Source organism: Lissotriton helveticus, chromosome 8, assembly GCF_964261635.1.
Source record: "Lissotriton helveticus chromosome 8, aLisHel1.1, whole genome shotgun sequence".
NCBI lineage: Eukaryota > Metazoa > Chordata > Amphibia > Caudata > Salamandridae > Lissotriton > Lissotriton helveticus.
This window is the reverse complement of record NC_136069.1, coordinates 1,612,664,484-1,612,736,572: the sequence shown is the minus strand read 5'-3', so window position 1 is coordinate 1,612,736,572 and position 72,089 is coordinate 1,612,664,484.

The window sequence follows — 72,089 nt, the reverse complement described above, 5'->3', positions numbered from 1 at the left end:
AACTTGGAAAGAACCTTTTTTGCAGAGCATAACAAGTGACACTGCGTTCCATGTTTTCCAAAAGTCTGGTGTCATGTTTTCACCACTATCCCAGATGCTTGGTGATATATATATACTTGTCACTATACCTTAGATTTAATGTTTAAAGCCTGAGGTGTTGGCAATTCACCTACTATCAATACTGACCCACTAGAAACTATAGTCTGATGTATTAAGGGTTTTTACCCATTCTCTGTGGGCAAATGTGATGACACATATTAGGAAAGATTTTTATGATACTAGCCATTTTACCTATCAGTGAAAGAATCAAATGCAGCCAAAATATCAAATGTGAGTTTGATATGTCCTGATTCTCTACAGTTTATAATATAATTAAACTAAACCTAAAACGTGAAACTAAACCCTGCATCTTTAGACCAAAGGACATAAAACTGAAAAAAGTAAAAGGAAGAAGAAACAATATTTTAGTGGCATCCCAAAGAACAAAACTCAAGCAGAATAATGTTAGCCAGTCTTTCTTACTGCTAGCTTGTATAACAAAGTTACATTTTATTGATCCCTTCAGTAAAAACGAAATGACTCTTTCACTTTCTTTTTCCTTTCTTTGAATGACCTTTAGTTTGTTGTTTTGCAGGTGTTTTTTCAGTGTTTATATGTTTTCACCGGTGAGGGCTATTTTTCTTTCAGTGGGGTTTTATCAGTTATTATAGGTTTAAACCTAAAACCCCACAGCCTAGAGATAAGGCACTGGACTGGTTGCAGTCTTATCACTCAGATAGGCAGCAGGCAGTAGCCCTGAAACCATTTCTCTCTCAGTATAGTCCGGTAAAACATGGGGTCCCACAGGGTTCGGCTATTACTCCAATCCTTTTTAATCTCTATCTGCGCCCACTTATCTCCCTTATAAGATCATTCAGCATTGAAGTCATCAATTATGCTGACAACATCCAACTTGTTTTCTCCCTTTAGAGTAATACTGCAATCCCTTTGGAAAAATTCCATAGCTGCAGGCAGGAAACAGCAGGCTGGCTTATAGCTAACTCCCTGCAATTCAACGGTGATACGACGGAAAAACTATACTGTTCCGCTAGTAAAATTCCTTGCCCTCTACCGTTGGATTTCTGGCCAACCTCTGTAAGCAACCCTCCATCGCCTGTTAAAACAGCTCGTAACTTGGGAGTATCATTAGACAGTAACCTTCAGTTGGACTCCCAAGTGAACAAAATAGTGAGCACCTTTCTGTCTCTGCTCCGAGCCTTGCGAAAAATCCTCCCTTTTCGGCCAATGTCAGCTAGATCACAAGTGGTAAGGAGCATTATCATGAGCAGACTAGATTACTGCAACGCGCTCCTACTGGGAGAGCCTGACTTCTTGCTAAAAAAGTTACAAAGGATTCAAGTGAATTCAGCCAAGCTTGCATTAGATAGTGAGTGGGTTGTGGCAGAGCCCATTGCTGCTTGTGTTAGCGCCAGCGCGCATTCGTTTTAATTGTTTGCCATTCTGTTTTTAAAACAACAAAGCTGGTGCAGACGGCGGGTTAGCGAGTTAGGCTTCCCGTCTAGGTGCCCCCTTAGCACAGAGTCCGGAAGACCTACCTGACAGAGGACGCACACCGGAGGGCTGATCTGTCATTCATCCTTCCCGCCCTGGTCCGACGCGGTGCTTAGCACCTTTGTGCCGAGGGCGCGGAAGGTAAAGACAGCTACTTCCGGTGCGCGGGAGCCCGATCAGCGGTCTAGTGTTTTGCACGCTGACGGGCTGCAGGATACTTAAGGCGGATGCCTCTCCGGGAGCGCAGCGGGTGCGACGAAGGCGCGCCAGAGTCGCGCTTAAGTCAAGCCCGTCTGCGCCCGTCCGCGATCGTATGCTGTCCAGGGCCGGACCCTATGTCCAGCAGGTAGGGCACACACGGTGGAGCAGGCAGGAGCTGATGGCTGTCCGCAGTACCATTCCCAACTCATGTTTGCATAACATGCGGGTGGAGGATAACATGGTCTGTGAGCACTGCAACTTCTCCTATGACTCTGGCAGGGAGGTGGCTTCTAGAGACAATAACCTGGCCTGTGGCCTGCTCAACGTACGTTCCCTGCGGAAACACAAATTAGATCTCTATGATCTAATCACTGAGAAACAATGGGATCTTGTGTTTCTCACAGAGACGTGGTTAGATGAAGGCTCCACCCCTGATGCCTTAGAGGCGCTACCAGAGAGCTATATAATGCTTAGGCAAGATAGACCCACTGGTAGAGGAGGGGGCATCGCTATTGTAGCCAGGCAAAGCTTACTATGCCAGTTAGACTACTTCCCCATCCTGGACAGTGAGGCAGGGAGCTTCACCATCAAAGTTAAGGAGGGATGCACGCTGAAGGGTCTTTTGATCTATAGACCCCCAGGCCCCATGGCTAGGTTTGGGGAGAGTCTGGTAGAAGGCATTAGGGAGGCTGCGCTGTGCAGAGACAAGTTCCTGGTATTAGGGGATCTTAATTTACATCTGAATGACCCCATGGACAACGCTGCCAGGGATTTCTGCCAGACGCTGGGAGCCCTCCAGCTGAACCAGATAGTAGGTGGTCCCACTCATCAGCTGGGCCACTTGCTAGATCCTATATTTGTTAACTGGGGGGAAGTAGAAGCTATGACTCCCATTCCTATTCCCTGGTCGGATCATCACCTGGTACCTTTTTCCATACGCATCCCAGGGGCAAGACCGCCGGAGCCTGCACCATTGTACCACCCTAGGCGGAGATGGGCCACCTTCTCCCAGGCTAAATTCTGTGCGGCACTAACCAGTGGGGGGAGCCCTGGGGGGGATGATGCAGATACTGCAAACACCAATCTCTGTAAACGCATCACTGAAGCGCTCGATTGCACGGCCCCACTCTCCCACGCTAAATCGGGTGGCCGCATACAGAAAACAGCGTTGTGGTATAGTGATGAACTTCGAGTTGCGAAAGCAGCACTGAAGCGAGCTGAAAGACAGTGGCAAGGGGCTTTTGCCGCCGATGCTAGGGAGATCTACCTAATTGAGAGGCGAGCCTATCACGGGCTAATTAGGAAGTCCAAAGCGGCATATTATGCCACTAGGATTAGTGAAGAGGGGAATTCCACGAAGGAATTGTTTTTGCTCTATAAAACTCTCTCGGGTGGGAAACCAGCTATCGCCCCTGATGATTGCTCGGTGGAATCCTGTGACAGGGTTGCAGGTTTTTTTGCCGAGAAAGTAGCGAAAATTTACTCAGCGTTCCCTAGTCACCCCACTGAAGGGTCGGAGTTTGTGGAAGTCCCGAGGGAATGGGGGGATAGATACACACTGACCAACTTTGCCACCCCGTCCCCGGAGGCCCTTTTAAAGATCTGTAGGTCCGTTAAGTCTGGCTCCCCACGGGACCCCACCACGCCGAAACGGCTAGCTGAGAGCTTGCCAGTGCTAGAACCTTACATCAGACACTTGCTGGACGTGTCATTTCGTACTAGGACCGTGCCCAGAGACTGGAAACAGGCGATGGTTCTACCTCTTAGGAAGAAGCCCAACATCAGCTTTGAAAAGTTGGAGAACCTTCGACCTATCTCCCTTCTGCCCTACCTGGCCAAAGTGGCGGAAAAAACGGTAAACATGCAACTGATGGATTTCGTGGAGAAGGCTGCCCTCCTGCACGACACCCAGTTTGGTTTCCGTCCCCGCCACTCAACTGAATCAGCGCTTCTGATGGCTGTGGAGACCTTACGCCAGGGGGCGGATGAGGGTCAGACCATGGCCCTCATCCTATTGGACCTAAGTGCAGTGTTGGACACTGTAGCTCATACCACCTTGCTACAGTGTCTGAACAGCAGCGGGATATCTGGGGAGAAGCTTTCAGGTTCGCCAGGGAGAATGTTATTCCAGGGAATTCAGTCTGGGACAGGGCGTGCCCTAGGGCTCATCCCTGAGCCCTACCCTATTTAATCTATATGTCTCCCCGGTGGCACCTATTGTCGAAAGCCATGGTGTTCGCATAGTGTCCTATGCTGACGACACGCAGCTTGTCATCTCCCTTTCGCGCACGCCCGGTCTTGCGGTGGACAGATTCAGAGCTTGCATGCAAGAACTTGCAACCTGGATGTCCACCAACTGTCTCAAGCTGAATGGCAGCAAGACCGAGGTGCTCGTGGTGGGTGGTAGCCCATCTGTTTGGTCGTCCGCATGGTGGCCCTCATGCTTAGGCGAAGTTCCAACACGCTGTCAGGAAGCCAGGAACCTTGGAGTCTGGCTCGACACAGACCTGTCTTTTGGTCCTCAGATAGGCCGTGTGGTGGGTATGTGCTTCACCGTCCTAAAAGGTCTACGGAAGGTTTTAGATCTCCTTCCTACGACGGCCCATAGGACACTGGTGCATGCCCTCGTCACATCGCGCCTGGATTACGGCAATTTGCTGTACTTGGGAGCCACCAGTAAGGCAATAAATCGCCTCCAGGTGTTGCAGAATGCGGCAGCCCGCCTGATTCTGAAATTTCCCAAGAGAGCTGCTTCCAAAGCAGCCCTTCAGACCCTTCATTGGCTCCCAGTAAGCAGTAGGGTCGAGTTTAAGGCCCTTTGCACTTGCCATTGCATCCTTACTGGGAAGGCACCAGCACCGCTGCAGAGTCTGGTCACCCGATACGCGCCCACGCGCGCCCTGCGCTCCTCCTATGTAGGCCTACTAAAGGTCCCCAGGATAAGAAAGGCTCGTATGGGAGGCAGATCTTTCGCTACCTGGCGGCGAAAAGCTGGAATGCCTTACCTTTGGACCTTCGCCTGGAGCCATCTGAACTTGGCTTCAGGAAGAAGCTTAAAACCCACCTGTACACACGGTAAACCTCTTGACCTTGCGGCCCAGCTTTGCCTACTCCACTTGCCATAGCGCGGGGACACGCCATCCGAGCGTAACCAGGCGCTTTATAACACTACCTTAATAATAATAATAATTATAGACAACGCAGAGCCTCTGCCTCGCTTGCCTTGAAGGATCTCCACTGGCTACCTATGGCACAGAGAGTCCAGTTTAAGGCACTTTGCATTGTATATAGGGCAACACGCAAAATGGGATCTAAGCCGCTGCAGAGGAAATTCCTCTGGTACTCCCCTGCTAGAAACCTCCGCTCTTCCTCAGCTAATTTGATATGTACTCCACATTTCAACAAGGCCTGATTAGGAGGCCGCTCATTTATTCTGATAGCTTCCAGACTCTGGAATTCACTGCCTATTGAGATCAGACAAAGTGATACCCTGCTGAGGTTTAGGAAGAATTTGAAAACCAGACTCTTTCCAAGAAAACACATTTTTAGCCCCTTGATTATTTTTTCAGCTACGCGCAGTGTCTGTTAGTGGTAATCTCACGGCCAGGAAACCCGTTGGGTGTCAGACGCACTGTATTAGTACTCTATACATACATTCATACATACATACAAAAAATCTAAGACATTCACTGGAAAAAAAGGTTACAGGGGCGTTATAGTTAGGAAATGGAATTTCAAAAACTTAAGAAATTCACAGAAAAAACAAGGGATATATAGGTTATCCTTAGGCCTAGGTTTCACTCATACAAAACCAGTGACATTCAGCTGTTATTGCTGGTTGAGCTAGCTATAACTCATGCATCTGCAATGCACTGCTTATGACCGCACATATTACATCACTCATGACATGGTCAGTGACATCACTGATGTCTCATGAGCCCAAGTGCCAAAATATTCAATGATTTTTCACCCTAAATATCTCAAAAACTGCTCACTGGATTGACAACACACTACAATAAGCACAATCTGCAGACAAGATCTAGTTTCCTGACAAATTTGGTGTAAGTATGTTGAGCAGTTTTTGCTATAGCCATGTCTAAAGAAGCCTATGGAAAATGCATGGGTACTCTATGTTTTGGGACCCCCTTTTCGTCTTGGCCTCTGCTTCACAAATTACCCCAAAACTTTCCCGAAAGAAGTTGAGGTTGATGAACCTTTTTTGGGAGAATGATTTGTGACGATTTGTTAATTGTAGCAAACACAAGGAGATGATGAACGGAGCGTTGAAACTTTTCAGACACTCACCCCTAGTCACAGATCTGGATTAAATCCATCATCATTCTTTAGCTCACTTCGCCACCCCAGTTCAGACACATATATGCAAATCAGTCTTGACCCTGTGCCTCATGGGAACAATCCAGCCCAAACTGCCAAGCTATGTCTTCCCTGGACCGGAAACAAGCATCCTGGGACCGGTTTCGGGCTAACAGCCCACATCAGCCAGGCTAGCTTGAATCCAGTGGCAAAGGGAGCAAGGGACCCACATATGGGCATACCCTGCCAACTTTGGGCGAACAAAGCAAACACAAGGAGTTGATGGACGGAGCGTTGAAACTTTTCAGACACTCACCCCCAGTCACAGATCTGGGTTAAATCCATCATCGTTCTTTAGCTCACTTCTCCACCCCAGTTCAAACACAGCTATATGTAAATCAGTCTTGATCCTGTGCCTCATGGGAACAGTCCAGCCCGAATTGCCAAGCCAGGTCTTTCCTTTTTTTAAATGTTGGTGGGTGGCCTGGTGCCCACCAGGGCTCCCACATGACAACTTTGATTGGAGGCAACTGGAGGAATGCCAGGACCCCTGTGACCCCTTCCAGCTCCACAGCAGCACCATACTGGGTTTTGGTGAGAATTGGTTCACTAACTTTGTTCCCGCCATCCAGCAGTACATTTTAGTTTTCTGCCCTGGAGAGTTCAAGAGTGCCCTCTTCCCTATTGTAAATTTTCAGCCCCAGTGGATGGGGGTTCCCAGGTCCTGCCCCGCCCCCAATCTCAGCCCCTTCTTGACAGATTACCATATAGATTTTAGATTTTTTTATTTTATTTGTCAGACAGTGCCAAAGATATTAGAAAACTTAGGGACAACATCTTGAAGTGTGCATTTCTTCCTGGATGGATCAGAATAAGTGATAGATTTTGTGAGTGACTTTAAACAACTAAAGATGATTAAAACCATAACAAGTGTTCATTTGTGCTCATGTAGGTCCAAGATCAAAAAATTACTTTCACCTTGCCACTGCTGAATTGCCCAAATCCTCAGTAAACAAAATCTTATGACCTTTTTACCACTGTTAGAAAATTCAAATGATCTTTAAAGTAAGAAAAAGAAGAATGACACCTCTAAGTTTCTTGTCACTCAAAATAATATTTCATCTGTTTAGGAGTCTATGTGCTCTCTATATGTTGAAAGTTCGAAATCCATGAAAAAGTTAGGGAATCAAGATCTCAAAAAAGAAATCATATGACCTCTCTTCACATTTTCCGGAAGACCAGAAATGCATAGATTATTTATACAATTTTCAAGGTATTCAGAGTGGGATTAAATTATACCCCCTTGCACAATTCTAGAAATTTTGTTTGTTAGGTCTTTCATATCACTGACCCTTTGCTCCACAACAAAAAATATTATTTCCAACAAAAACCAGTTGTCGTCAATTCTGTGTAATCATTTATTTGTGTCTGAGGAAGTGCTCTCTGGCACGAAATGCGTTGGGCTGGACTTAAGAAATTGCGTGGCATTATACTGTTGTAACCTGTCATCCTCCATTAAAGATGTGGCAAGATTAACTTTCCTGTGTGGGCACTCTTACTGTAGGCAACCTTTTGTGTGTGTGAATATATATATTACCTACTGGCGGTCACCAGTAGGTAGTTGTAGTTAGGACGTATTATCCATAGGAAAAGCACAACATTCTATTGCCAAGAACTTTGGCGCCGATTGTTGAATCTTCTTGAAATTTTCCAAACTTGGCCAGCTCAGTTCCACTCCTTCCCTGAAAGTTTGGGGGTGATTGGTCAAGCGGGGCCCGAGAAACAAGGGGGTCCCCCATGCAATTTCCCATAGGACCATTAGACACTGCTACAGCTCGAACGGCTGAACGTAATTACCACAACTTTGGCAGAGAGGTAGTTCTTAATTCCGACTTGTGCCTTTTGCTATATGGTGTCAATCTGTACAGTAGTGTCTGAGAAAAGTAGGGTTAAAGTCATTTATATATCTATGGGCGTGGTGGATCCGCGGATTGTGCGAGGATTGTCATCGTAGCATATGCGCACCGTCCCGATCACACACTCAATTCTAATTGGCTGTCAAGCTGTTGTAAACATTCGAAACCAGGAACAGTTGGCAGCCATTTTGTGTCTCGTTAGAAGCGAGGGTGAAGAAGTCTGTGAAATATGTGTGCAAAACGTGAACAGGGGCAGGGTAGACACATCCTGACTCCCTAGGCCTGCTCTGGGGGTCCCATAAGGACCCGTAGAGCAAACAAAGTAAGATAATATATATATATTTTTAAAAGTTGCGGGATGCGGGTAGGATCCGCACATTTTGTCGCCAAAAAAAAGGAAGCATGTATTTTTGAGACATACATCAAGCTTATGTGTTTAGATGTTGGGTGGCTCTAAAAAGAGCCCTTGTGTTTATTGAGAGATTTTAGTCCCTACAAGTACGATGCAGAGTCTAAAGTTCATGAGGAAGACTCTGTTCCCTTCATATGTAAAATGTACACCATCTCTCCTATAGATGCCATGTATATTGAAACGCAGATTGTTGTGGTATATGGACCCCATTATATAGTCTCAAAGAAAACCAGAAACAGATGTATTCACATGTTTCCTAGCTTTCTCAATTTGTGGACAAAATTGATTGGACCAGTTCTATTTCTGCCTTTGGCATATGTTAGAATAAACAAAGGCAGTTTGGGGGAAAAGTGACATCAGTTCTCCAAAGGTGTCCTTCATAAGCATTTCCAGACCTACCCCAGTCAAAGTGCCTAGGTCATTGCCACCACATTGCACAGTTATGAGGTCAGCGGGATGGAGATGTAAAAAGGATTTCACCAATGGCATCAACTGGTGCCACTTTACCCTCTCTGTCCAATCCATTTAATGTCTACGTTTGGTAAACCAAGGTCTTTGTGAATTCCTTTCTGTTCTGCATACATTTGGCTCCAGAAAATATAGGTGTGTCCCACAATCTACACTCTAAGCATCTTGAAGGGAGGTCTGGATGCACTCAGATGGTCTCTGTAAATGAAGTGGCAGTTTGAAAAGTAAGATTTTTCTGAAAATGGTGGATAAGATGCAGTGTTGAAAAAAGAGAAGAAATGATTGGTTGTTTGAAAATATTCGACTCTGAAAATTAGGGTGCATATTTCTGTTTTTTAAAAGCTAGATTCTTATTGGTTAACAAAAATTGATAGAAAGGAACATTACATAAGATAAGCTGGTATATTGAGAAGTCAAGCACACTTGCTGTTTTGATTAGCAACATTGTGTGATGAACTTTTGACCTGTGTGCTCAGTTAACTGTTTCATGAAGTGTTTCTATGGTAACAGGCAGAAGGCAGAATGGGGGTAGTTTTCAAATGTATGTCGTTTGGAAAGGATTGAAATGTCTAACCAATAGATATGTGTGTTTGATTTTGTATTAATGTGGGAAGCAATGTGATTTGATGTTCAGGTGTATATGTGTTGAAAATGAGAGGGAAACTCTGCCATTCTATGGTTCTGGTGAGAAGTGTTGAAAACAGAGATTCTGAATAGGAAAATCTGCTGTGTGACTGACATACTTCTTAGTATACAAAATAATTGGATAGGTGAGTTACTAATTTGTGAGGGAATGTATGTGGTACATTTTGTTTTTAATCAGAGTAATGTGTTTTTCCTGGTAAAGTGCAGGGAATACTTTTTTTCTCTAGAATTTTATTGTGAGTGTGTGTGCATTTAGAAAGTATTGTGAGATAAGCATTTGTTTATTTTATGTGTTTGCACACAGATAAATATGCTGTTCTAATGTTTTGGTAGAATTAGAAACCAGTTCTTTTTTATGTATTCGCAAAATGAATGAAGTTTCCACATAAAAATGCAGTACTTAATCTACACTATGAAATGTGTTTTGGTAAAATAGAAGGGATAGTGTTGTTTGTCTAGAATCACACAGTGAATCTTCTGTGCATTTAGGAATCACTCTGAGAGAAGCATTTTGGTACTTCAGGGTATATTATCAAGCAGGACGTTAAAAATAATCGCAGTTTTAGAGGCAGAAAACTGCCGCTAAAGCGGCTATAATGGGATTGATAATATGGCCTTGTGAATTCTAATAGAAACCCATGTTCTAGTTTGAACATGGGCTTCTATTGGAATTCTCCAGAGCATATTATCAAGACCATTATCGCCGCTTTAGCAGCAGTTTTCTGCCGCTAAAACTGCAATAATTTTAACGCCCTGGTTGATGATATGCCCCTTCATGTGTTTTCCGACATGTTATTAGTTAAAAACGTATTGTGTTCTCACATTTTGGTAGAATTAGAAAATAGTCTTTGCTTATGGGTTTCCAAAATGAGTTTAGTATTAATAGTAAAATGCAGTTCTGAAATATATGGAATGCATGCTTGATGTTTTTGCAGAGAAATAAGTACATGTAGTCTTGCAGTGACACTTCCACCAGTATGATTTCCTACACTACCCAAACACCACTCCACTACCCTAAACCATTAATCTACCTCCAGCATGACCACCTACACTACATATTCACCACTTTACTACCCTAAACCTTAAATCTATCCCAGCACAACCTCCAATACTACCCAAACACCAGTTTATTTCCTAGAACACTCCCCTACCACGACCCACTATACTACACAAACACCACTTCACTACCTTAAAGCCTAAAACGCTATCCCTAGTATGATCTCCTATGGTACATAAACACCACTGCAGTATGCTAGAACACTACCCCAGTATGACTCAGTCAGTCAGTCAGTCAAATACACTTTATTCGATTTGTTAAAATCATAAAAGGCATAAAAATTACATACATTCATAAAAACAAACAATTCATATATTTACAAAATAGTGCAAAACCCTTGTAAACGAATGCCGTGCAATTAGTCAGGGATAAGGTGGCGTAAAAATGCAATTAATTAAGATAAAGCATTTGATGACACAGTTTTTGTCTTAATTCTACATGCCGCCACTAAAAAACTGGCCACACAATAGATGATGCGGGTGTTGCTCAACAACTGGAGATAAATTAGTGCGGGCCTGACTTAATAAAAGCCGGCCTCTCTCAGAATTGGTAACAAATATTTTTTCCTTATATCAGTGTAAAACCCGCAGAACATAATAAAATGCATTGCATCTTGATGAGAAAAGTTATCGCATTTACAAGGTGGTCCACATTCTGGTTTGGCCCAAGATTGATAGCTACCCAAAGTAAAATGGATAAAGTTAAATCTAAATTAGGGATAATAAAAATCTATGAAAGGGTTTGGTTACAATACTGAGGTATGGCTCAAGTGACGGGGAAATTGTTAACCTAAAGTACAATCTAACTGTTGGTTTCACAAGTTCCTGCTCCTCACGAGCCGCTCTCGCCCTATCTAAAAAATGAATCTTGATCCAATTAACATCCTTCCTCCTAATACTAGATGGTCACAGAAAGAGCTCCGGACGGCCCAACTGCATAAAGGCATTTCTCAGATAATCCAGCCAGGGTATTTTTTTGGCGTAATCCAGCGCCATTACATCAGTCAGGATAGCATGGTTCAAGGTTAATTCACAGTTAATCTACCTCCAGCATGACCACCTACACTACCTATTCACCACTTTACTACCCTAAACCTTAAATCTACCCCAGCACAACCTCCAATACTACCCAAACACCAGTTTATTTCCTAGAACACTCCCCTACCACGACCCCCTATACTACACAAACACCACTTCACTACGTTAAAGCCTGAAACGCTATCCCTAGTATGATCTCCTATGGTACATAAACACCACTGCAGTATGCTAGAACACTACCCCAGTATGACTCCTTATGCTACCTAATCACCATTTCACTACTCTAAAGCTTAAATCTATCACAGCAGGACCCCTTACACTACCCAAACATCACTATAGTATCGTACTACTGTATTTATAAGAAATATTGTTATTTGTCTAGAATCACACAGTGAGTCTGTGCATTTAGGAATCACTCTGAGAGAAGCATTTTGATAGTTCACGTGTTTCCCGACTTGTAATTGGTTAAAAACATATTGTGCTCTCACATTTTCCTAGAATTAGAAATAAGTCATTGGTTATGTGTTTCCAACATTAGTTTAGTATTAAAAGTAAAAAACAGTTCTGAAATATATTGATGTTTTTGCAGACAAATAAGTACATGTAGTCTTGCAGTGACACTATCCCCAGTATGATTTCCTACACGTTCCAAACACCACTGCACTACTGTAAAGTCTTAATCTACCTCCAGCATGACCACCTACTCTACCTATTCACCAATTTACTACCCTAAACCTTAAATCTATCTCAGCAGAACCTCGTACACTACCCAAACACAATTGTATTTCCTAGAACACTACCCTACCACGCCCCCCTACACTTCACAAACACCACTGCACTACCTTAAACCCTAAAACGCTATCCCTACCATGACCCTTTACACTACATAAACACCAACACACTACCCTACAACACTACCCCAGCACGACCTCCTACACTACCCATTTACCAATGCACTACCCAAAACTCTAAAACACTATAACAGCACAACCCACTACAGTACCCAAACACCATTGCACTACCCTAAACCTTAAATATACACCAGCATGACCCCCTACACTACCGAAACACTACTGCACTACCCTAAAACACTACCACAGCAGGACCCTATAGACTACACAAACACCAGTGGACTACTCTAAACTCTAAATCTACCCCTAGTATGACCCCCTACACTACATAAACACTACTGTACTACCCTAAAATGTAAACCACTACTCAGCACAACCCTGTACACTACTCAAACACCATTGCACTATCCTAAACATTAAATCTATCTCACCACGATCTCCTACACTACCCAATCACGACTGCACTATCCTAGAACACTACTTCAGCATGACCCCTTACACTACCGAAACACTACTGCAGTACCATAAAACACTACTCCAGCACGATTCCATACACTACACAAACACCACTACACTACCTTAAACTCTAAAACACTATCCTTATTATGACCCCATACACTACATAAACACCACTGCACTACCCTAGAACAGTGCCCCAGCACAACCTCGTACACTACTCAAACACCATTGCACTACCCAGCATGACCCTCTACACTACACAAACACCACTGCATTATCTTAAATCCTAAAACACTATCCCTAGCATAACCCTGTACACTATATAAATACCACTGCACTATCCTAGAACACTGCCCCAGCAGGACCCCCTACACTACACAAAGACCACTGCACTACCCTAAACCCTAAATCTACCCCCAGTACAGCCACCTACACTACCGAATCACTAGTATAGTACCCTAAAGTCCTAAAAACCTACCTTAGCACGACCCCCTACACTAATGAAATACTGTTACACTACCCTAAACCTTAAATCTACATCAGCATGACATCCTACACTACTGCAATACCACTGCACTATCCTATAAGAGAACCTCAGCACGACTCCCTACACTAGGGAAACAACACTGCACTACTGTAAATTCTACATCTGTACTGTTGCAAACCCATAGTGACTGTTTATGTACCATGTAGTAATCTATTTACTAAAGTAAAAGTGAACCAATTATGAATTTACTGAGTGTCTTTCCTTATAGTATTGTAATCATTTAGTAAATATGCATGTAGTCATACAGTGCTTCAGGTTCTAGTGTTATGGAGTGCTTCAAACTGCTATGCATTATGTATGTAGTGCTCTTATCACCTTCACAGTTGTGCTTCAGGCCTACAGTTTTTTAGTCAGAATTTGAATTTGTATGAAATGTGTTCGTAATAAAAATGTATAATTTTTTAAGTTTTTAATAAATATTTATTTATGTTTATTTTTTACAGATACTGTTTATCATCGTTAAAATAAAGTTATCATGCCGCAGAAAGAAAGAAGAAAAAGTCAGAAAAAGGATATTTATTTGAAAAAAACTCAACCACAAATGTTGGAAGACCAACATAATGTGACTAAAAATAGAACAATTTCTGGTAAGACTACAAAAAACTTTATAAAAACATTACTAGATTCAGAAAAAACATGCAAATGTGCAAAGCAGTGAAAATGTTACAAGCACAAAAAAAAGTGCAAAGAATAGGAAAGGCAAAAAGAGCAATGTAAAAACAAAGGATACAACTTATAGTAAAAGAAGAGAAAATCAATATGAAGAAACCCGCCACAAATTATTTTACAAAAGAGTTGTCCATAACTTACTAAAAGACACAAAGAAATATAGAAAGAGAACAAAATTTTATAAAAAGAAGCATATTGAATCCATTGTTGAAAAAGCTTTTGAAGTATAGAGGAAACTCTTCATTTTAGTATTGAAGAGAATTTGATCACCAGATAAACCATTCCATTTAAAGTAAGAGGAAAAGAGTAATTAACAAAACTAATTGTTGTGATATTTATTTAGGGCAATGGAAACATAGTTCAAGTTCGAAGCCTTTTTTCTAATGAGGAGAGTTATTTACAGAGCAATAATTTGTTGCATGCAGTTGACACCAGTGGTCGGGCTTATGAGGTTAGAGATGGTTGTCCAATTGAGAAAGAGAAAATGGTTCCTAAAAATTTAGAAGAAGTGATAGCTGATGAAGTTCTAGGCAGACGTCCTAAAGCCCCAGTGTGCACTTGGGATTGTAGTAGTGTAGTGTAGTTCCTATATTCCCAATAGGCTCTGCGCATTGGAATAACATAAACGATAGTTTAGACGAAGGACTGAGGTCGACTAGGTCTCTATTGAATATGTTCGACTTAATTATAAATGCCAGCTAGCTCAGAGGTCACTAGAAACTTTCTCGAGTGAACAGGAAGGGGTTAACTTTCCTGAATAGACAAGAAGGGATTAGTTTCTGACAACCGCATAAACATGACAACTTTGCTCCCCCCAGAATAAGGAGTATATCTGCAGAGTCGTGTGAAAACAATAGACAGCTATTTCACTCAGTCAATCGTGCATGCTTAGTTTCACCAGGAGTGCAGAGAAATAGAGAGACGGGCATTTTCAATAAAAGGTGTTATTTATTGAGCAGTCCTCTTTCTCATGCAAGAGAAGTGAATTGCCACAATTGCAATACTTGTCATAAAGTAAAGTGCGTACAGTAAAAGGAGTGAAATAATACTGTAAAAGCATTGATATGGTTTCTGAGCCATATGATACTTAAAACGGATAAAATATATACATACATAAAATCATTGACTAAACATACTCAACTGGTGTTTCTAAAATACGCCTACCCGGTGTACCTGACCTAAGCCTAATACGTGGGAAGGAGTAAATAAGTTAAGATAGTTTTGCCAAGATTCTGCATCAAGAATTCTCTTAAGGATCTAATCCGCTCCGTACCTTGGTTTATAGAATGAAGGAGGTCTTGTATCTCTCTCTCAGGACTCGATCTCCCAGCAACCCGCAAGGGTGACTGGAAACACTGGAGCTGGATTTCTCGGCAGGAGAAAATACAGTGTCTCTCTCAGTGCGTCAATGGGAGGGTCGGCTTCCTTCAGCATTCGCATCAGCTGGGCGTCGGGCAAGTAGATAGCCGCTCTGCTCCAAACCACTGTGTGTTTGCTCAAGGCAAATGCTGGTATATTTATACCTGAAAGGTGCCCGGTTTGACGTAAGGTTGGACATAAGACGTCACTAAGAACTTACAGTTCTTTCTGGACTCCAGGAGTTCTTGTGCAAATCAAAACAAAAGCAGGGGGAATTCCCGGGCTGCTGGAGGCTTGGTTTGGTTAAAGAACGCGTTGTACTTTCTAGGAGTCTATGGGAGTAGCCTTGCCGTATTTGGACTGCAATGGCTATGACTAAATATGGATATGATTCTTATGCCTTTATAAGGATATGATTTGTTATAACCACATAAGGGCATAAATCGGGAATATTTAATTAGGGTCCTAACACCCACTCCACGTATAATTCCATCATTACTAAATACTAAGCAATACTAAACATATAACGATGCATGTGTTTTCCAACCCACCCCAAAATTCATGAAATGCATTTGAAATGGTATATGGCATATACACGAAAATGAGTATTTTATACTGTACGTTTTTCAAGCAGTGGTGTCATTCAGATAATGCATATATAAATATTGGCTGAATGAATTGCGAAAATTACATTTATGAAATGGCTCTTAATACAGAAAAGAAGGTCGAGACCATTTCACCACATATTTATACAATACTGTACATGTGCTTGAGGCTGAGTTAAAATATTGTCTCTAGAGTTTCTGAAAATAGAAGTTCTGTTCTCTAAGAATAGTTCTACTTTAAGCAGAGTACCATGTGCCAGAAAAAAGGTAAATATTTCGGAAATGGAAAAAAACCTAATTTCGCTTTCAGGGGAAAAAATAGTTCCAATTGTTTTCAGTAGTGTTGTTTATCAAAAACTGAAGGCCGAATTCAGAGTTCAGGGAACGCTGTGTGCTCGTTGTTTTAAAAGTTATTCTCGTTGTTAGGAGAGAACATCAAATCAGACAGGCTTGCGAAAAATTGGTCTACAACAGTAGGTGAAAGTTCAACCAAGTTTGAAAAAGCTGAAATAGTGCATATGTGAGAATCATTGCCATCCTCGATGTCTGGATCAGCAATGCTCACAGAAGATTGTACCTGTGTGGTGCTGCTTTCATCTCGTACTTCACCGCCACCTAATCGTAATGGTGAAGTCTCAACGAATGCCGTCATCAGAATAGGTAGCCGCTGGGGACAACACGTTTCATGAGCCGTTACCGAACCAAGCAAAGTATCGATATCCATAGGTACTGCTGATGGTAGTGTAAGACAGACGTCCAACACGCATTCTTCTCCGCATAGCAGACATCGAAGCACAGATAAGATGCAATCTTGCCAGATTGGTCTGAATGAAAGAAACCAGGTAGTACTCAGATCTCTTGGCCGGGCAAAGCCGAGGACTTTAGTGATCCATCATCTGTAACGTATAGCCAGGATCGCTTCTTCTATTGTAGCCTGAGTTTTGTCTGTGACTTGGCTTGCCATATCGGAGCAGAAGGAACAAAAATAAAATTCCTGCTACGAGTCCCAAAATAAGAGGCAGGCCGCCGAATACAGAGTGCACAAAATTCGGGAAGATGCCCAGAACTGTTCCAAACGGTGCTAACAGACAAAATTGTCTTAAATACATGTGCGATGCCACCGGTATCAGACATCTTTAAGATTTGGATTAACATTTCTACGAAATGCACGGGGCAATTTGTCGATAATAGGGTATGTATCTCTGCTGCTGTCCTTGCAACTTGCAGATCATACGTCTCTTTGGACGAGGTTAAAGGCACAGTTGTCTGTAAAAGAATAGACTTCATTCTGCTTAAAGTATCAATTCGAATAGAAGAGATATTCAGAGAAGGCCATATTGCTGCCTCCTTGTCTGGTTTGCTGTTTGGATACAATACTTGCATACAGCAAATGACCCTGGAAGTAATGCTCACGAGATAGGCAATTCCTGGCACCATGCCACAACAGCTGTGGTCACTTATTATAACATAGCTGCCGTTGGAAAGCTGCCTGATAAAAGGCTCTATCTGTGTTGCAGGAGTGCCGTGCAGGTGACATGAAAGGTTGTTTGATGAACCTTCGCAGGCTCCATGCAAGTTAATACCTTGACACAGAAGTGTACCGCTTAGTGAATGTTTACAGTTGTTGCCACTAAGAAATACTTCTTTTTTCCCTTCACTATAACATTTATGTGTTTAAGGTAAATTCCAGGTTGACTTGATCTATCCTTTACCCAACCTTTCATACAGGCCTGCTGGTATATACTTTTGGCAATATTGAAACTGAAAAGTTGTTATCGGAATTGTAATTGTTCCATGTATTATCCTTCCAATGACAGGTCTCTCTGACATTGTCAATGGTAATCTCTCAAGTTTTTCAATGCTCAGAATCGTATAGTCTGCTCCTTTTTGTGCCAAACTGATTTGTTTATCAGTAAGGTTAAAGATAGAAAATAATGACGTTATGTTGATTAGACGCCATGGCACGTAGCCTGAACCCAGGTTTTGTAACGTCCAGCATAGCTGTACAATAGAACGCAATTGGGACTGACCATGTTGTAACATTAGCAAGTCCTGCTCTATTATATCCAAAGCAGATGATACAATGCTGTCCAGTGAATAAATTCTGGAGGACAGAGTCGTTAACCCATTGTCCACTACAGAAAGTGATTTTTCCAAATTAATATGATCAATTTCTCGTATTTTGTCTGCAGTTTCAATTTGCGTCACTTTCCAAGCTTCGTTGTAAGCAGCGTATATACCGGCGTATATGAAACGCTTTTGACGCTGTTTGCGAGGTCCCAGTATGAAATCTCGCAAGTCAGCCCCTTCTTCAAGTAAAGTCAACTGTTGCTTAATTTCTGGCAGTGTGGATTTCTGTAGCCATTCGAGGCATAGTTTCCCTACACTGTATGTTGTAATTATCCCTGGATGTTGTATCTTGGGTCTGGCCTGTTCTGTTTGAACCCCCGTATTTTGTTCATGAATCTATCTTGACAATTATTTGTGTCTGTGGGCCAGATCAACCATTTTTCCAATCAGGATTTGTTCTGTTTTGGTGTAAAATATGGGATACGTCTACCTCCACATCTGTAGTGCTATTACTACCAGGTATGGGCTTCGGAATAGATGGTTTGTTTAGGTCTTTTATCTTGGCTAGCCAAGACAGGTTGTTTGTTGAATGGTGTCATTCAGGAATATTATCTGTTCTGGGATATTGCAGGCTCTAAATAATGCTTCTAGACCTTGTACCTGCCAGTCTTTTGTACCCAGATGGTTTTTGTCTCAATGTTGTCTTTCCAAAATTCAAAACCAAATGTAGACATTTTTTCATAAAAATGTTCAGAATAAATCAATTTAGTATTTGTCAACATTGTTTTCATTCCTGTCTTATTTAACATTTTAAAATAAAACGTTTCTGGGTCACTGTTATTAAACCCTGAGAAGTATGGGAATTTCTCATAAAATGTTTTTGAACTGCCTTTTGGCGGTGTTGGACAATGTTCCCATTGATTATAAGTAAAAACATTTCTAGGATTAGCAGATTTATGCAAATAGTGATGACCATAACGATTATAGCAATACATTTCTTCATAATTTGATGAACCCTGCAAATAATCATGTTATGTGAGTTTAGCTGACAATTGTAAATCTTACATTATATTATTAATATTTTCAAAGTCCCAATCATCAGAGAAAGTACTTGGTGTTACAAAGTCACTTAAGGAAACCTTGAATTGATGTGGATATTTCAAGAGCTCAATCAGGCCATATATTTCGTAATCAGTTTTGTCCCATGCTACACCCCCAGGTATAGGATTGGCTGTGATGTTCACCGATGACAGTTCTCTTTTTTCGATGTGAGAGGATCTGTGAGGCTTTAGGACCAAGTTGATGTTCTGACTTCCTGTGTCCATTGTACTATATTTTCCATCAAGAAATCTACCCAAAATTAAAATCAAGATGAGCCACAGAAGGAGGAAAAGTACACCTAACACAATCCATAGTTCAATCCATGGTGAAATCAGATATGTTTCTTTTAGTTGATGAAAAAGTTCAGTTATTTTTTGCCTGAAAGTTTTAGTTGCTGGCGTTTCTTCATGTTCACTTGGATCATCAGAAAAGTCATCGAAATTGATGAAGTAGCCAGATGCAGTTCTGTCAATTGTTGGAATTGCTTCCGGATTTTTATTGCTCTTTGGATCTTTCTTTATTTCATTAGTATAGTCTGAGGCTACATCATTGTAGACAGGTGTTTCTTGACAAACTGTTGCTATTTGGGTTTCAAGAGGCACAAGTTCCATGGCTTTGTTGCATAGTCCTTTTTTATTCACTGCAGGTTTATGAAATGTGATTAGTCTTTCAGTTTGTACCTCTTGGATTGTAGCAAGATTTGGTCTTCTGCTATTTCTTGGGAGTCCACTGGGCCTACTACTTATTATTGGCCACATGATTGTGGTTTTACCAGGTCGATGGATACAACTCTGTTTTCCTTTTTACCAGCAAGGGGTGGTAGTACTACTGATCTTGTTCCGCTGACAGCTAAGACAGGTACTGCTTTTCTGTAAGAAGGCCCAAATTCCTTCTTCACCGCAATCTTTTCTCTGACTAGATCCCCAATCTTTGGAATCCAGACAGGTCTTGCTGGGACAGGTGTTTTTTCTTCAGTGGTCGTTGGCTTTAGCTTTATGTTACTTAGACTTCTTCTTGTTTCATTTAAGTCCTGTAAAACAGCCAAACGATCTTTGATATCAAAGGTTTTTTGTTTCACCACTGAAGTGTGACAATCTAGGTCCTGGATTATCATTCTAGTACCAAACAAAAGTTCGTATGGAATGATACCTCCTAGAGAATTTCTTGGCAGATTATTAAGACTACGTTGGACACTTGTTAGATATTTGACCCACCCATCACCCGAACCTAATACCCTCGCCGTTATAGATTGCTTTATGTCACAGTTTTTTCTCTCCACTACCGCATTTCCCTCGGGATGGAATGGACTAGAGTACCCCAATGCAATGCCCATGCTGGCCATGGCCTCCGTGTAAGCCCGGGAGCTAAACGCAGGACCCTGGTCAGAATGTAGCATGCCAATTGCGTATGTGCCGATAAAGACTCGCAAATCTTTTATAACAGTTCTGGCGTCAGCCGAGCGCTGGGGCCTCATCTAATTGAATCTCATCTCAATAATTATGGGATCGCTTTTCTCTGTCTGGATTTCTGCGTATAGACAGCCTAATGCTTTCTAATAAAGGTGTCCTGGCAATTGTCTGGTCCGGTTCACAACTGCGATCTCTATTGCAGTTTTGACAATTCATTGCAAAGTTATAAATTTGCACGCTCATCCCCGGCCACCAGTATTGTGATTGTAATTCTATTAGAGATTTCAAGATCTCTTGGTGCCTCAGACCCATTCCCATGTGTGCTTCTTGAATCAAGTAAGCTCTCCGGTTCGTGTTTGGAATTACTCTATCCCCCACTCGAGGGATTTGAGCAAAAGGAACGGAGTTCGCATCAATTATGTATTTATTTCCGAGTGGATAATTTAGAGGTAACGCCGCATAGTTGCCTTTCATTGAGGTTTTTACTGCTAGTAGGGTTTCCCAGTCTATTTGTTTTTTAGTATGCTTTTTTGTAGCTACGGAAGCCAGTTTGACCGCTGCAACTCTGTTAGCCAATGAATTCCCTGCAACGTGAACACCATCACGTTGATGACTCAGTGTATGTATCACGAAAGTCTTTCGTAGTTCTTTCTGTAAAAGAACTACCTGTTCCTAAAGTTTTTTATGCTTTATTGTGGCACCTGTGTCATCCTTGTAATCGTTTTGAATCCAGGTCTGCATGATGTTATTGTAAGACTGGACGCAGTAATGCCAATCGCACACTATTAGTGTCCGGAATTCGCGATCGGCATTTTCAAGCGCCATCTGTAAAGATCTTATTTCAGCTCGCGGAGCTGTACAGTTTCTGAGTGATTCAGTTTTGGTGATTATCGGTCTGAATTTACCTAAGCGCCAGCGACCTTTAACAATCGCTCACGCTGCATTGTAAGATTTTTTATCCACAACGTAGTGTTGTGCAAATCAGTCCGTGTAGATTACACAGGTGCATTGTTCTAGAGGCAGAATTTCGATTGGCAGAGGATATTCATGTTCGTATTCCAGATTTTCTAGTTTTTTCATTTTCGGATCAAATGCGCGTGTCACGTCTTCTGCAGCAAGAGAATTTTCCCATTGTATCCATGTTGGATCTGATGCCACAGCATTTGGAATGCGTCGTCTTGTTACTGCCTCAAGGGCTGATACTGCTGTTAAAACAGATATGCTCTTGCCTTGGGCTAGGGATCTTTCTTTTGCTACAGCAGTTTGAACCGCTGTTAGAATTTTTTCAGTAGAACTGAATTTCATTTCAGCTTATGTGTACAAGTGTGATTTGTAAGCTATTGGTACCATTTCTCCCTCATTAGAGGTCAGGTATGGGAATCCAAATCTTCCTGGGATGACTCGGATTACAAGGTTGCGTACATTTACGCGTGTTTGCAGTTTTGTTTTAGTTAACATGTCTGTTTGTAATGATCTTAAAATTTCTGTGTGTTTCTGAGTCCAATTAATTGGTTTGAAATCTGGTTTTATTAATTCGTATAGAGGTTTAATCCTTTCTGCATAATTTAGAATGTATGTTCTTCCGAAATTCAGGAAAACTAGTATTGATTGTAAGTTCTTCAGCGTTTTTGGAGCTTGGAGTACTGCGCACTTCTCTAAGAAGTTGTCTGCTAGGCTTTTGCCTTCACTTGATAATTCTTATCCTAAAAACAGGACAGTTAGATGGGCAATTCGTGACTTTTTAAAGTTGAATTTGTACCCTTGAGCTGCGAACCCAAGTATTATGGTGTTCACTCTTTTTAAGTGAGTCTCCAGGTCGTCGTCTGTAAGATAGATGTCATCGACATAAGATAATGCCTCATCGTCATACATTTATAGTAACTCTGTTACCCTTACTGAGAATAATCCTGGGCTATTCTTGAATCCCTGTGGGAGATGGCAAAATTGTTTTTGTGCCCCCATTGTTGAGAAAGCGGTCAAATACCTGCTTTCAGGTGCTATGTTTTGACAAAAAAAAATTGAAATGTCTAATGTCGTTTTATATTTTTTGCGCACAATGTTATTCATTAGTGCAGTACTGTGTGAGTTTTGTACTGCAAATGTTTTGCAGCAGGATTTTAAGTGTCTGTAGTCCAAAACAAGACGATATGAATCGTCTGGCTTGGAGACAGGAAACAAAGGATTGTTCAATTGTGAGGTGCATGTTTCAATCACCCCCTGGTATTCAAGTTGATCTAAGATCTCCCTGACTTGTTTTTTAGCTTCTTGCTTAACAGGATACTGCCTTTGTGCAGTCGGTTTTTTTAACTGGATTTTGTGGTGAGGAGAATCCTCATCCCATCCTACATGATTTTTATATAATGCAGGGGCTTGGGCTACTGCTCATTTTCTAGCAAATGTGTATTTTTTATGAATTGGAATGTGATTTGAGAAGGCAGGCATAATCATTTCTTCGCCATGTGGGCACTCCCTGACAAACTCTGGTGGCCAGTCTTTTTCTGCAAGAAGGATATCATAGCCTTTCGAAAGGTTATCCCAAAAGAGACCACTTATTTTCCTAGTTTTGTCCCTCTCTATATGTAATGTTATTTCGTATAATTTATGGGGTACACTAACTCTGGTATCTGCAGTTTCCACCTGAATGTATTCATTCTGTCTCCACTGTCTCCAGAAGATTCATCAGGATCTTGCTAGCTATGGTCCTTTCTGCTGCGCTGTCTAGCATTTTTTGTGGCCCATTCTCCGTTTTTCAGTTGTGTCCTCAGAATCCTCGGCATGTTTTATTTTAATACTAGCTACCTTCTTCTTTGGATATTGTAATTGTTTACTTTGATGAGCAGGTTCCTTGTCTTTGGACTTGACGTGCTCTTCCTTGTGTTCTGACTGTCCTCTTCTTTCCGATTTCTGTGAGGAAGTCTGAAAAGATCGAGAGGAACGTGTATCAATATCTTGATATCTGTCAAGTTTTCTCAAATTGTCCCTATTTCTAAGGTTGTATCTGTTTTCAGAGGGCACCCTGTGGGGAGACTTGCCTCCTCTTTCTGGAGATCTGTCTCTTCTTTGAGGAGACTTTCCTCTGGACTGAAACTGTTTTTCTCTGGGAGTGGTTTGTTTATTACCCTCCCACCTCTTTTTTGCAGTGTTGAGATTATTTTTAATAAAGGTTTTTTCAGGATTTTCAGTTAGTTGGGGTTTTAGTGGTTTCCTACCCAAACTATCTCTACCTAGTTCTTCATTGGATAATTTTTCTATGATTCTGGCAAGTTCAAAAGGTTGTTCTGCTATATCTGTTTCTTTCAGTTTCTGGCTGATCGCCACAGATGCTGCTTCTCCTTTTATGTTGGCTAGTAGTATAGCCGAGACTTGCTTAAAGTCTTTCAGTAATTTCATACCTAGAGTTAAAGCAGGTTCTGGACCGTATTCATTTTGAATCTGTCTTAGTACATCTGGTATAACCGCCATAGACGGAACACCATGTGTGTTTGTGTATATCGAAGCAAAGACTGTGCCCCAAGTGTCACAGTCCTCCACATGTGGTGTGATCCCCATTGGAAGACAGATAGTCAGAATTCTGTGTTTCTCATGAGGTGTAGTATCAGGAAATACTGCCTCTATTTGAGTGATTTTTTGAGCTAACCAGAACGGAATTTGTTCCTGTTTAGCGGGTATTTTGCCAATGGCTTATTGTATATTCTGTGGTGTGATTTTGATGTTTTAGGGCGCCATTAAACCAGAGCAGGTGCTCTAGGTATGTTAGTGGAATTTCAACGTCCTCGAAAGGGGTGTATTCCTCTGGAGATTCCTCTATTTTGTAATAGTGGAAATCTTGTGTTACACCATGTGCTGTGGAAAATGTATCCAGGAATAGAATACCTCTGTCTGCCGATATTCATGGGCCTCTACCACAAATATGACTGTACCACCTCTTGATGATAGTCCATTTTCTATAAGTTTAATAGTTATAGTTTTTCTTACATTTACCAGAATGATTATAACATTCGGGTCTTCATTTTGGAGACTTGTGTCATCCGCTAGAAGTTGAGCTGCTATTTTAGCTCTCTCCCTTTCATCGTCACTTTCCGTCATTTTTCTGACAGAAAGTTTTTTGTTGCAGAGCAAGTTTCAAGGAAACAAAGATTAGGTGCACAATATTTTGGAACACTGTATCCTTCAACGTTGACTAAACCAAAAACTAATACACAGGAATCTCTTCCTACTAATTTCCGGCGCGATATTAACCCTTTACCCACTCCAGACGTCTATTGGAGTTTTTACGGGAAAAAGGGGTCTGTGTGAAAAGCACGACTGAGCTACTCTAGTATCTTGCGTTAGATTATCGCCTTACCAAACGTTGGGCGCCATGTAGTGTAGTTCCTATATTCCCAATAGGCTCTGCGCATTGGAATAACATAAACGATAGTTTAGACGTAGGACTGAGGTCGACTAGGTCTCTATTGAATATGTTAGACTTAATTATGAATGCCAGCTAGCTCAGAGGTCACTAGAAAGTTTCTCGAGTGAACAGGAAGGGGTTAACTTTCCTGAATAGACAAGAAGGGATCAGTTTCTGACAAACGCATAAAAATGACAACTTTGCTCCCCCCGGAGAAAGGAGTATATCTCCAGAGTCGTGTGAAAACAATAGACAGCTATTTCACTCAGTCAATCGTGCATGCTTAGTTTCACCAGGAGTGCAGATAAATAGAGAGACGGGCGTTTTCAATAAAAGGTGTTATTTATTGAGCAGTCCTCTTTCTCATGCAAGAGAAGTGAATTGCCACAATTGCAATACTTGTCATAAAGTAAAGTGCGTACAGTAAAAGGAGTATTATGAAATAATACTGTAAAAGCATTGATATGGTTTCTGAGCCATATGATACCTAAAACGGATATTATATATACATACATAAAATCATTGACTAAACGTACTCAACTGGTGTTTCTAAAATACGCCTACCCCGGTGTACCTGACCTAAGCCTAATACGTGGGTAGGAGTAAATAAGTTAAGATAGTTTTGCCAAGAATCTGCATCAAGAATTCTCTTAAGGATCTAATCAGCTCTGCTGGATTTCTCGGCAGGAGAAAAGACAGCGTCTCTCTCAGTGCGTCAATGGGAGGGTCGGCTTCCTTCAGCATTCACATCAGCTGGGCGTCGGGCAAGTAGATAGCGCTCTGCTCCAAACCACTCTGTGTTTGCTTAAGGCAAATGCTGGTATATTTATACCTGAAAGGTGCCGAATTTGACGTAAGGTTGCACATAAGACGCCACTAAGAACTTACAGTTCTTTCTGGACTCCAGGAGTTCTTGTGCAAATCAAAACAAAAGCAGGGAGAATTCCCGGGCTGCTGGAGGCTTGGTTTGTTTAAAGAACGTGTTGTACTTCCTAGGAGTCCATGGGAGTAGCCGTGCCATATTTGGACTGCATTGGCTATGACTAAATATGGATATGATTCTAATGCCTTTATAAGGATATGATTTGTTATAACCACATAAGGGCATACATCGGGAATATTTAATTAGGGTCCTAGATACATTCAAAACAGTAGTATTTGTAGTGTATGACAAGAATCTATTGATAAATTACGCAATTTCTTAAAAGCATATTGTAAAAAAAAGTGTTAAACAAAAGATTAAGCTGTTGCAAGGACTAGACCCTTGCAAAGTAAAAAAACATACTGGCTGGCAAGGTCATTCTCTGGCTTGTTTTTCTAGGAAAGTATGTCAAAGTGTTTTTCACCCTTTCAGGATGTTGGCAGTACATCACACTCAAATGCGGAAGTTAGTGTATTATGCAAAAAGTCCAGCACTAAAGTTAAATGAGTTGAACAGTGCTCTTTTGCGAGGGTCAGTATCAGTTGTGAAAAAGGTTTGTGATGATTTGAGTTTTGTTACTTTGGTCCTGAAGAAGAGAGCGAAGAAACTGAGATATTAACAGAAGAAAATGTTGTAGGGAATGTTGAACATAGTTGTACAAAAACATTTGAAAATGAAATTACAAAGTTTAAGGTGATTTCAGGTGAAATGCCAAATTTTTCTTGTATTTGTTGTTGCCGAACTCACTACAAAAATCAGACTAGGAGTGTTGATCTGTATTTAAAAAGTGAAAAAGAAAATAATGATATGTGGAAGGCATTTGCAACTTATTTGTTGGTAGAGAATTGTTTTGATTTGGGTTCTGATCAGCGTATTTGTAAATATTGTTATAACAAATTAGATGAGAATAGAATGCCTGCTGTGCATAATAATTTAGAGTTAGTTGCTATTCCACTGAACTGACAGATCTGAATACCTATGAGTCTATTCTCATTCAATGTGTGCATCCGTTTCAGGCTATTGTTCATATGGAGCCTAAAACAGGTAAATTGCCTCCGTCAGATTTACAAATAGGATTGAAAGGAAGAGTTGTGTATTTACCATTAGATTTAAAGAAAAATATTGAAACTATTGGCGTAGACAGTGTAGAAAGTGAACCACTAGTTATTTTTGTTAATGGTGTGCCGACTAAGAATAAAAAAATCTGGCAGGAGTTAGTGGATGTTAGAAAAGTTCAAAAGGCAACATTGTATTTGATAAAAAACAATACATAGTATAAGAATGTTTGTATAGGAGAAGAAGAAATAGTTTTAGCAGATGATACTGAAACGTGAAGTGGACAAATTGAAAAAGTGGATATGTTAAGATGTGAATACATCTATGAACATTACAGTGTGCATCCACTTCATTCAAAAGAAGTGATGGGAAACACTATTGATTTGTTCCAAATGAAAAAAGCTAAAGGAAGTCCCATGACTGTATGGGAAGAGAGCTTGGAAGCTCGTTGTTTTCCACAGTTGTTCCCAACTGGAAAAGGAGGACGATATGATGAACGTCCTGTGCAGATTCTGAATATCGGCATCTGAAGTGGCGGCATGCCGGGGGCTGTCTCTCTTTGGACAGGCCCCGGCATGCCGCCACTTTTTTCCGAGTGACTACAGTTAAGACTGCAACTAATCTGCATTCTACTTGCCCTTTACCACGTCTTTCACCGATAACGAAGACTGCAACCTGTCTGCCTTAATCTACGAAATCAATACAGCGCTCCATTCGCAGGATTAACTACGCTGCTGTTTTTTGATGCCACGCTGCCTGTTTTATCTTCTGAGTTATAGAGGCATCGCGTTTCTTACATAGACCGCGCTGATTAAGTCATCATTCAGATGGTTTACACATTCAGAATTGAATCCAGTGCCCTGCATGCTTGATTGATTACGCTGTTGCCTCACACGTTGTGCGTCTACCTGCTGATGTGCAGCAGCTACGCGGATAGTCACACAGACCGCTTTTTTTCAAATTCTACTCAGATTAGTATCTCTTCGCACCAAATGTACTTGTAGACAGAGACGTGGACAATCTTTGGGCATTTCAACTGTTTGATAAGGGCATTACAAATATAAACCACACAGTCCTGAAGATGGTCTCACAGATGAATGCATAAGAGACCGAAACGTCGCCCATCGCCTTCTCCTACTGTGAATTTATTTATAAATTTGATGTATAGGAAGGGTGTTCTCAGCACCTATGGTGTTATATATTGATTTACCACTGTAATTCCTGCAGGTCTGTTTCCTATATTTGTATATAAAGATTTGCTACCTTTTTTACTTAAAGATAAACTCAATATTCTCATATATACCAGTTCATCTCTGTTTTGTTTATGTGTATTTGTTTGTTGATTGTTATTAATTTGCAATTTATTAAATTTATGTGATCAAATAATTTTTTATTGTTTAAATCTAGGGATCATTAATTTGTCCTACTAATTATTTCAAAATCATAAATATACTTAGAACAAATTCCCTTGAAGGCACTCTTTACCTTTTTATTTTTTTATGTTATGGATTAAGGGCGCTCCCAAATTTGGAACAGATGTGGATGATACTGTTTTGAGTTTTATTGAACATATGCAACATGTGCTGTACCCAAAAGCACAGAAGAAAACAACTTAAGAGCACAAGTCTTACGATTCCAAAGCCACCAATGTGGAAAATACTGTCGACGAAAGTACAAATCTAAGGACAAGTTCTACAACAAATGTCGTTTTGTATTTCCACGTCCTGTAATATCGAAAGGAAGAGTGAACAGTTTTATGTCATCTTTGCGACATACTATCACAAGATAGTCTCCAAAAAATACCTACAACCTAAGAAGAAATGAAGAGTCAAAATACATAAATGACTATAACCCAGTAATTTTTTTCCATGTGGAATGCTAACATGGATATTCAATATGTTGCAGACAATTTCGTTGCTGTTGCTCGATATGTAACATCTTATATTACGAAATCAGAAAAGACAGATATGAAAGAAATGTGGGAAGAGATTTCTCACGAGAAGACTCTAAGTAAGAAATTATACAGTTTCAGTTTGAAGATGTTATCACATCGAGAAATCGGAGCATATGAATGCTCAGATCGGTTATCATCTGCAAGTCTATACTCCAAATCTACAAGAATCATTTATGTGAGTCTAGGTCTTGCAACAATGCAAAATCGAGTACTGAAATCTGTACAAGAAATTGAATATTTAGCAGAAAAAGATCGCAAAAGTAAAGATATTTTGAAAATGAATATGTTGGACACATATTACCCAAACAGAAGTCATCATCTTGAGAGCATGTGTCTCTATGAAGTGCTGCAAAACTACACTTTTAAACAGAATACTACAGAGAACATCAATGATGGAAAATATGGAGTCATTGGTTCCGAAGGATGTTTGGTGAAACAAACAGAAGGAAATTTGATTAATCACAGGAAGCTGAGTTGCGACACTGCTGATAAAAGTGAATTTTACTATTCTGCCCTTTTACAACTATTCAAACCATGCGCTCAGAACTTGAATTACTTGGAGATTTCCAGAGCTATGAAGATTCTTTTAATGCTTGTGAAGATAGCATAGAATGCAGTGCTTTTGCAAATTATGTGAAAATGTTGAATGATGAAATTGATCAAGAAGCTACAATTGCAGCTTAGATTGCTAGAGACAGTTCTCAAGACAGTCAAAGTTCTGCTGCATTGAGTTAAGATCCACTAGGACAACCAATTGTTGAAAATGAAGTAGCAATCACCATGAATGAGGTGGAAACAGCAATGCATTAAGCTCCAGAAAATGTAAAAAACTTAGCAAAGTTGGAAGAACAACTAAATGATGAGCAAAAACAAATATATGAGCAAGTGAGACAACAGATTGACCATGGATTACTTCATGAAAATGAAGAGTGCTCATGCACGTCATTTCAAATTATGCGAATGTACGTGAGCGGAGAAGCTGGAACAGGAAAAGGTTTTTTAATTAAAGTAATTACAAGTTATCTACAGAAAACAACTGAGTCGCATTTGTCCAGTTGGAGTGTTTTGTCACTGCTCCAACTGGGTTGGCAGCACACACCATTAAAGGAATTACTTTACATCGTTTACTAATGCTACCAGTAGAGCATGAAAACAAATTGAATACCACAAGATATGTGGAGAAGCTTGTTGTGAAGTTTCAAGAGTCTTGAAGAAAATGAAACTTCTCATTATTGATGAGATAAGCATGGTATCAAACTTACTGCTTGCCTTTAAGCATTTAAGAATGCAGCAAATTCTTGAAACAGAGTACGACGTGTTATTTGGAGGAAAAAACGTCATAGTTTTTGGAGATCTACTGCAACTGACTCCTGTAAAAGGACAACCAGTATTTAAAACACCTGCGCATGAAGACACCAGAAAGTCTCTGGGAAGTGTTGGAATTATGAACATTTGGTCGTATTTTCAATACAGAGAACTCATTACAAATATGCGACAGGCAAATGATGTTGATTATGGAACTATTCTTCAAGATATAAGAATTGGACTACTGACTGAACATCGCAAACAAGCTTTGCAGACTCGATTACTTTCCAATTTGTTTCCAAATGAAAACGTAGTTCCTGAGAAAATATACATGAAAATTGCAGAACACAAATCTGTAATCTGCTTAATACCAACACTGCGTGAGTGTTCTATATTCAACGAACAACTTTTGAAACTGGAAAATCAAGAAATAATAAAAATGGAAGCTATCGATAAAATAGAGCACGAAGGAATCATTAATATGTTGAAGGAAAAATTGAAGACAAAATTGGATTCATTAGAAAAACCAATATCTAAAACTGCTTGTTCAGAAAAGAATCTATATGCATGTAGAAACTGTCGGATAATTTTAAGGCGTAATTTAGAGGTAGAAAAAGGTTTAGTTAATGGAGCAATGGGCAACGTTGTGGATTTTATTAAATATCAAAATAAAGATGGTATTGAATTCTTAAGAATTTAATTTGATCAGATTGAAGAAGTGAAACAAATTGGTCTTGTTCAGTTTGTTTTTTGCTTGTTAAAGATTTATATGTCTGTAGAAAACAATTTCCAGTTTCTCTGGCATATGCAGTGACTATTCATAAATCTCTTTTTTTTTTTTTTACCAGGAAAAGCAAGAGACATTTTACAAAAAATCAAAAACAAAATGAATCACAACTAACATAGCATAATACAAGATACAGGGGGTACTTTTTTAAACAGTAAATACAAAAAATGTCCATAACTAGATTGTGAATCAGCCAATACCACTGGAGATAACTCCCATTTTCCAATGTGCAATCGGAGACCAAAGAGCCTCCCCACGGGCCCTGGATCTAATTCCTCTTGTTTCGAATATAGCAGTTTCATATCTATGAACCACTAGAAAGCGCGCTAACCACATCTGAAAACTAGGTGGGTCTGCTTCTTTCCAGCGGGCGGACAAGATTATCCTTAATACTGCTGTACCAATAAACATTAATCTTTCTTCAGATTTAATTAAATTTAGAGAATAATCATGACCAAATAAAAATAAAGTTTCTGATTCTGGTATTTTATGGCTAAAAATTTCCTCCCAAAAGGATAAAAACATATTTTTAATCAGCTTTAATTCAGGGCAACTATAAAACATGTGGATAAGAGTCGCTGGTCCTTGAGAGCATCTAGGACATAAGTCGTTCTCTCGCTTACCCCAGGAAAATAATTTTGCGGGAGTAAAATAAAGATCAAATATGGTTTTATACAATTGTGCTTTGAGATTACTGGCCATGAGAAGCTTCTGACTCATCTCAAGTACTCTGAGGATATCTACATTGGGATTATTTAATTTAGTAGACCATTTATTTTCTATTTTATCTAGGTCATCTTTTTGTTTAATCAAAAGAATATTATATAAAGTTCCAATCCGAGTATTTATTCTGGGTATTGCATCCAAAATTTCTATTTTATGAAGAGAAATTAAGGATTCTTTGGCTTTTAATATAGCAAATATCTGCGCAAATTTAAAAAAATCTCCATTTGGCAAGTTATATTTAGTTTTTAAATCAAAAAAGGTGGTATGAAAATCATTTACTAAGAAGTCAGCAATTGTTCTGATGCCTAATGTATCCCATTTTTTGGCAACCAAAGCAAGGTCGTGCCCAATAAAAGGATTAGAATACCAAAGAGGCGTATATCGGTTGAGCTTCCCAATCTGCAAATATTTAACTACTTTGTTCCAAATTTTCCATGCGCTAGCTATTACTTCTCCCTTATAATCTCTATAATTTCTTGCCTCGGTCCTACGTAGAAGTAGACCCTTAGCTTGATGACCTAAAAGGAGCTCATAAACTGAAGGTATTTCTTCCAGGCCTTCTGCATTTTGTAAATTATACCCATTAATCATAGGAGCGAGTTGTTTTAAAAAAGCTGCCCAGTGATATAGGATTAAATTGGGTACAGTAAGGCCTCCTCTATCGATTGGTAGCGTTAAAAGAGCGAGTGATCTCTGAGTCTTCCCATTTTGCCAAATAAATTTCGATTTCAATGAGTTAATAAGCATTAGCGTTTCTTGATCAATGGCTAAGGGGATTGCTCGAAATAGACAGAGGCATCTAGGCAGCGTATTCATTTTGACGTAATTAACTCTTCCTATGATAGAGAGTTGAAGGCTTTTAATCCTTTCGAAATCATTCTTGATCTTAGTTACTAATGGATCAAAATTCATTTTTGGTAATAACTTTATATTTGTGCAGAGAACAACTCCCAAATATGTGGCTATTTCAGCCCTTCTCTGATCCGGACAAATTGTATTATTGGTACATAAAATAATGGTCTTTCCCTTGTTAAGGGAATATCCTGAACAGCGTCCAAATTCAGTTGTCGTTTTCTCTATTTCACGAATAGCCTCCATCGGGTTAGGTGTTATGACCGCAATATCATCGGCATAGGCCAGCACTTTTGTTTCAAAAAGATGATTAATAATAGGTTTGATAATACGGTTTTCTAATAATTTCAAGATAAGAGGGTTAATATATAAAGCAAAGAGCAGGGGCGAGCAGGGACACCCCTGCCTAGTGCCCCTGGAAATGTTAATATATCCGGATAGTGACCCACCTACTAGAACTCTTGCTTTGGGGCGAGAATACATGGATTTAATAGATTGAATACATTTGGGGCCGAAATTGTTGTGTTTCATAACTTCCCAAAGAAACCCCCATGAAAAACGATCAAGGCTTTCTCAGCATCAAGCAGGATCATCGACATCCGTCCCCCCATGGCAGCAGCGCATCAAACAGGGCAATAGCCCTGCGGGTGTGTTCTGTGGTACCCTTGCCCGGTATAAAGCCATGCTGCCAGGGGGAGACAAGACTCTCGACGACCCTGCTGAGTCTGAGCGCCAACACTTTTGCATACAATTTGGAGTCCGAATTGATCAAAGATATGGGACGATACGAAGTTAACTGTTCAGGGGGTTTTCCCTTTTTTGGAAAAACAATTATAGTAGCCTCATCCCAAGAAGGTGGTGGAACACCATTGTATTGAATCCCGAGGAATAAGTCATGTAGAATAGGGCAAAGTTGGTGGCTAAGGACCTTAAATAAATAAATCTGTAATTTATCAGGGCCTGCTGCTTTACCAGACGATAATGATGATAAAGCAACACTCACCTCTGCTACTGTAATTTCTTTTTCCAATTCTATCTTGGCAATATCATCTAGCAATTTCATACCCTCAATGTTAGTAGAAAGGTTATCTAAATAATCTAGTATATCTTTTTGAATAGGTGGGGTATCTTCTGAATATAGATTTTGATAATACCTTTGAAATTGGTGTTTAATATCTATCGCGTGAGTGAAAGTCTGCCCATTCTCTATAATTGAAGTGATATTATTTTTAACATTTTTCTGGCGTGTAGTAAGTGCGAGTTGTCTACAAACTTTCTCCCCACTTTCATAGACAAGTTTCCTATGTGTTTGATATATTTGGGCAGCTTTCTGGCTAAGTTTGGTATTTCATTCGGCTTTCAACACCGCTACCTGTAACATCAAATGTCTCGCATCCTGTTTCTGCATAATTTTGGTTATGTGTTCTTCTTCAGCTTTAGCTAAGGCTGCAATTTTTTGATCATATTCTTTTCTAGTTATTTTCCTAGTTTTATTTTGGAAGCTGATTGTCTCCCCACTTAGTGCAGATTTATAGGTGTCCCAAACAATATTTCTAGACGCACTATAGCGATTTATATTAAAAAATTCTTCTGTCCAAATTTTAATGTGATTAATGTATTCAATGTTGGATAATAATTTCCTATCAAAAGACCAGGAATTCTTTTGATCGGAATTAGTATCATAGGTAATTAGTAATGCTAAAGGGTTGTGATCAGAAATTATTTTGGGTAATTTGTTTATGTATGAATCAGATGCCAGATCCCTAGAAGTAAACACATAATCTATCCGAGCATGTTTTTGGTGGGGGTGGGAGAAATATGTATAGCCGAGATCATTAGGATTATTTTGTAGCCAGATATCTGTTAGGCCCAAGCTATATACCAAACTTTTAACAGCGCGGTATACCCTTGGTTTCCTACCCACATATTTCTGTTGTGGCGATTGAGTAAAAAGAGAAGGAAAAAGTGAAATATTAAAATCGCCACAAAGAATGAGCGGGCCTTGCCAAGTAGCTAGTTCTATTTCCAAAGTTTGGAATATTGCAGGATCATCCTGATTAGATCCATAGACGGAACAAATGGTAATTCCGTTGACTACTTTAACAATTGCCCACCTACCATGTGCATCAGATAAAACACGTATACCTTTACCAAAACTAGATTTCGCAAAAATTGCGACACCTCTAATAGTTGAATGTTGAGACGAGGAAATTAACAAATTATAACCTTTAAGATTTAGTAGGGCTCTTTTACTCCAAGGAATATGAGTCTCCTGTATACACAGAATATCAACAGGATTTAACTTTATTAATTCCCCCAATCTGAGACGCTTATCTCTGGATAACAATCCTCCCACATTCCAAGATTGAACAGAAAGTTTACCCATTATTAATATATAAAAATTGTGTAATTGTTTTACTCCAATGATAATCCTTTTCTTGCTGTACCTCCTTTCTTATGATTTCAAAAATTAAACTTGCTCTTGCTAATAGACCTGGTTTGTTTTTTATTTTTATCTCCCTTCCCCACACTCCCCCTTTCCCCCATCCCCAGAAACCCCTCCCCAGAGAGCCTCCCCGTGTGCTTCCCCCTAGTGGAGGCATTCAGACTCTGAAGAGTCTGTGTGATGAGGTTGCAGCACCTCAGCTGAGCTACCATTGCTAAAAAAAAATCCTGATAAGATTCAGTACTGATAGGTTAAAAATTGAAAAAAAAAATCCTATATAAGGCAAAGAAGTATGAAATATATCATATGCATATCCATATCTACATCCATGTCCATTAGGTGCATAAATACAATAGAGTGCCAAACAACAATATGAAACAGCCACACATCAACACCATCCTTTACAGGAAAACCAGTGATTTAGCTCAAATATCAGTATTTGAGTATTTTCAGTACAATGCGGACCAGGATGTAATTAGCAATTTCCCCCACACATTGAACATATACTGATTGTTCCTTCAATTGTCTGTAGCTCTATCTATAATCTATTGTCTAGGATATTTCCTCCAGATAAGATTTCGCTTTTATCTCCGATTGAAAAAACTTTGTCTGCCCACCGTGGATAATTTTTAATCTTGCGGGGTTATTCAGGAATGCAAGGGCCCCTTTGTCTTGAAATGGTTTAATCAATAGACGTAATCGCCACCTTCTTTCCACAGTGGTGTGGCAAAAGTCTGGCCTTGAAAAAAACAAAAAATCACTAAAGGATACTTTACGGTCAGGTCTCGCTTTCTCTGCCACAGCCTGTCTTAGCAGGAAATTTCCAAAGTAAACTAAAATAGCGCGGGGTATACACCTGGTTTCGATGGTAACTTAAATGGAACCCGGTGAGCTCGTTGAATTTCCATGTTCCAATTCCAATTATTGATCTCAGGCATTGACTCACTAAAGACTTTGATAATGAATGCTCGAATATCTTCCCCCTCTATTTTCACCGGCACTCCTAATATGCGCAAATTATTGTGCCGCTGTCTATTTTCATGATCTTCAAGCTTCCATTTGATGTCCATCAATTCTGCCTCTTGAAGCTTAATTTTCTCCGAGTTCTCAGAGGAGTCTTTCTCCGCAGACATCACCCTTGCTTCCATATCTGTAACTCTTTCACTTATATGGTTACAAGTCTTTGAGAGTTTCTTAACAACCCCTTGCATTTTGCGCAGAGCGGCACGTGATCTCCTACTGTCTATTGCGGCCTCTTCTCGATGGGGCGCTATTGCTTGCAGAATAGTCTCAACCGCTGTAGACGGTAATTCCGAGTTGCCGGGGTTAGCGGGGATGACCACTTGAGATGTAATCAGGTGCCTGGGGTTGCCTTGCATAGCTCTAGATCCCACTTTAGGCTTAGCTTTAACAGTATTTATATTTTGTCTGTCCCCCCCATAGTTATCATCTGATGAGTAGGGTCGGAGGTCATCCTCCTCATCCTCCTCACCAGTAGAGTCGTAGCTCTCAGACCAATCTCCAGCAGTATCAGCTCCAGCCTCCCCTGTCTCATCGGAGAAGGAATAAAACACGCTAGGATCCTTTTCCCCCTACGAAATCTGAGCGTTTGGTAGTAAGGACAGGTTAGGAATTGACCCAGTGATACCTTCACTCGCTACAGTAAGTGCAGAATTAGTGTGGGGGGGTATGTACAGCAGTTCTTCCGTAGGGGCTAAGACCACACACGGTGTTATACATATAGGCTGGTTTGTGACCCCTGCGGTCTCTGTGGTCACATCTGTGGGCTCAGTTTGTACCCCTAGTATGTTGCCGCCTGGACCAGAAAATGACATAGCATGCCCTTCGTTTGTTTGACTTGTGTCAATTTCATGCTCCTCAGTCTCGCCCGGCTCACTATTCAACAAGGGTACAGTCACAGAAACCTCATTACCAAGCAGGGTGATAGGTACGGCCTCGGTTACAGGCTGAGAGATTACAGGGACATTTAAAGATTCCAGTACTCCATTGTTTATAATTGAGGCATTGCTTATCTGGGGCGTAGAAGATACTTCAGAGTTCCTATCCTCATCATTGTTTACAGAAGTGGATAGTGGTATCACAATTTCAGTTTCAATCTGTGGCTCAACAAGTCCCGGTCGTTTCTTTAGCATTAAATCAAGCACTGTCTGCCCCCCGGTGGTACTTAGCCTTCTCCTGGAGGCGATGACTTCTTGCCTCGGAGTGTTTGTCACCGGCTGAGCTAAATGTAGTTTCTTTGCTTTGGCTTTCCCTACCTTAGCCGGAGCACCGTCGAGCTCGACACCCTCCAATGAGCCTTCGCGTTGTAGCCTCTCCGCTTCCTTGCGAAGGACTTTGGTTGCCTTCGCAACCCGTGCTCTAGCTGCAGCGGCTGAGGCGTTTTTTGGCGGCGGCATGGCTCTTCTCACTGTTTTCGGCGTCCTCCTCTGCAGGCGCGGCTGCGTCCTGTCGTCGAAGCCACAGACCACAACCAAGAAGCTCCGCTGCCAGTACGCCGACCCAAACACGGTTAGTACAGCCGGTAATAAACCACTCAATGCGCTGTGTGATAAAGCCGCCGAGCTCCTGCTAGAACCCAGCCAGTTTATGTGCGTATCGGTGAATCTGCTACAATGTAACAATCCTGGTAGCATAGCGTTTGATGGCGGCAGCGGATAAGTGGTCCGGGAGAACAATTAGGGTGTAGCTTAATTTTTCATCAATCTCACTCAATCTTGCGCCGTTCCCCTTACAAGTGATGTCAGCGATTGAACCTCTGGACGGTACCGTCTCATCGCTTGCCTTAATCACTCGATCAGCATAGTTACACGGAGCTCAGCAAGGCGCTGCAAAGCCGGTCTAACGCGAGACCGCCATCTTGCCTCCTCCCGTCTCCGACTATTCATAAATCTCAAGGTTTAAGTGTTGACTGTGCTTTGGTGAACATTGGAAATACTGTGTTTAAAGAGGGTATGGCATATGTTGCTTTGTCGTGAGTCAGAACATTATCTGGTTTGTTTTTGATTGATTTTGATGATACAAAGGTGACAGGTGCAGATGCCAACTGTGTCAAAGAGTACAATAGGTTAAGAAGAATATATGCTCCTAATTTATGTCAATATCCTGTATTTGAAAAGTGTGTGGTTGCTCGAAAAAGAAGGTATGAGAATATCTCTACTGAAGGTGTAGAGAAGGGAAAAATCAAGATAATGTGATTGCAAGCAAAAAGATAAAGGACACTGTTGAAGAGATTGTTGGTTTTCAGTTTGAAAATAGTTCTGGTGTCAACTGCTATTCTAATGTAGTGGTCAATGTTGTTGTTTTTCTTGAAGGATTGCAACAGAAAATTATAGAGAATCCTGAAAAAAGGTGTTGTTCCTTGTTACATTCTCTTTAAGAAAAATTGAGAACTGATACAAGTAAAATAAAAAGCGTTTCTGATGTTCGTAATCTTTTGGATGTATGTTCTGGTTCTACACAATTTACACAAAATATCCAACAAGATGCCCAGGAGTTTCTAATGTACATGCTTACAGAATTGGAAAATGAAGGTGTAGACAAAGAGAATATTTTTGGCCTTTGTTATAAATGGGAACATCAATGTGAAAATTGTATGTATAAATGTAGCACTAATGTAGACAGTGAAAGATTTTTATATTTGACATTACCGGACTGTAAATCAGTGTCTTTGAGTAAATTAGTTAAAGCTGCAAACCAAAACATGGAGTGTAGGCAATGCCAATCAGAAATGTTATCTCATTATTTATCGAAAGATATGGAAAATATATAATTTTAATGATGCAACGTTGTACAGCTGACGTAAGAAAATTGGAAACTTTAATAAAACATTTTGTAGCTACACAACTATCAATATCGGGAAGGACTTTTGTAGCAGTAGCAATAATTTCCCACAATGGTCCTTCAATAATATCTGGACGTTACACTGCATATCACAAAAGTGAGAAAAGCCGGAGTCTTTGTAGTGATGCTGAGTTGGTTTTCAAACAACGTTTGCCTTTCGAATTACCAAATTCCTACCTAATATTTTTAAAGCCAAAGTTTTAGGAAGATAATTCAGCCTCTGAGGAATTTATTGTTATCATTTCATAGGATTATCATTGGACAATTTACATAAAAACTACTGCAAAAATACAATTTGGCCCCAAGAAAATGTATTTCTTTGAATTATGGACTTTTAGCTGCACATTGTTTCAGTGTATAATTTTAACTGCCATTATTTATAGTGTTTACAAATTTAAGTTATAACATTTTCTTAGCAGTAATCATTTTATATACGTGTGATTTGTATTATCTAGTATTTTACTATAGATGGATTATAGGTTTTTTTAAAACAATCAAATTGATTGTTTTTTTTTTGCCTGCTGTTATGTGATGAGTACAATTGAAATCCCTGTTTCTAGTGAAATTCAATATAATCTAAGAACAGCAAAAAAGGCAAAGAAATTACTTTCAAAATGTTAAAATTATGCTGTGCTATTAAAAATGTTTTATTTCATGTTATAACTATTTTTTCTTTTCTTTTACAGATCTCAATTTTAAGATATCAAATTTACTACCATTTAGATTATTTAAAAAAAAGTGAATACAAGTGTACAGTTTTTTACGTGTATTACTGTTGAGGTAAGTTTTAGTAAGTCTTAAAATACACTATGGACTGTATTTCCACACAGTTGAAGAAATGTAAGATGGATGGACTAGATTTCGGCCAGGTATAAAATAGGGGACAGCTTCAGAACACCTCTTTGCAAGATATATGGTGTAGTACAGAATAGACCGATATGGTTGTTTTGCAGGTCTTGGTCATTTCAGAATTAAAAGAATTGAAAGTCTTTAACTTAAACCACATCACTGAGTGTTTTTGCACATGTCATGTTAGGCCCCATCTCTTCACTTCAGTAATACATAATAATGTCCTATCAGTTTCCTAAAACATAAGTAGTTGTAAATGTATCTTGTTCTTTGTTATCAGTACAGAAGTTTACTCCTATAATAACAATTTCTTATTTATAAGGTAAGGATAAGGCATACTGTATACCTTTTCTTTTCCATGTAAATAAAATCTCATCATACACAGTACTTTGCGTTGAAAAGGTGTTCTATAGGTTTTGCTGTGCGTGTTGGAACAGAACACTCATAGAACAAGACATATCTCCAGGTTTATCAGAAATTATAAATCTGGACATGTTTGTGAATGCTACACCATCCTCCTATTGGTGTAGCAAAGCACAACGAGGAAAATTGTTTTCACTTCTCCACATTTTTTCACTTTCAATATATACTGAAATGCACAGCATATATTGAAGGAGAAAAATGTCTTTACTGATTGTTTTTGTGCAGGAAGGTGTCCCTTCCTGCACAAAAAGAATGTCCGCATGACACAAACATCCTTGCATCATGGTGCAAGGGTGCCTGTGTCACCACAGGGCTGCAGTTTGTGCAGCAGTGCAGAGGGAAGCACAGAGTTGCAAAATATTTATGTACTTATGTTACATCCCTGTACTTCGGAAGTACCACAGCATGCTGTAGTTAAACAGTTTACAGTGTCATGCTGCAGTCAAATATGTACTACACATACATTCATCTCAACTTTTACACACTAGCGTACTAGTTTAGATCATTATTTAACCAGAGTAGTTAGTTCTAAAAAGAACTGTTTTTTTTCTTTTTGTTGATTTGTTTTTTTTGTGTGGATTTTTTGAACAATTTTTTATTTTTTTGTTTTTTTTAAAACAGGGGAAAAAATGAGAACTGGGAAAAAAGAACTAAAAACTGGGAGAAGAGGAGAAAAAAAATCTAACAATGGTGGTGGTCAACGGCTCGACACCAGATTTACCGACTGCTCCCCAAATGCAATCACCGTCCGCATTTTATACACGTCATGCTAAGTTCCCCAAATTGGGGACGAATATCAGGCTGTGCAGTAGAGGTTGGTGGTCTTTCTCCACTGCTACTCAGTACGGCCGATGAATCTGAAGGAGTCTCTCTCAATGTTGTTAACACCTCCCTGGCAAAGTTTATTGGATGCTTCGTTTGCAAGTGCTTGGGCATACTTGCAGTTCCGCAAGAATATTATTTATTGGGGTCCCCTCTTGAAAGCACCGCCTTGCAAATGCGACAGGTAACTTTGGTCGCATTTACCTTTTTTAATCCAGGAGGAAATGTAAAAAATTTCCAAACAATACTACTGTATCTTTCCTTTGGGGGAGCTTCTGCAACCAATTCCTGCTCAGAAGAATGTTCTGAATCTGAGGATGGTGGTTGGTTTGCAGCCATAGTTAAATAAGATGAATGACTTCTCCAACAACAAAAGAATAGAAGATCGTCTCTGGACTCTCTCCCTTGGAAAAGTTCCAAGAAGAGTGATTGAAATGGGTGGGGTCCTTCAATAATTTTAATAGGAAGTAATGAACCAATGAAATCTCTTTCTTTGTGGTCACATGGGGTGCACATAGGAAGCACGTAGGATGCGCGCATTCAGCACACACCCACTCGCACCGTGCTTGCACCCAGCGTGACTTCGTGCATTAAACAGTGATGTACTTTTTAAGAAAGTTAAATAATATTATTTTTATAATAACCTCAGATAATCTCTTGTCTTAATATTTATATTAAATATATATAAATAGTTTTTTCAACATTAGAAAAATCGCGGAAGTCGCGCATCCACCGCGTCCAATATGCATACGACGTCACGCGCTACCGCGCGTCTGTCACGTCGTGTAGTACGTATATTGCGTATGCTCCAGAAAGTCGCGCTCAAGTCGCTTAGCAACTGCGTTGGAAAAGTCGTACCTGTCGCACACCCCACGCGGATACTAGACAGCAACCCTAAAATGGTGGACCCGTTTCGCGCTGTAAACTAGCAGGATGCTCGTAGGGTGCGCCACTCCCCAAAAAAAGGAAAAAAATAATGAAAATAATTTAAGTATATTGTCAACAATATAAAATAATTTAAAAAAATATTTTTATGTAAAAAATTGTAATAAAAAATATGTGAAATGTAATTTAAAAAATAAGATATCTAAAAATAAAAAGATTTAAAGAAATGTAGTTAAAAAATATTTAAAAAAACAACAATAAATATATTTTAAAATTATCATTTAAAAAACCTTTCAAATTCACTAAAATAAATAGGTTTAAGATATGTTATAGTTAGGAATTAGCATTTAAAAAACCTTTGAAATTCACTGATAAAAGCCATAGGTTTCAGACATGTTATAGTTAGGAATTAGCATTTAAAAAACCTAAGAACTTCACTGAAAAAAACATAGGTTTCAAGGCTGTTATAGTTAGCTAGACATTTCACTTGTATAAAGCCATTAAAATTCCCCTGTAATAGTTAGTTGTACTAACTATAACTCGCGCGCCCGCAATCCACTGCTGATAATGTCACAATGTACATCATTCATGACATGGTCAGTGACATCACTGGTGACATCACTGATGACATCTCAAATTACATCACTGATGACATCACTGATGACTTCATCCATGTTACAAACTGATACACCTCATCATACAGTAGCATAAACTTTCAACACTCATTATAAAATATGAAGTACCATATTTGAAACCATTGACACACCAATACAGGTTTCTAAAAACCCACTCAGTGATTCCTACATCTACACACACATCTAAACACTTACCTATTGATTCACTCATACATGCTAACAAAGATCAATAGAACACTATTAAATATACTTATACACCTACATCAACATTACACACCAGCACACATCCTATTCACTTATGCAGACAGCCTACTCACTTATACAAACACCACTTTATTTACTCATATAGATAGTAACACATACTTAGTGTGTTATAAAATCACTATTACAAGTATACAGTTATCTATACATCACTCATACAATCACTGATTCTAATGTATACTTATTTACAACAACTGTCACATACACTGCTTTTTATATTTCTATTTTGTTTGACATGTATCATTGAGAAATATATTTACTTATCACCACACCCATAAAGACATTGACTCACCCAAACAACTGTTTCCACATACAGTCTTAACCTCATATACCTACTAAATGAACTATTTACACATCTTTTGACAGTCACACACGTCCCACCCAACTACACACACTTTCGCTATCCCTTACAAATACTCACTTAACTAATTAATAACTAATGTAGACTTTCACATACGTAGTAACCAACTTATGTAGTAGTTCACTCAACAAGAGATAGAGTGATACAGGTATTCACACAGTTTAATCACTATCCCATGTATTTAGTGAGACACCTTAAATTTGGCATTTACTCGGTCAATCACAGTGCTACTAAATCCTCCATCCACACACTTATACATCCACTCAGTCTTCAATACAGTTTCCTATATATAAAATACTTATTAAAATATCAAAGCAAACCACATTTATTTATTTATTTATTTAGAGAGTTTTATATAGCGCGAACGTGACCCTTGGGTATCAGAGCGCTTCACAATGACATATACATGATGAGGTATAAAATTAGCAAAAGACAAACACATTGTTATATCGCGAGTGAGGTAGGTAAGTATGGAGCTATATGGTAAACATATCCCACTGATAAGAGGTAGATAGGTAAAGGTCATATTAAAGTTCTATAAAGTACTTATTACATTGCTCTGAGGTAGGATCGGTATAAGTCTATCAGGGACATATCATAGCATATTAGTAATGGATTTGTACGAATAGTCTAGTGTTTGACATCGGTTTACACATTTCTAAGTACTTTCAGCCTGCGTCTGAAGTTATTCGATTATATTTGAACATTGTATTCCTGTGTAAATAGTTAAAGCATTGTCTTTGTCTGTGTATTCTTCTTCTCGGTTTTGGGTCAATAAAGCACTTGAGGTTAGTTCCATCTAGTTAGCGACTCTCACTTTCTTCTTCTCTAAGTCCGAAGAGAGATATTTAGCACGCAGTGTCGTTGAGGTCATTTCCTGGCTATGTAAGGAACTTACTCATTAAGAAGATCTTAGTTTCCTTTTTGAATGATGTTGTGTTTGTAATTTTCCTGATATTTGGAGGGAGTGAGTTCCATATTCTGGGTGCTGCCCCTGAGAAGGCTCTGTCGTATGTTTTCTTTTTCCGGAAGATGGGTGGTTTCAGTATCAGCGACTTGGTGCTCCTGGCTGGTCTGATTCCTCCCGATAGTTCAATCTTCCGGGCCAGATATCTTGGTGTTTTGTAGTGTAGTGCTTTGTGGGTGACACATGCCATCTTGAATTGGATTCTGGCTTCGTATGGTAGCCAGTTTAACGCTTTTAGATGTGGGGAGATATGGCCGAATTTCCTCGATCCGGTAATGAGCCTTGCTGCTGCATTGAGGCATGCTTTCAGAGGTGCAGTGGAAATTTTCGGTAAGCCTGCTAAGGTTGTACATCCGTATTCAATTCTTGAGATAACTAGTGATTGAATTGCCAGTTTGAGATCTGCTGACGAGATGAAAGGTTTCATCTTCCTTAAGTAATTCAGGTGAAAGCGGGCATTTTTTGCCATTGCATTGATGTGTGCTTTCATGTCTAGATTTTCATCTAATGTGATTCCCAATGATTTCGCTGATTCCACTAGCGTAGGGGTGCAGTTTAAAGCTGTGATCAGTCTGGTCCATTCTTCTACCTCCGAGTGGCTCTTCGGAGGAGAGATCAAAAGGAATTCCGTTTTCTGTGCATTGAGCTTCAGGTGGTTACTGGTTAGCCATCTTAGTGTCATTTTCAAAGCCTCATTCAGTAGCTTGATGTCCTCCAGGGATTCGATCTTGATATACACTTGTGTGTCGTCCGCATACATATGATAGGATATGTTTGCGTCTCGTAGGATTTCAGTCAGAGGTTCGACGTAAAGGTTAAAGAGTGACGGAGATAGTGTCGATCCTTGAGGTACTCCGATCGAGTTTGGACTTGATGTGGATAGTGACTGGTTGACCCAAAGTTTTTGTGTTCTGTTCAGAAGAAAAGATTCAAACCATTTTAGCGCATTTCCCGACATTCCCATCCTGTTGTGAAGTCTGTCTAGTAGTTTTTCATGATTTACAGTGTCAAATGCAGATGACAAGTCAAGAAGGACTAGTAGACATGTCTTATTGCGGTCAAGGGCCTGTACTGCATCATCAACTATATGTAGGATCGCTGTTTCCGTGCTGTGACCTGTTCTGAATCCAGATTGGCAGTCGTCCAGTAGCATGAAATTAGCGATGTGTTGGCTCAGTTGGTTTTGTACGCATTTCTCGATTAGTTTGGCCAGTAGTGGAATATTGGTGACTGGGCGGAAGGTATTGGGGTCTGCTGGGTCCGCTGTTGGTTTCTTGATGATCGGGACCACTTGGCCTGTTTTTAAGCAGTCTGGCAAGATCCCTTGAGATAGGGAGGCGTTTATTATTCTTGTCCATATTGGGATGATGATGTGGTTTATTTTTTGTATACATTTGGCGGGGAGTGGATCATTATAGTGGTTATTCGGTTTGACATCGGCTAATGTTCTGGCGATGGTATTCTGATCATATAGCTTGAAGGTGTCCCAATGCGCTTTGTTTTTTGCTTCAACGGGGTCGACTGTCGGTGTGGTCTTGCTCAGTTTGTGTGGTTGGTTGTTCAGTTGGTCCGCTGCCGTCTTGAGCTCTGTTTCCAACTTATTTGCCTTTTCGGTGAAAAAACTAGAGAATTCTTCACAGCTTAACTGGGTTTTAGTTGTTTCTTGGGCCGATTTTGCTAATTTGTTGGATTGTTGCCTTAAAATTTCAAATAGTTTCCATGGTCTGTTTTTTGCATTATCCAATTCTGATCTAATATATTCTTTTTTGGATCTGAGGATCTTTTTGTTGTATTTGTTTCTGATTTTTCTGAGTGATTTTAGTTCTGGTGTTGCAGGATGTTCTCTCCATTTTCTTTCGGCCATTCTTAGTTTCCTTCTATCCTCGTTCAATGTACCATTAAACCATGGGTTTTTGTCCTTTTCTGCGATTCTTTTCAGTTTGAGTGGCAAGGTGTTAACTATGTTTGTTACTGTCATATTGTAGTGCTCCGTTAGGTCATTCACATTCGGCAATTTGTTAGGTGGCTTCAGATCTTTCTCGCAATTTTCCACTAAACGTTCGATATTCAAGTCTTTAGTGTCGCGAGTCCACTTTTTGATTTTGATGGGCTGAGAGATATTATTCCTTTTCAGTTTTGGAATTTGGAAGATTATTGCATGGTGATCCGACCAGTCGCATGGCACAATTGAGTGGATCGCTATGTTCTTGTTTCTTGATATTATCCAGTCTAGTGTTGCACCTTTTGAGTGTGTAGGTTGAGTACACGCTTGAGTGAGATTTAGCTCCGTCACAAAGTCTTTAAGAGCGTTAACCTGTTTGTCCTTCCTGTCTTCCCAGTGTAGGTTGAAATCGCCCAGAAATATGTTGTTAGAATGATTATTAGAGTTATCTGTGATAATCTCCATTAACTGGTCTATGAAAGCCGCATTATTTCCTGGGGGATGGTACAGGGCATGTAGGGTGCATCTTTGATTGTCTGTAGATTTTATATTAATACCTAGGTATTCCCAGGATTCCAGAGGATCTGATTGTATTTGTTTAATTTCTATGTCAGTTCGGTGGATGCATGCTATCCCGCCTCCTGTCTTTTTCAGTCTATTCAATCTCAATATGTTGTATTGTGGGGGCACTAACAAATCCATGCAGGGAGAGGATGATTCCGAAAGCCATGTTTCTGTTAGGATTGCTATGTCAATTTCTTCGTTAATGATAAGTGCCGCGATGTCTGAGGAGTGTTTTACAGCGGATCGACAGTTGAGCAATAGGCATTTCAGAGGATTTCTTGTAATGCTCGAGTCCCGTTCTAGCTGGATGGTGGATCGCTGGACCTGCTGTAGGGTGTTAAGGTTTGGTTTTCTTGTCTTATGTCTTGATGTTCTATTATTGTCAATCGGAACTGTCTTAATTTCCTCCCCCCTCAAGTATTCTGTGGGCTCGTACGTCTGAAGTAGAGGAAGGGTTTCTTCTTCAGTTATGCAACTAAGGTTTCTGTTTGGCCGGTTGTGCCTTTCTGTTAATGTCATGGCCCTCTCATTTGTTTTTCCTAGAGACTTTTGCACTACTTCTTGGATGTGCTCAACTTTGGAGTGTGTGCCTGCAGCAATTTCTAGGATCTTTACCATTGTTTTCAATGCACATTGGATGTCTTTTGCCATATTGTCAATTTGTGTTTGTATTCCTTGTATGTCTCTCCGGGTCTGATGTGGTGTAATAGCATTGGTCATCCTCTCAGTTTGGTCTTCAGTGTTTGTGTTGATATGTTTCAGCTCCGTTCCTTTTCTCGTCTCCCTCGCATGTGGTGTAATAGCAGTGGTCATCCTCTCAGTTTGATCTTCAGGGTTTGAGTTGATATGATTCAGCTCCATTCCTTTTCTCGCATCCCTTTCCTTTGTGCTCTTATTTCTATTATCCGTACCTTTACTATCTAAGAGGTGCGCTGCACTAACTGATTCGTGTGATCTTTCTCTCCCTATTTGTTGGCGAACATTTCGTGTGTTCCCAGCTGGGCTTTGTGTTGTATATGGGGAGTTTGCTGGGAGGGTGGCATCTTCCATATCACTTGTAGTTATCTTCCTGCTTAGTGGCCTATTACTAGGCGTGGCCACCTTCTGTGTGAGCCGTCGCGTTGAGTCTTCCCTACACGTATGCTGCATAGCAATATTACCCGGTATTATAGTTAGATCTTTTTTCTTCATATACTCTTCATCCAGTCTATCTTCCCTCTTCTCTAATTCTCCCGGTGTTGTTGCATGTTGTGGGAGCGAAGTTTCTTTGTTCTGTGCTTGTGCCAGCGTGGTATTAGCCAATAGTATCAGTGTTTTTGTGCTCTCTGTGCCCTTTCCGACCAAGCTGTCTACTGTCTCTGTTGTGTCTTTTGGTGGCGTTGGGTGTTGAGGCTGTTGTGGTTCTCTGGGTAACATGCTTTCTGTGTCTTCTCTTAGCGATTGGTGCTGTGATTCTTGCGGTTGTCTAAGCAATGTGCTGCCTGTGGTGTTAAGGAGGATGGAGCGTAGGATATCTGCTTGTGCGGTCCGTGGATGTCGTTGATCCCATGGGCTCTCTACCCATTGTTTTAAGGTAGGGAAAATCATGTCAAATTTCTCTAATTCTTCACTGGCTGCTTGTATAAGCACTATTCCGTTCTTGTATAATGTTATACAGAGGTCTGCTCTAAGTCTTGGTGTTGGTAGGATCGTTAGTTTTATGCCATGTGGTATATTGTTAATCTTTTTTATGTTGAGCTTCTGTGTCATGGTCAGTGTCATCACTGATGACATTCACTGGATGATGTCATCAGTGATGTCATTTGAGATGTCATCAGTGATGTCATCAGTGATGACACTGACCATGTCATGAATGATGTAATATGTGACTTCATCAGAAGTGGATTGCGGGTGCGCAAGTTATAGTTGGTACAACTAACTATAACATGGGCATTTCAATGGTTTTATACGAGTGAAATGTCTAGCTAACTATAACACTCTTGGAAACTATGGTTTTTCAGTGAATTTCTAAGGTTTTTTAAATGCTAATTCCTAACTATAACATGTCTGAAACCTATCGTTTCACACACGTTATAGTTAGGAATTAGCATTTAAAAAACTTCAGAAATTCACTGAAAAAACCATAGATTTCACACGTTATAGTTAGCTGGCCATTTCACTCATACAAAACCATTGAAATTCCCCCGTTATAGTTAGTTCAGCTAACAATAACTCGCGTGCCCGCAATGCACTGCTGATGACATCACATATTACATCACTCATGACATGGTCAGTGACATCACTCATGACATCACTGATGACATCTCAAATGACATCACTGATGACATTACTGATGACATCATCCAGTGAATGTGTGTCTTTCTGAAAAATAAATATGTTTTATATATGTATATCTAAAGGTCGATGGAAGATAAAATGTGTAAATAAGTGTCTAAATGGATGTTTTTTGTAAAAATGATTGTATAACTGACTAATTAAGTGTATCTTAGTGAATACATGTATTAGCGAGTAATGTTTAAATATGAAAATATCTGTATCAGTGTCTCACTTTCTGTATAAGTGGCTGCATGGGTTAGTGAGTAGCTACATGAGTGTCTATATGGGTTATTAGTTGTTTTTTTGAGTTTTGTGAATGAGTGTCTATGGTTTGGTGGGGGTATTACTTAGCGCACAGACACATAAATGACTGGCTCACTGTTTGTATGTGTTTTGAAGACAGCATGTGTGCAGGACTGTATGGGTGGATGCGTGTGTGTATGGATGTGTTAGTGAGTGAATGACTGCCTCAATAGTGTCTTTATGAGTTAAATAAGTATGTGTTTCAATAAGTGATTCTTTAATAGAGTAAGTATGTGTATGATTCTGTAGAAGTAAGTGTAGTGGTGGGTGTATAGCTGTATATGCAAGTAAATGGATGTTTGATTTGCATGTGTGGGTTTGTGTGTGAGTAACTCTATAGATGAGTGTCAGAGTGTAATAGGATGTATAGGTGTATAAGTACATATGATGAGTGAGTACATGTATGAGTACCTATAGAACTGTTACTAAATGACTAGATGTGTATGTAGATTTTAGAATTACTGAATAAGTTGTTCTAACTAGAATTGGTATTACCTTTTTTTGGAAAATTTTAGTTTCTATTGTTGAATGTGTGTATCAAGGGTTATATTACGCTATTACGCTGAGAGGAGGTCTGTCACTCTTTCACAAGGATGATGTCATCAGTGATGTCATTTGAGATGTCATCAGTGATGTCATGAGTGATGTCACTGACCATGTCATGAGTGATGCAATATGTGACATCATCAGCAGTGCATTGCGGGCGCGCAAGTTATAGTTAGCTGAACTAACTATAACAGGGGAATTTCAAAGGTTTTGGATGAGTGAAATGTCCAGCTAACTATAACGTGTGAAACCAATGGTTTTTTCAGTGAATTGCTAAGGTTTTTTAAATGCTAATTCCTAACTATAACGTGTGTGAAACCTATGGTTTTTTCAGTGAATTTTTAAGGTTTTTTAAATGCTAATTCCTAACTATAATGTGTGTTAAACCTATGGTTTTTTCAGTGAATTTCTAAGTTTTTTTTAAATGCTAATTCCTAACTATAACGTATGTGAAACCTATGGTTTTTTCAGGGAATTTCTAAGGTTTTTTTAAATGCTAATTCCTAACTATAACGTGTTTGAAACCTATGGTTTTTTCAGTGAATTTCTAAGGTTTTTTCCAATGCTTATTCCTAACTATAATGTATGTGAAACCTATGGTTTTTTCAGTCAATATATATATATATATATATATATATATATATATATATATATATATATGCAACAGCTGCAGCTTTCCAGAGCTCCGTGTTAAAGCGACCAAGGAAAACCACACGAATCCAGCGTAAATGAGGGCACAAAGTTTTATTTAAAAGTTGAGCCTAACAAAAATCTGACGCGTTTCGGGCATCCGCCCTTGCTCACAGACAGTCAGTAAGTAAGACGACCACAGTTAAATACCAGGTGCTTCACAGTTTTTTTCAATTAACATTTTTTTTTCTTTCTCTAACATTACACCATGTGATCATAGAAGTGGAGGACATACTACATTTTTAGTACTATGGGGTCTGTTTTCCAAACAAATTTTTTATCACGGTCTATTATTCACTTCATCAAAATGGTTAAAATCCACATTATTTTAAAAGAAAAAAGAAATGACTCCATTATTTCTTATAAAATGCATAATTGCATATAATGCTATAAAAATCCAATTAAGTAATGCTATATTACAAAACATTAAAATACAATACAGTGTCGTAAATAGGACCTTGTCAATGTGCAAATAAGTAAGCATGGGCGGATTTTGCGGATCCACGATTCGCGGATTTAGCGGATCCACGGATCGTGGATCCGCAAAATCCGCGGATTTAGCGGATCTGCGGATTTGGGGGCGGGGCTTTCTCGAGTGTGTGGGCGGGGCCAAACGGACGGGGCTTCCACGCGAGCGCACATGCCTCTTGTGTGTCTAAAAGGTCAGAGACCGATCAGAGCAGCATCACAGCGGATTTTCGATGGTATATTTGGGAAGAAGGCACATCTGCCCAGCCTCCCAACGCTCACGATTTTTTTTGGGCTGATGAATGAGTCACTGCATTTGCGCTTCAACTAGTTCCAGCGACCAAGTGTGTGTTACTATGCAATCGCGCCGAAGTGCGCAGGGGTCCCTTGAGTGAAATGTCCATCATAGTGGGTAAATGGCGGGAAGACGGTGCACACCTCGAGTGTGTGGGCGGGGCCAAACGGACGGGGCGTCCATGCGAGCATGCCTCTTGTGTGTATAAAAGGGCAGAGACCGATCAGAGCAGCAGATTAATTTTTGGGCTGATGAATTCACTGAATTTAAGCTTCAACTAGGGCACATGCTTTATTGATATCTGCAAGTGTTTCCTGTTGAGGTTTATTTTTTTGTGCCAGGACCGTCGTGCCCGAATGAACCCTGCCCTTCATATTTATTCAAGAAGACACCACCGTTGAAATAATTTACGATGGCGCCGGCAAGCTGCCAGCGCCATCCTGCAATAGTTACTTAATTAGCTTCAACAGGAAGCTCCAACTGATAAAATAAAGCAGGCGCTCGAGCCCCTGCTGTATCTTATCTATTAGAGCTTCCTGTTGAAGCTAATTAAGTAACTATTGCAGGATGGCGCTGGCAGCTTGCCGGCGCCATCGTTAATTAGGCTCGCTTGAACTTTTGACCGCAAAATCCGCTCCGATCGCGGATTGCGGATTTTCGGTAAATCCACGAGAGTTCGCGGATCGCGGATTCACCGAAAATCCGCAAAATCCGCGATCGGAGCGGATTTTGCGCTCATGCTTACAAATAAGCAATAAAGTGCATTTTATAAATATCTTTATAAAGTGCCAATGCATAGTGCAAATACCACAACTCTCTATGTAGTTAAATAAAGTGACAAATGCAATTAGTGCAAATTATGCAAAAATTTAAACAATTGGATATAATCCAAGAAGACAAGGTTCTTATGTATTCAAATGTAATATAGCAACAACAAATATGAATGCCTATAATGCAGATAAGACCAATGGTCAAAATGCCAAATTGGAAAGAGTGGATTAGTAGTGGAAAAAGACCACTGTTGAGTATTCTCAAAACAGTTGTAGGTCTAAAACAGAAATTAACAGATAGTACCCAATGGCTATGTCCAAAAATGTAAATGAGATAAACTGTTACCCAAATAAAAATAAGAGAAAGCTTATATGATAACAACCATGAAACCATATGTGATGGAAAAACGGGGAAGTGATAGATGAACGAAATTCTGTATATAAAAAATTAGAACGTGAAGGTGTATAGCGGCTGACACTTAGGCTAACCCAGAATAATAAGCAAAAAAGTTTACAGGAAAACATCCAAATCATCCGTAGTGTTAAGCCCGTTTGGAAATTTGCTATCTAGTTCCAAAATGAATTGAGTCTCAAGTCTCCTAAGCATCCTATCTCTGTCACCGCCCCTGAGAGGCTTATCCACTGAGGCGATGACGAAATAAGTCAGGCATTGTAGATAATTTTTGGGATTTTTGGGATTGGTTTTAAAATGCCTGCCCACTGGATATGATGGATCATTGTTTACGATGGCACGAAGGTGCTGGAGAATCCTGACATGCACAGGCTGTCGTGTACTGCTGACATATCTTAGTCCACATGTGCATGTCAGGACATAGATAGCAAACTCAGTCTTGCAAGTAAACTGACCCTTGATGTTAACTGGGTCAGGACTGAAAGGTGTATAGTATTGGGTAGTTGTTTTGCCAAATTTGCACGCCCTGCAGGAGGTACAACGTTTGAACCCAAAACGGGATTTCATCCACTCAACTTTTCTCCTAAGTTCAGGGAAATCATGACAAATATGTGTCCTAAGGGAAGGGCCCTTCCGAAAGGTCACAGTGGGACCATCAGGCAGTATATATATATATATATTTATATATATATATTCACTGAAAAAACGATAGGTTATAGACCATATATAGTTAGGAATTAGCATTTACAAAACCTTGAAAATTCACTGAAAAAACCATAGGTTATAGACCATATATAGTTAGGAATTAGCATTTAAAAAACCTTATTTTACTCACACAAAACCATTGAAATTCCATATATAGTTAGTTGTACTAACTATATATCGCCCACCCGCAATCCACTGCTGATCATGTCACATATTACATCATTCATGACATGGTCAGTGACATCACTGATGACATCACTGATGACATCTCAAATGACATCACTTCCCGTTAGCTCAATTTGATGCCGCGACCCGGTCCGCGAACCGGTAAACGTTCCGTTTGCGCAACTGCCGCGTTAGAAATCAACATCGTGACGCGTCGCGGAAGCGCGACGTATCACGTTGTCGCGTAATGCGTCTTATGACGCGCCGCGTTAGCGCACCCGGAAGTGCTCCGGAGCGCGAACCGAGGCGCAAAGCGCAGCGACCCGGAAGCGATCCGGGGCGCGTTCCGCAGCGCGTAACATAAGCGTAACAGGTCATGTGACTTGTTAATAAAACTTTTCATTGGTTCATTTCACTTTTGGTTTCATAATGATGTAAGGCTAGGTCAGGTGACCTAAAAATAACACTTTTCATTGGTTTAGAACTATTGTTTTTCCCAAATGATGAAAACCCCTCCTTCTTTCCTCACTCTGACTTTCATCTTTGTGAGAGGAAGACCTTTTTTGATAGTTCAGCAATGGCTCCGAGAACTACATTCTTCTAGGAGACCTCAACTACCACCTTGAAAACATACTCGACAACAACACCACCACCCTTCTGGACAACCTGTCCAATCTCGGACTCAAACAACTTGTTGACACCCCCACTCACACAGCCGGACACACACTCGACCCTATCTTCACCTCCAGCAAGCACATCTCCTTCGATCGCACTACAGCTCTCCACTGGACGGATCACAGCTGTGTTCACTTCAACTACAAAACCACCCTATCCCACAACCGTCCACAACCCATTCCTCGGAGAAAATGGAATAAAATCACCACCGACCAACTCCTCACATCACTCAACCAAAACCCTCCCACCCTAGCAATGGACCCAGACCAAGCGGCCACCAACCTCAGGCAATGGATTACCCACAGTGCGGACGAACTAGCACCCTGAAAAAACACCAGTTGAAATCATCCAGCAAAAAGGCTCCCTGGTTCAATGATGACCTTAAAAAATCCAAGAAGACATGCCGCACCCTGGAGAAGAATTGGAGAAAAGAACCAACCCCAGACAACATGGCCTCCCTCAAGACAGCCACCCGCAAACACCACCAACTGATTCGATCTGCCAAGAAATCAGCATTCAAGGACCGTCTCGACAACAATTCTCATAACAGCAAGGAACTCTTCAATATCGTCAAAGAATTCACCAACCCTTCCGCAGCATCCAACGACATCACTAACTCCCAAGACCTCTGCGATGCGCTATCTTCCTTCTTCTACAACAAAATTGCCGACATCCACAACAGCTTCAAGAATACTCCCAGTGACCAACCCGCCCCACCCCCTCCAGATCCCACCCCTCCAACTAACAACCTCAGCTCCTGGAACCCAATCATCACTGAAGACACCATTCGCCTCATGACTCAATCCACTCTGGCTCGCCTTCTGACCCTTGTCCCCACTACATCTTCAACAAAGCTGACTCCATCATCGCTCCCCAACTCCGCGATGTCATCAACTGCTCTTTCAACTCTGGCACCTTTCCAGAAATCTGGAAACACGCCGAACTCAGCGCCCTGCTGAAAAAACCTCTCAGAACTGAAAAACTACCGACCCATATCCCTCCTCCCTTTCCCGGCCAAAGTCATCGAGAAAGCCGTCAACAGCCAACTCGCCGCCTTCCTTGAATCCAACAACTCCCTGGATCCCTCACAGAACGGCTTTCGAGCCAAACACAGCACCGAAACCGCCCTCATTGCGGCGACCGACGACATCCGAGCACTCCTAGACAACGGAGAAACAGTGGCCCTCATTCTACTCGACCTCTCCGCCGCCTCCGACACTGTCTGTCACAGCACCCTCATTCAACGCCTCAACAACATCGGCATACAAGGAAAAGCCTTGGACTGGATCATCTCTTTCCTAGCTAGGAGAACCCAGAGAGTCCGACTCCCCCCATTCTACTCAGAGCCCACCGAAGTCATCTGCGGCGTACCTCAAGGTTCCTCACTCAGTCCCACCCTCTTCAACGTCTACATGAGTCCTCTCGCCTCCATCACACGTCAACACAACCTCAACATCATCTCCTACGCCGACGACACCCAACTAATCCTTTCCCTCACCAAAGACCCCAACACCGCCAAAACCAATCTGCACGAAGGTATGAAAGGAGTAGCCGAATGGATGAAACAGAGCCGTCTAAAACTCAACTCAGACAAAACGGAGGTGCTCATCCTAGGATCCTCCCCCTCAGCTTGGGACGACTCTTGGTGGCCTTCCGATTTGGGATCAGCACCCACACCCACAGACCATGCACGTAACCTTGGCTTCATTCTAGACTCCTCTCTCTCAATGTCCAGACAAGTCAACGCCGTATCGTCCTCCTGCTTCAACGTCCTTCGCATTCTCAAAAAGATCTTCCGCTGGATCCCCCTCGAGACAAGAAAGACTGTCACCCATGCTCTGGTCACGAGTCGACTAGACTATGGCAACACACTTTATGCCGGAATTACAACAAAATTGCAGAATTGCAGAAAAAGCTCCAGCGTATCCAAAACGCGTCAGCGAGACTCATATTAGACATCCCGCGCCAAGAACACATCACCGGACACCTAAAAAACCTCCACTGGCTTCCCGTCAACAAGAGAATTACTTTCCGCCTTCTTACCCACGCACACAAGGCCCTTTATAATCTGGGACCCGAGTGCCTCAACACCCGACTGTCCTTCTACATTCCCACCCGCCAACTAAGATCATCCAATCAAGCCCTCGCTGCAGTCCCGCGCATCCGAAAAACCACCATGGGTGGCAGATCATTCTCCTTCCTGGCTGCCAAGACCTGGAACTCACTCCCCACCCACCTCCGCCTTACTCAGAACCACATCTCCTTCAGAAAAGAACTGAAAACCTGGCTATTCGACAAATAGTGAACCCCTCCCTCTAGCGCCTTGAGACCCTCTGGGTGAGTAGTGCGCTATATAAATGCCCGAACTTGAACTTGCTTCATTGGTAGCTTCAGCTGGTGGACCCCCACCACCACCACCACCTCCTCATGGGAAGAGAGGACCACCTCCCCAGTTCATCAGCAACACAGAGGAGGAAGAGGATGAGCAAGAGGAAGAGGAGACAGAAGGACCACAGTTTTTAGAAGAGCAGCCCCGGGTTTCTCATCGGAAAACCAGTTTTATTTGGCAGTTTTTTTCGATCCCTGAAGGGCAGAAGACAGTAAATGCCAGATATGTCACCTGCCTCATATGTAAGGAGAAGTTATCTAGAGGCACCTTAAAAAAATACAGCTTCGGTAACTACACCATGCATCGTCATATGAGCAGGTGGCATCCATTAAACTACAGCCGGGCAGAGATGCGTGACCAGCAGGACAACCCAACAACTCCTGTGGCCAGGTCATCATCACAGATATCTTTGACAGCAGCAGAGGCACGGGAAACCGTGCCAAACATTCAGGACAACTTTGTCCATATGAAGTTTACCTGCTTGTATTGTGGTGCATTACTGTCTTGTGGCAATATGAGTATTACCTTAATCAACCGAGCTTATGAAAATCACAATTGCCCTAAACGCCCCAGACAGTAATTTTTTTTTTTGCTCCTGTTGAGCCGTTTCCAATGCCTGTTTTTTGTTGTTTCCCCTCCATCAAAAACAAAAAAAAAACATAAAACCGTTCAAAAAATACAAAAAAAACAACAAATGTTCAGAAAAATATAAAACAACAAAAACATTAAAAAAAAGTTCTTTTCAGAACTACCTCCCCTTTGAAAAAAAAATGCTAGAATGTTTAGCACTCTGGCAAGCTCTATTTCTTTTGGTTCGCTTCCCCGTTAGCTTCCCGGTTCGCGAACCGGGAGCGAACCAAAAAAAAAAAAAAAAAAAAAAAAGAAGAGTTAGTATAAGGGAAGTAAACAGAGAGTAATGTTAAAAGAAAGACAGCTATAGGGAGTAAACCAGAGATACTGTTTAATAGATCTATTTACCGAAGAAAAGATGGAAGAGGGTATAATTGTGAAAAACAAAATAAAAAAGGAAGTGAAAGAAAAAAAAGAGAGTAGAACAATAACAAAGAAGAGTTTCTTGGAGAATGTGAGTGAATGTTCAAAATAAGATTAAAACATGTGGAATAACAGAGAGAAAAAACAGAAAACAGAAAAGAAAAAATAACAGAAAAAGATTAATTGAAACAGCAAAGAAATGTAAATAACATAGAGCCATATCATCAACATAGCCAATAAAAGTTTTGCAGCTTTTATCGGCAGAAATGTGTCGCTAAAGCCGCTTTTGCGGCAGAAAACTGCCGCTAAAACTACTTTTGCAGCAGTTTTCTGCCAATAAAAACAGCAATAATTTTATTGGCTGTGTTCATAATATGCCCCTTAGTGTGCTTCAACTACACAGAGAAAGCATTATGAACAAGTAGTGAAAGAGTGATCAGTCAAAGACACTAAGAGTAATAGAGACGGAGTGAGTGAACAAGAGTGAGGAACTATGAGAAGAGAGGGACTGAGAAAAAGAGTGGAAGGAGTTGAGTAAGTAGGTAATAGAGAAAGGAATGAGGAAAGTAGCAAAGGCAGGAAACTGAGGGTTAAAGAAATGAAGCTGTGGAACTAATAGTAGGTGAATGTGATAGAAATGTAACGAAAAGAGTACAAAACATTTACCTTATAATTGTCGTTAACTTACTCACTTTTTATTTTTATACTTTCAATCTGTGAAAGAGAGAACAAACATTTGAAAAATATTAAAACATGTATTTAAAAATTAGAAAAGACAAGGGAAAAGATTGAAGGACAAACAGTTTTTCAACAACTTTGACACTTACAGAAGCTTCTGCTTCTCCAGGCCCCCTACACAGTCCTAAAGATATACATTTTAAACTAACAGTATCTTGATGCAGATGAAGTGAGGCCTATCTTAAAACATGGTGCATCTTTTGCACTGCTGTTGTCTCACAAAAGTGTCGCAAGACACTAACATTTTAAATGATTGTTTCAGGATGCCAATAAGATGTGTCCTATCTAGAGGTTTGTTTGAGGTGAGGCCTACTCAGGGTTCCAAATGAAATTTCGAGTTGTTGAAGAGAATAGAGGACATAATACATGTGAAGGCCTACCAATGAAGTAAGTCATGTCCACTTCACTCTTGAACAAAGGCCAGACCTCTTCTGTGTCTGTGGACAGACCTAAAGTTCATCTGCACAATGTCATTCGTAAACTTAGGAAACACTGGTGATGTAATTGAAAAATGTGGAGTTTCTTTTCCTCATTTCACAATCACATCACCTGTGTTGCCTTTGGTTAGGTATCTCATAGTGCAGATGGAGTCTAGCATATCAAAGAGTACATAGAAGTTGAGCAGTATATACAACAATTTTGACATTTACAGAAGACTTAGCTTCTTATCTTGTTGGAGATGAAGTCAGGCATGTCTTGCAACATGGTGCATCTTTTGCATCACTGCTGCATCGGTTTCATGTGGCACGGGTTTTTTACAGCATGACACATCTGCCTAGATGCATCAATTTGTAATTTTGTCGCCTCATAGCAAATCTTTTGCACCGCCGCTGCATCACAAAAGTGACGCACAGTGGCGCAAAAGAGGCATACACCTATCATAAATCTGTCCCTAACATTTGAAATGATTGATTCAGGATGACGATAAGGTGTGGCCTCTCCAGAGGTTTGTTTAAGGTGAGGCCTACTCAGGATTGCATATCAAATTTATGCTTGTTGAAGAATACAGAGGAGATAATACATGTGAAGGCCTACCAATGAAGTAAGTCATGTCCACTTCACTCTTGAACAAAGGCCAGACCTCTTCTGTGTCCGTGGACAGACCTAAACTTCATCTGCACAATGTCATTCGTAAACTTAGGAAACACAGGTGATGTAATTGAAAAATGTGGAGTTTATTTTCCTCATTTCACAATCACATCACCTGTGTTGCCTTTGCTTAGGTATCTCATAGTGCAGATGTAGTCCAGCATATGAAACAGTACCCAGAAGTGCAGCACTGCATGCAACAACTTTGACACTTACAAAAGCTTCAGCTTCTGCATGCCCCCTACACAGTGCTAATTATATACATTTTAAACTGATGGTATCTTGCTGGAGATGAACTGAAACCTATCTTGCAACATCTTTTACACAAAAGTGACCCACAGCGGAGCAAAAGAGGTGCACGGCCATCATAAATCTGACCCTAACATTTTAAATGATTGTTTCAAGATGCCGATAAGGTGTAACCTATCCACAGATTTGTTTCAGGTAAGTCCTACTCAGAGTTGCAGATGAAATTTAGGTTTGTTGAAGAATACAGAGGAGATAATACATGTGCAGGCCTACCAACGAAGTAAGTCATGTCCACTGCACTCTTGAACAAATGTCAGACCTCCTCTGTCTCCAGGAACAGGCCTAAACCTCATCTACACAATGTGATGTGTAATGTTAGGAAACACAGGTAATATAATTGAAAAACGTGCAATTTTTTTTGCTCATTCCACAATCATATCACCTGTGTTTCCTTTGCTTAGGTATCTCATTGTGGAAATGTAGTCTATCATATGAAAGACTACGTAGAATATGAGCACTGTATGCAACAACTTTGACACTTACAGAAGCCTCACCTTCTCCATGCCTCCTACACAGTTCTACATGTACATCATAAATGCAAACAGTACAGAATTAATTATACATGTTAAATGGTTTATTTTTGCTGTTCTCAGAATGTATCAAATTTCACTACAAACAGTGACTTGAAGGTATTCATCATATAACAGCGGGGGGAAAAAAACACAATCAAAATGATTGTGTTTAAAAAACCCATACAACATAACAAATCAGAATTCAGAACTCCTTAAAGTTAACTTACTTTCCATGACGTCGAAGGATGTCCTATGAACAGCTTACACTCTGTTGTGCTGTTATTACTTTCATCCCGCCACTTTCTGAAAGAAAACCTCCATCGTTTTGAAAAATATGTTACATACAATAAATGACTTCTCGCTCTCTACCACACGTTTCCACAAGGCCAAATCATGTCAGAGCCATTTATATCTCTTGGAATTCTTGTAAGCCAATCCCGTCATGTTGTATTTCCGCAACTTTCAGAATTAAAATGTTGAAGATCATTTTCACAATCCTGGACTACTAATATCTTACCCTTCTTGCTCACTCATGTTCTACATTTCCTATGACACTGATACTGCTTACTATGAAGCAGACTTACACTACCTCTATGACTACTACAATTATTTAATTCTCTACATCACTTTTAATCACAAAGCAATATAAAACAGTAGACAGCATTGCAGACTTACATTCCCTCTACTACATGTTTTGATTGGCTGCTTTAATTAGCTTATAAAAAGAAATAGTTTTTCTGAACTCATTCAAAGTGCACTTATCTTTCCATGACGTCCAGTGTTATGGTAAGAAGTTATGTCTCTGTACTACACTTATCCTCAAGGCCAAATCGTGTAGGAGCCATTAGAACTTCTTGAAATTCCTCAGAGCACATCCCGAGATTCTTTCCCTAAAATTTTGGTTTTAAAAACACCAGGTAAGAATTTTTAAGGTCATACGGCAATTTGTTTTTGAAAATTAAAGCAGAATCGTTGCAGAATGACCAGCCATTTCTAGACTTTAAATAAGCTGTGTAATGTCCTGATGTTATTGAAGGACCGTCATGATATATAATTGCTACAGTTACAAAAGTCCTTCCTGATATTGACAACTGTGAAGCCACAAAATGTTAATTAAAGTTGTCAATTTTGTTCCATCAGGCCTACATCGTTGGAACATTAAAATGACATACTGGCCATATGTTCGTATAAATAATGTTGACATCATTTCAGATTTACATTGGCTACATTCCATGTTGTGATCAGCTGCTTTTACTAGCTTATTAAAGGAGACTGATTTACTGTCTGGCAAAGTTAAATATATAAATCTTTCTGAGTCTACACTAGTAGTACTTGATACCCTACAGTTCTCGCAGTCATGCTGCAATTGATAAGAAAGCCCAAACAGGTGATCTACATCTACACCTTCAGCATGCAATACATCAAGCATATACATTAAAAACTCCTGACAATCTTGCTGAATATTTTGAGAGAATTGTGTTTGGCCTGAACATCTGTCTAACAGATTTCGAATTTCAGACACACTTTCTATTTTTGTTCTATCAGTGCTACATTTCTCTAACACAGAATTTAACAAACTGCATAATCTTTGATCAGAATTGACCACAATCTCTTCTTTTACATTTTCTAGAGAAAACAAAACATTAACCACTACATTAGCATAGCAGTTGACACCAGAAGTGTTTTCAAATTGAAAACCAACAACATCTTCAACAGAATCCTTTTTGTTTCTGCTTATAATTTCAGGTTCATCGACTTTTTGTCTTTTTGCTACAACCTCCCCAGTAGTGGTCACATTTCTTCGTTTCCGGCCTACCACACGTTTCTCAAACAAAGGATATTGAGGCAAATGTGGCGCATACTCTCTTCTCAACCTATTGTATTCCTTAACACAATCTAGATCCGCACAAATGTTTGTGACATCACACTCAATCAAGTACAATCCCGATAAAGTTCTAACTCTTGACAATGCCACATATGCCATACCCTCCTTGAAACCTTGCGATTTATGGATTGTCACCGCATATGCCAAGCAAACAGGAAACTGCTTACGGCGAACATATAAGTCTTTTACAAGCAAAAATCTAGCAGAACAACGACCAATTAGCTGTACTTCCTCAATGCCATCAAATTTAATTTTTAAAAATTCAATTCCATCTCTATTTCTGTATTTCACAAAATCAACAACATTACCCATTGATCCATTTACCAGACCTCTTTCAACATGTAAATTCCTTCTTAAAATTATACGGCAGTTCAAGCACACATTCAGACTCTTTTCAAAACCTGCAGTTTTAGATATAGTCTTCTCTAATGAATCCAATTTTGATTTCAAATTCTCAGACAAAATAATTGTTGATCCCATATGCTCTACTCTGTCAATAGCTTCCAGTTTCACAATCTCTTGCTTTTCTAAATTCAATATTTTGTTGTTGAAGATGGCACATTCTGCAAGAGTTGGCATCAAACATATTCCAGATTTCTTCTCAGTAATTTTCTGAAAAATATTCTCAGGCACAACATCTTGTTCTGGATATAAATTCGACAGTAATCGTGCATGTAAAGCTTCTTTCCCATGCTCGGTCACTTTTCCTATTCTAACATCTTGTAGAATATTCTTGTAAACTTCATCCTTCGCCTGACGCATATTTTCATGCAGTTCAGCATAATTGAAGTTTAACCATATATTGACGTTGCCAATGCTCCCTAGGCACTTCCTGGTATCTTCATGCGTGAGCATTTTGAACACAGGTTGCCCTTTCACTGGTGTCAGCTGCAGAAGATCTCCGAAAACAATTATGTGTTTGCCACCAAATAACACATCATACTCTGTTTTGAGAACTTCTTGCATTCTCAAATGCACAAAGGCAAGCATGACATTGGAAACCATGCTTACTTCGTCAATGATAAGAAGTTTCATTTTCCTCAAGATTCTTGAAACTTCACAACAAGCATCTCCAGATAGCTTGTGATATTGTAATTTGTTGTCATGCTCCACTGGCAGCATCAGTAAACGATGTAAAGTAATCCCTTTAATGTTATGTGCTGCCAGTCCAGTTGGAGCGGTGACAACACAAGACAGCGATGACTCAGTCCTTTCCTGCAAATAACATGAAATTGCTTTAATAAGGAAACTTTTTCCAGTTCCCGCTTCTCCACTCACGTAGAGTCGGACAGGCTTCAACGACGTACATGAGCACTCTTTCTTCTCATGACTTAATCCATGATCAATTTGCATGGTAACTTCGTCATATATTTTCCTCTGCTCAACGTTGAGTTGTCTTTCCAACTCTTCTAAGTTAACCGCATCCTCCTGAGCATGTGCCATGGCTCTTTCCACTTCATTCATAGCAGTGGCAGCTTCATTTTCGATAACAGGTCCTCCTAGTGGATCCTGACTCAATGAAGCAGAACTCTGACTGTCCTGAGAACTGTCTCTGGCAATCTCGGCTGCAATCGTTGCTTCCTGCTCGATTTCCACATTCAACATTTCTACATATTTGGGAAAAGCAGGACATTCTATGGTCTCCTTGGCGGCAGTGAAAGAGTCTTCGTAACAGAGGAAATCTCCAAGCAGTTCCTCTTCTGCACGCCAAGGCTTGAAAAGTTGCAAAAGTGCTAAATAGAAAAACTCCTTTTTTTCAGGAGATTCGCCACTCAATTTTCGATGGTTTACCAAGTGGCATTTTCTTTGCTTGACCAGACATCCCTCACTTCCAATTACAGCATACACTCCTTTCTCAGTATCTTCTTTGATGTTCCTCTTGAATATGTAATTTTGAAGAACCTCATACAGACAAACATTCTCGAGGTGACTGCTTCGATTTGGATAATATGTATCCAACATGTTGCTCTTCAAAATGTCGGTACTGTTCGGCTCCTTTTCCGCCAAATACTCAATTTCCCGCACAGGTTTCAGAACTCGATTACGCGTTGCAGCAAGACCAAGACTCGCCCAAACGATACTCCTAGATTTGGCATAGAGACTTGCTGAAGACAACCGGTCAGAACATTCGTAAGCTCCGATTTCTCGATGCGACAACATCTTCAGACTGAAACTGTACAACTTCTTACTGAGGCTCTTTTCATGGGAAATGTCCTCCCACATATCCTTCAATTCTGTCTTCTCTTTTTTGGTGATGTAAGATGTCACATACCGAGCCACAGCCATACAGTTATCAGCCACAAACTGTATATCCATGTTAGCATTCCACATGGACAAAATCACCGGGTTGTAGTCGTTGATGTACTTGGACTCTTCGTTCCTCTTCAAATTGTATGTGTTTTTAGGTGATTTCTTCATCACATTATGTCGCAGCGAAGACATCAAACTGTTTACTCTTCCTTTAGAAATCACCGGTCGTGGAAAGCCGAAACGACATTTGGTGTAGAACTTGTCCTTGTTTCGGAATTTACGACGACAGTACTTTCCACAACGATGGCTTTGGAAACGTAGAACTTTTTCTCTTAGGCTTTTCTTCTCCTTTGCGTTTGGAACAGCACACGTAGAATACTGTTGTATGAAACTCATCACTGAGTCTTCTGGATCTGTTCCAAATTTAGGTGCATCCTTGATCCACAACAGCATATGTATGTGAGGAGCACCTCTTGCTTGGTACTCCTTTCTCCAGAAGAAATCCAACACCTCTCCAAGAGGTGGATTCTTCTTATTCATGATGAAAGACATCATAGCTTCAAATCTATGATTGAAGTACCGGCATACATTGACTGGATCCAAAGAGCACAGTTCTCCGGGTGTCTTGAATTCGATGTTTTCGATGTTTCCATTTGCCTCTCGTAGAAATTCAAGTAAGTCTTCCCAGCCATACTCGGCACAGCTCAGAGTGAGGAACCATGTGGGAGTTCCTAAGTTCCTCAGCATACATTTTAAATCACCATGACGACGGTACCAGTACTCATTAGTACCACGCTGACACGCCATGAGATTAATCAGGTGAGAATCCAAAATACTGTCTTGGACATTGACTTTATCCATAAAGTCACTTGCCGAGATGTTTTGCATGTGTATACCACTTTTCAAGATGTGGTTCACTGCATATGACAGTCCAGACAGATCGCTTTCAAACAGGAGATGAAACAAATAGGGAATACATTGTCGAAACCTAGCATCTCCTGCATACAATCGCAAAGTCCGGTATTCAGAAGCAGGAATTTGATGAGGTCGCTCATCATATCTTCCTCCCTGACCTGTTGGAAAAAGCTGTGGGAAACACCGAGCTTCCAAACTTTCCTCCCAAACACTAATGGGACTCCCTTTGGCTTGTTTCATTTGAAACAACTCAATAGCATTCCCCATGACTTCCTTGGAATGCAAAGGATGAACACTATAATGTTCATATATTTCTTCACTAGTAGAGGGTTTTACTTTCTCAATTTGACCAGCACACAAATCGCTATCCTCTTCCTCACTTACTTCCTCTTCTGCAACATATATATTCTTATAGTACTTATTATTTTTTTTCAAGTACAATGTTGCCTTTTTGACTTTCCTAACATTCACTAAATCTTGCCATATTTTCTTATTCTTTGTCGGAACCCCATTAACTAAGATAACCAGAGGGTCCTCTTCCACTTTTTCTACTCCAATTGTGTTAATGTTTTTCTTCAAATCTAGAGGCAAATAAACAACTCTTCCCTTTAATCCTCTCTGTAAATCTGATGGAGGCAATTTCCCTGTCTTTGGCTCCATTCTTACAATAGCCTGAAAGGGATGGATACTTTGAATCAAAATAGATTCATAAGTATTTAAATCCTTGAATTCAGAAGGAATCTCAACCAATTCCAGATTATTATGAACTGCTCTAGCAGGCATCTGGTTTTGATTTAATTTGCTACAACAATAAGTACACACACGTTGATCCGATCCCAAATCAAAACAATTTTCTACCATCAAATATGTTGTGAAATCCTTCCATTCACTATTATTTTCCCTTTCACTTTTTGCATATAAATCCACTAACTTAGTCTGATTCTTATAATAAGTGCGTCGACAACACACACAAGTGAAATTAGGCCTCTCTCTTGATTTCACCTGAAACGTCGCAATTTCCCTCTGAAAATTATCTGTACTGGAAACCTGTACACTATCTTCCACATTACCCTCTTCTTCTTGGTCAATTTCAACATTCTCCTCTTTACTTCCAAAGTAACAAAACTCAATTTCTGCACAAATATTCTTCACATCTATTTCAGAACCATGCAAAAGAGCAGCGCATAATTGTTTAAGCATAATTGCTGGACTCTTAGCATAATACAACATTCTAACTAATTTCCTCACTTTATTATGATGCACTGCTAGCATCCTGAAATGATGAAAAACACTCTGGCATACTCTCCTGGAAAGACAAGCCAGTGAATGACCATGCAAACCTGTCACTTCTCTCACTCTGCAAGGATCTAATTCTTGCAACAACTTCATTTTCTGCTTCAAACTTTTCTTATTAAATGTCCGTACAAAATCACAAAGCAAATTGATGGAATCCTGTTGCACACTGCAAATACTACTACACTTCCAGGTGTACACAGGACCCTTAGGACGTCTTCCTAAAACCTCATTACCTAACACCTCTTCTGTCTCTGTTGTCACAAGTTTTTCTTTTTCAACTGGACAACCATCTTTCACTTCATAAGCTCGACCACTGGTGTCAACTGCATGCACCAAATCATTATCCTGGAAATAACTCTCCTCATTAAAAAATGCCTCACAACTTGAACTATGCATCCATTCTCTGGAAAAAACTTCACAAAAATTACTACGATTAACTATTCTCTTCCATCTACTATTTCTTTTGAAATCATAAATTGCCTTGTTTAGCTTCCTAATTCTATTGATTATCAAAATAAATAACTTACGTTTAATTTCAAATGCCTGATCAATAACTTTCTCAACTTTTTTTTTCTCTTATAAAAAACCACTTTCTGTTGACCTTTCTTAATATTTTTTAACAAATTGCCAATTATCCTGTTGCGGAACATTCGTTTACGAATGTCCCTAAACTGTTGTTTCCTTCTACTATCATGCACAGAGTTATCTCTTGCTCTAGCAGTAACATTTTTGATTGGCCTTTCCTTTCCGTTTAAAATGCTTCTCTTTTTCTGGACTGAAACATTTTCTGTAGTAATATTTTTTTTACTACAAATATTTCTTATAAATGTTTTTGTGCTCTTACCCGGTGCTTTCTTGGTGACTTGACAAGTTTTTTTGTTAGAGGACTGCTGCATTATATCATGTACCTGCTGTCTTTGACGTTTTGCAGCCTTTCTAAGTCTTTCTTTAGTTGGCATGCTGAAATCTTGAAATGATCTGCAGTTGAATCTGTGGTAAAATATAATAAAAAATGTTATTAACCACTATTACCAAACAGTAAATCAATAACAGTCATCAAAAACTTAACACACTACTTGACATTTTTAGTGCTTGGCAAATTTAGAATACAGAAATAGCAGAAAAGAAATGGAATTCATATTCATTTTACCTGTGCTGTTTTATATGTGAATCTGATCTAATTTTATGAGCATATTTTAATATTTTATTGAAGACACTACACATAACCTGTTTTTGAAGGTGTCTTTATTTTTAAATGAAACGGTTTACATTTTTACTTTTCATTTATTATAAATTTTTAAAAATAAATGTTTATAGTTCCATAGGCTCAAGCACGTCAGCTTCCCACCCTATGTCATACAATTCTGACAAATCTGCATCCTCATCATGTTCTTCTTCATCCTCAGGATTTAAATCATCCAAGGGATCTACTTGCACTGATGTTTCAATTACGAGTTCAATTATGAGGTCGAGATCAACTGATTGCTGATTGTCGCTCATGTTGATGTTGTCGTTATCTTTAAAGAAAGAGAACAACAATGAGATGTTGCAGAGTAAGGCACAAATCTCAGAGACTATAATAGTAAAATTGTTTAACAAGAGTAACATTTTGCAGCTATTATTTAGCCATGACCAGCGATGCTGAGGAGGTAAGGCCTATGTCCAAGTTTTCAGTGAACAGGACTCATCTCTTCTTAACCTTGGATAAGCCTCACCAACTCTGTGTCCCCTGCTCATACTTAAATGTAAAGTGGCAGATTTATGTTAACTGACGCATTCCCAGGGATGCACCAGTTAATGTGCACCGCTGCTCTGCCACCCATGGTGTGCCGCATTTACAATGTGGAGCACCATTGAGTGAAAACAGCACAGATGCGTCACGCACCTGTGCCGCAAAAGCAGCACATTGCAGGAATCACGTCGTAAGCGCAACATGTCTACTGCAATGCACAGGAGCAAGCCACACATTGCATGGTGCATCACTCCTTATGCCTGTTTCAAACAGGCGTAATGATTTGATTCAGCAATGCTATAAAGCTGAGTCAGTGAAATCTTCTAAATTTCACTGTGTTAGTTTTACAGGGCTTTCTTGCAAATTAATGCATACCTTGCAACAAAACACCTATATGAAAACTGACGCAGGTTTCATGTGGCACAGGACTTTACAGCATGACACATCTGCCTAGATGCATCAATTTTTAAATATGTCGCCACATAGCAAATCTTTTGCACCGCCGCTGCGTCACAAAAGTGACACACAGCGGCACAAAAGAGGCACACGACTATCATAAATCTGTCCCTAACATGTTAAATGATTGATTCAGGATGACGATAAGGTGTGGCCTATCCAGAGGTTTGTTTAAGGTGAGGCCTACTCAGGGTTGCAGATTAAATGGAGATGGGGCACCCCTGAGCCTTGCTGGAGCTGCATGGCACTTGCGATGCAGCTCCAGCAATGCGCCACCTTTACGGCACAGATGCGTTACGCATCTGTGCTGTTTTTGCCCCATGGTGCGCCGCATTGTAAATGCAGCGCACCATGGGTGGCGGAACAGCGGCGCAGGATGACTGGCACATCCCTGGGGATGCACCAGTCATCATAAATCTATCCCTAAGCTTCTTATCTTGTTGGAGATGAAGTGAGGCCTGTCTTGCAACATGGTGCATCTTTTGCATCACTGCTGCATCGGTTTCATGTGGCACGTTTTTTTTACAGCATGACACATCTGCCTAGATGCATCAATTTGTAATTTTGTCACCACATAGCAAATCTTTTGCACCGCCACTGCGTCACAAAAGTGACGCACAGTCGCGCAAAAGAGGCATACACCTATCATAAATCTGTCCCTAGCATTTTAAATGATTAATTCAGGATGACGATAAGGTGTGGCCTATCCAGATGTTTGTTTAAGGTGAGGCCTACCTACATTCATGGGGAAATGAATTAAAATGTCCTTAAGACACATGAAAGCGTTTTTTTAAAGCCTTTGCAGCATTTTTGGGTCACTTTTAACATGGCTATGTAACTTAAACAATCAAAATCTAAATTTGCCAAGCACAGGTGGGAGCATATTTACAAGGAATTTGCACCACGGGGAAAGGTCTTACATTACAATGGAAAAATGACATCAGAGACACTCAAATGCCTTATAAAGAAGCATACACCATTATGTCCTTGTCATAAATGTTAAAAGCATTCCTTTTCCTCAAAAACGATTTTCAAGTCTTAATTTGAAAACACTGCACATGGGGAAATGACTTAAAATGTCCTTAAGACACATGAAAGCGTTTTTTGATTGCCTTTGCAGCATTTGTGGGTCACTTTTAACATGGCTATGTAACTCAAACTATCAAAATGTAAATTTGCCAAGCACAGGTGGGAGCATATTTACAAGGAATTTGCACCACCGGGAAAGGTCTTACATTAAAATGGAAAAACAACATCAGAGACACTCAAATGCCTTATAAAGAAGCATACACCATTATGTCCTTGTCATAAATGTTAAAAGCATTCCTTTTCCTCAAAAACGATTTTCAAGTCTTAATTTGAAAACACTGCACATGGGGAAATGACTTAAAATGTCCTTAAGACACATGAAAGCGTTTTTTGATTGCCTTTGCAGCATTTTTGGGTCACTTTTAACATGGCTATGTAACTCAAACTATCAAAATGTAAATTTGCCAAGCACAGGTGGGAGCATATTTACAAGGAATTTGCACCACGGGGAAAGGTCTTACATTAAAATGGGAAAAATAACATCAGAGACACTCCAATGCCTTATAAAGAAGCAGACACCATTATGTCCTTGTCATAAATGTTAAAAGCATTCCTTTACCTCAAAAACGATTTTCAAGTCATAATTTGAAAACACTGCACAGGGGGAATGACTTAAAATGTCCTTAAGACACATGGAAGCGTTTTTTGATTGCCTTTGCAGCATTTTAGGGTCACTTTTAACATGGCTATGTAACTCAAACATTCAAAATCTAAATTTGCCAAGCACAGGTGGGAGCATATTTACAAGGAATTTGCACCACGGGGAAAGGTCTTACATTAAAATGGGAAAAATAACATCAGAGACACTCCAATGCCTTATAAAGAAGCAGACACCATTATGTCCTTGTCATAAATGTTAAAAGCATTCCTTTTCCTCAAAAACGATTTTCAAGTCATAATTTGAAAACACTGCACATGGGGAAATGACTGAAAATGTCCTTAAGACACATGGAAGCGTTTTTTGATTGCCTTTGCAGCATTTTAGGGTCACTTTTAACATGGCTATGTAACTCAAACATTCAAAATCTAAATTTGCCAAGCACAGGTGGGAGCATATTTACAAGGAATTTGCACCACGGGGAAAGGTCTTACATTAAAATGGGAAAAATAACATCAGAGACACTCAAATGCCTTATAAAGAAGCATACACCATTATGTCCTTGTCATAAATGTTAAAAGCATTCCTTTTCCTCAAAAACGATTTTCAAGTCATAATTTGAAAACACTGCACAGCTCCTGTGCACAAAAACACCCTGTCAGTACTAATACTTCACATTTTCTCCAATTACAATTTCTCAAAGAAACAAAATCTATTTGTAAAACACTTGAGGCAAAGCAACATTTTAAAAACACAACTTTCTTCATAATTTTCTCCTTAAAGCACACTATTCTCTATCTAAATTAAATAAATCTTTTCTCACCTTAGCAAATAATTTATGAGTTTCAAAACAGTCTCGGAAACACACCACTTTGTATTTAGCAGAGCAAAAGGTATGCACTCCAGAGTCTGCAGCTATCAAAAGCACAGAAATGCTGTAATTCTTCACACATATCTCTCATGTCACCCAATCAAAACTCTTCCCTCACTTTTTTCAAATCAAAACCCTTCCCCCCTCTGCCCTCTCTGCCTTTTTTGCATAGCAACCACCTCTTGGAAGACCTCTGGTGTTTGCAAGTTCACACAACAATGTTTCAATTGAACTCTGAACTCTCAGTGCACCTGCATATCCAGTGCAATCTTTCATTTAATGATTTTTTCTTGACCATTCAAAATACATCTTTCAAAGAACTCATCCATGCACCCTAACTTTCTGTTTTCAGCAATCAAAATCCACCAATCACTGTTACTGCTTCATTAACACACAAACTCCACAGTTTTTTCATTTTAAACTCTTATTTTTTCAACTGCCATTTCATTGCCACACTTCATCTGACTGCAGCAGAACCTTCTCTCACCATGTTTTCTGTCTGGATTGTTGGACATAGTTACATCTACTGGGCTCAGAGGTATGCTGATAACAGAAATTTACCTAACCTCAATTTACAAGATGTGGAAATTAAGTGGTTTGGCCACAGAGGATTAAAATGTCACCAATTGATACCATTGGTGAAAACCTTTATGCATTTGCTAAAAGCTGACCTGTTAATTGTGCACTGTGGAGGTAATGACTTGGGCACTTTGACTGGGGTAGGTCTGGAAATGCTTTTAAAGGACACCTTTGAGCAATTAATGGCACTTTTTCCTCAGACTGCCTTGGTATATTCAAATATATGCCAAAGACAGAAATGGAGGTGGTCGAACCAATTTTGTCCACAAATTGAGTAGTTGAGGAAGCATGTAAACAAATCTGTTTCAGCTTACATGAGAGACCATGGAATGGGCTCCGTGTACAACAATAACTTGCGTTA